This window comes from Cannabis sativa, chromosome 2, assembly GCF_029168945.1.
Source record: "Cannabis sativa cultivar Pink pepper isolate KNU-18-1 chromosome 2, ASM2916894v1, whole genome shotgun sequence".
NCBI classification, from domain to species: domain Eukaryota; kingdom Viridiplantae; phylum Streptophyta; class Magnoliopsida; order Rosales; family Cannabaceae; genus Cannabis; species Cannabis sativa.
In genome coordinates, this window is record NC_083602.1 from 81,345,358 (window position 1) to 81,417,446 (window position 72,089).

Consider the following 72,089-nt stretch of genomic DNA (forward strand, 5'->3'; position numbering starts at 1 on the left):
ATTTCATGGCTTTATCTTTTCTGGAATAGTTGAGACTTTTCCTTAGATAAATAAAATCTATGCCTAGAAGTCGAGAAGCTTCTATAGATTGCCATTAGAAAGAAAATGCTTCAGGATCTTACTAAAGTAAGTTGCTTGCATTAGAGTAAGTAATTAACCAGGTATACCATAAGCCATAGGTTTATATAAACTCAAACCTTATAATACTAGGAACAGGAAGTTTTGTTAAGTCCATTGAATAGACTTATAAACTAAAATTTCCTTTCATGTCCTTGTAATCAGAAATTTTAGGTTATTCCAGGTGAATGGATCAAACTATAGTTCTATTGGCTTTTCTTCTTAGTTTCTTATCTTGACAATCCATTACTTGTTTAAACTCACAATAGATTTTAATCACTAGTGTCTTCCAAGTCATAAGAAGTGAAGTTCCTTGAAACTCTCCCACTACGACAAGGTACCGTGAATTATGTCTAAGAAAACTAAATGGTATTAACCTCTTCGGTTGTGTCAAGACAACAGAGGCAGTGGGATCATCTTGTATCAAATAAGATAATAGAACACTTATGGAATCAAGAAAAATATATCTCCTTTATTTGCTACTTTATTTTCAGACTTAGTCATTTTCTTAGAAAATTAGTATTTGTTTAAACAAACACTTTCTTATCTATTAACTATGGGATGTTCCACAATTAATCACTTGGAATAGCTAACAAACATGCAAACCATGGTTAACAGTTCTAGCTTTTCGATTAGGTCATCCATGAATCTAGTAATGGTTTACACTAAGTACCCAACCATTGCATCATTCTGAAATTGTATTACCATAGAAGGATTTAGGCAACGATTAGTAACTAATCATCAATATGTAACTTGAATTTCTGGGGAGGTAAGTTTGGATATAATTCAAAATCAACTTAATGATCTTTGAACTGCATATCTACTAACTATTTCTCCACCCCTATCAGTTCGCAAGATCTTTAACCACTTACCTTAATGGTTTTTCACCATTGCTAGAAATTCATGAAATTTTTCAAACATTTCAAATTTCTTTTGTTTAAGGTAAAATCTAGAGTGATCGTTTTAAGAATATAACGATAAAATCATATCCACCCCTGAATGTACATCCATCTGCGAATGAGATGAACTTACTTTCAGTGGATATAGGCATATTAACTCTTTGTAGAGATTGATCTTGTCAAAACCATTATGAACAAGATACAAATGCCATAGATTTATAAAATATGGTTGTGTCTTTTTGATGACTTAGGTTTAGCTACATCAAAGAGTTCTTAAAATAGTGCAAGTGGATTCTGGTCACAGAATACTAAACTCATATCCCATACAATTTGAATCGATTGATAGAAAATGGTTATTAAACACTTGTGAAAGTGAAACTGTATTGTATTAAAAAAATATTTGGAATCTAAAATTTAAAGTCAAAGACTTAAATTTATACCAAATTAAATGAGTAATTCTTTCTTGGACCACCACTACTAATTTAACTCTAAGTCTGATTTGCCATACAAGTAGGAGATTTCAAAGATTAAGGATTAATATCATTTTGGGATAGAATTTCGGGAATATAATCATATGCATCATTTAATTTCTTAAGAGAAAATATAGAATGACATGAAATGATTTATAGACCATTCATCCAATGATATGTTATTGAGCTAATTCGAAATGAATAAGCTAAGAGGAATTAGGATAAGTTCGTTTTTAAATAAGAATCCAACGATGCTTCGATTAGCGAGAGTCAAAGTAATCTTATTTATACAATCTTCTTGTTTCATATTGTAAATACTAGTCTAAGGTGTCATCAATTGATGAACAACTAGATGTTGCATTTACAATATTTATCATTCGAGATCTAACACTATTATGTTTGTCTAATGTTGACAATCCATTAGGGATTTATCTCATTAGAACAACAAACCAAGTTAGACCAACAATGAAGATTCAAAATTAAACTACAATTTAATAACAGAAAATAACATGGTTCAATATAAATTCATACACAATTCAGAAATTATTAAACACATAGCAAGTAGGAATGACAAGTGAAAATACTAAAACATACAATCCTAAATAATTTCCAAGGTTTTCAACAAACTGATATCAGTGTCCCGGTAGGCGAGAGTCAAAGTATCATTCATTGAATAGAGTTGTCAGCTCATCTAAAATGCAAACCATTCTAGCAACCTTTTATTCGATCAAAATAAGAATCCAACGTTGTTTCGGTAGGCGAGAGTCAAGGTTATTCTCATTTTATGAGCTTCCACCATTGTTTCATGTTTTATAAGTTTATCTCTAAGTAGTAACCGTAGGGGAGAGTCTAATAGAGACGAAAACTTACAAAACACTTATCAAATGAGATCTTACAGTGTTAAATGCGTTCAACGAATAACCATTCATAAGGGGGACGAAGTCTAGCGTCTCGAGGTTATATTGAAAACATTTAACTATTGTAAGAGCAACAATGGAGATCGAATGTCCTAATAATAATAAAGCTCATTATTTTAAAAAAAATGTATTTTCTTCTAATATTTATTTTAATCAATTTATTTTAAATATTTATATATATATTTATTTAATTAAAATTACCAATTTAGAATGAAAAATTCTAAATATAAATTTTAATTTAATATTTATAAATTATTCTTAGATGGATATGAAAATAACGTGAATTATTTCAATCTTAGTAATAATTTTCAATAAATATTTAGAAAAATATTCAATTTAAGTTGTTTCAAAATTAATTTAAATTAATTTACAACTCAAATTTAATTTTCTATAAATATATATTGCATTTCGAAAATTGAAGTATATAAGAATACTATTTTCGAAATTGCTTGTTAAAATAAAATAAAAATAAATCCTAGAAAAATTATTCTAATTTTATGTTGGCCCAAAATTAATTAATATAATTAATTTACAACAAAAAATATAATTTTCCTATTTAATTAAATATTAAAGAAAAAATTCAAATATTTATGTATCATGATAAAAATCAACTTAAATATTAATTTTCTGTTTAATTAAATACACTAGAAAAATACTTCAAGTAAAACAGATAATAACTATCTAGACTTTCATTGACTAATTAATTCAATTTCTAATTATAATATATTTTAATTCATTTATTTTTAATTAATCATTAAATGAAAAAATCATTGATTTAAGTTGGTCCAAAATTAAAATAAATAATTTTCAACTTTAATCTATTTTTCAAATAAAATTCGAAATTTCTGCATCTAAGAAATGCAATTTCGAAATTGTGGGAAAAAGATTAATAAAATAAAATAAAATATATTTTGAAAATTATTCAAATTTAAGTTATTCTGAAATAAGATTTCAAACTTAAAATAATTTTCAATTTTAATTAAATAACATGAAAATAATAATATTTAAGTATCATGATGAAAATCAACTTAGATATTTAATTTTTAATTTAATTAAATGTATTAAACTCAAGAAATAAATAATTAAGTATAGAGGACACTTAATTATTAATTCTAGTTTAATACTAGGAAAAATATACTTAACTTAGATTGTACCAAAATTAATTATTAAACATTTAATGTCACAATCTATGATATTTTCCTAATTAAATATTAGAAAAAATAACTAGTTCTAGAAATAACTATCTAGAATATATATCATGAACTAAGTGTTTTTCTAAAATTAACTTTAAAATATTAAATGAAAAATAAATTTCATATATTTTAAAAGTTAATTATGTTGCTAATTCAATTTTAATTAGGTTAAACTGATATAATTAACCTAATACAATTATTTAAATAAGGCAAATGAGCCTTCACAATTGGGGTAGTTCATGTGAGGGGGAACTGGGTTCAGTATGTCGTACTCACTTCTATTGGCCCCCAACTCTCACACAAGATCCAAAAGAGAGGAATTTAACCTTTAAATAAGCAATTGTTATTCATTGAATAAGCCCAAATCTAATTGGGCCTAAATAAATCTACTTATGTCAAAATTTATTTTAGCAACCTAGTCTATTTACTTAGTAAAACTTAAATGGGCTTCATGTATGCATCTAAGCCCAATAGCAAACATATAGGCTCACACAGGTCAAATGATTTGGATGGGCCCTATCATCTTACTAGGTTTACACAGATGAAAGAAATTGCAAAAATTTACCTGTTACAAATTATTTATAAGATCTATTGACAATTGGACTATGATTAAAATCACATCATTGGATCTGTCAACAAGTTAATCATAGCAATTTTAATCAAATAAATAATAGGTTTAAAAAAAAAATGATTACATAATAATATAATCAAACAATATAAACCATAACAAGTAAACTGATCTGGAATATCTGGAAAGTAAGCTAAAATATCTCAATTTTAAATTTTTTTTTTAAAAAAATTAAATTTTAAAATAAATATCTTAACTCCTTCAAAAAAAAAAAAATAAATATCTTAACTAGAATTCAAATTTAGGTTGTTAGAGAATATTTGAAAAAATTCAAAATTCAACAAACTCCTAAATTTTCTAAATTCTAACAAAAAAAATCAAAAAATATCTAACCAATTTTTCAAATATCAAGTTTATTCAAAATTTAAATTTATTTAAAATTTCTAATAAGACAATATAATAAAATATCTTGAATTTTAAATTTAGATATTTCATTATTATATTTTAAGTCTTATAATTTAATAAATTTTAATATTCATAAATAAACTAATTGAAAAATAAGATATTTTATATGGTTAGAATATTTTAAAAAATAATAATAAGTTTAAAAAATTTATGGTTTGAAACCGTAAAATATCTAATCAAACTAAACTAACCAATTTTTCAAATCTTCATGTTATTTTTGCCAAAATATAATTTTAATAAAAAAAATGTCTAATAAGATAAAATGTTAAACCTAACATATTCCTAATCTTATAAATTTAATTAATAAAATATATTTCAAAAAATAACAAATTTGAAAAAAAAATATGATATGGTTAGCAAACTTTGAAATTTGAACAAGATTATTTTAAAAGATAATATTTTAATATCAAAGTAAGATCATTCAAATTTAATAAAAAATAATATCTGGTCTTATAATTAAAATAAATAAAATAATCTAAAATTTCAAAATTAACCATAAGGCTCCTTTGTGAGAAATCAAATTTTCAAAATTCAAAGCCTACTAATATCAAAAACTAATTTTAATTAATTAAAAAAAATGATAAAAATTAATTTTATTCTGAAAATTAGATTTTTGATTGAAAATTCAGATTCTACACAAAATTCTACCAAAAATTGGCTTTTGTTTCAATGAAAAACGATTTTTGAATCAAAAGTTATGACGAAAACAAGTTTGAGGCACAGGGGTATGCATTGCATACCCCTGCGCACGCGGATTGGGGTGTCTGACCGAGCATCAAGGCTGCATGCAGCCTATCTGACCGAGGGACACGGGCGGGACAAGGGTATGCTTCGGACAAGGCTTTGTCTGAAGGGATTTTGTCCCATGCGCGCACGCGAGTGTGCTTTCAAACCCTGATATTTTCGTTCAACTTCAAAAAATCATAACTAATTCATAAAAAATCTAAATTAGGTTTTGTAAAAGCCTAAATTTATTATTTTTTTTGTCTACTTTCCAGAAAAAATAATTCCAGATCGAAATAAAAAAATATTTCAGTAACATATATTGCGATTTCTAAAGTATCATCAAATAAGCACATAAACCACATGAAACCATCCAAATCAACACATAACATCTTTTTAATTCATATTTCATGAAAGTAAATCATTACCATGGCTCTGAGGCCAGTTGTTAGAAATATTTTACCAGGATCTAGATTTACTACCATGTATGTTTCATTAACATCCTAATATGAATTCTAAAACAATGAAATAAACACATATAAAGTTTAGGAAACCTTACATTGGGTGCAGCGGAATATAATGACTCCTTCCATTCAGATCTCTAGCCCTTGATTCCTTTATGTAGCAGAGCATCACCAAGATCTGAACCTAGATCTCTTTCTCTCCTTCCTTTGATGCTAAATCTCCTTCTTGTTGGTTGGAATCTCCTACAGTCTTACACACTATGATTGAGATACCACTTGATGTGTGTGGGCACTACTCTATCACTCAAGGTTCGAAATTTAGAGAAGAAAAGAGAAGGGAAGTGGTTAGGCCTATAGAGAAAAGAATATGAGGCTCAACTATCATCTGACAAAGTTAACAAAGTTAAGTGTGAATGAGAGCCATCACTATCTATTTATAGGTAACCACCTAGGTTTAAGTTAGAATTATTTGGCATTAAAATAATGAAAAAATAAATGATAAATCCCATTAAGTGTGGTCGGCCATGGGCTTTGGATAATGGGTCTCACTTATGCAATTTTGCTGTTTTATCATTTCTTCATCTTATTTTCTCAAAAACGCCAATTTTCAAAATCAACCATTTAAATGCCAATTCTAATTATTTAATAACTAAAAATTAATTATTAAATAATATTGTCATTTAATATATTTATTAATTAGACATATAAAGTCTCTTAATTAACAAATAAAACCTAGAATCTCTTTTCTTACAATTTTGCCCTTGCTTAGTGAAAATTCATAAACTAGACATAGTCTAACTTTAGAATTATAATTGATTAATCAAAATCAATTAACTGAGTCTTACAAGCAGTATGGTCTCAACTAGTATGGGGACCATGGGCCTATATAAACCGAGCTTCCAATAAGTCGAACCGATTTTACCAAGTAAATTCCCTAACTTATTAATTCCTTATTGAATCCGCACTTAGAACTTGGAATTGCACTCTCAGTCATATAGAACGCTCTATATGTTCCACGATAGAGATACATCATTAATTATCCATTGTTATAATCCTAATTTGATCAATGACCCTCTAATAGATGATCTACATTGAATAGGCACTAAGTTACCGTTACACCTTCAATGTGTTTTATCCTTAAAACACTTAGCTCCGTATAAATGATATTTCAGCGAAGTGAAATGAGATCTCCACCATTTATCTCTGTTTAGCCAAGCTCGAAGGATATCATCGTTTCACTTCTAAATTCCTAAAGAAGTTATAGACTCCATATTTATGTTAGCGCTCCCACTCAATTATACTATCATGTTCCCAAAATGTACGTATCACCCTGACCCAAAAGTATGTTTAACTAACAAATCAAAGAACATGTATAATACTCTTGAGATCGAACCTAAACATATTAAGATTAAGATCATTTGATCTAGGATCAACGGGTGATATTGAATTGAATAGATATTACGGTAAATTTTAATATATCTAATCAAAGTTCAATATCGGTTACTTCCGATGTATACTTCATACATCCGATACTGATAAACTTTGTCAATGCCCTGGAAAGGACATAACACTTATCCAAGGTGTAAGAATACCTATCGCTGATTATCATGTCAGTCTAAATCCAGTGAACTGACAAATCATGGAATAAACTTTCGAACATATAATTAAGATTATATTCCACTGTGCTGACAACACTATAATCATTAACAAAATCATATGTTCTGGACTTAAATAGATTTCATACATTATATATATAATCATGAAATAAATCATGTGAACCATGCAACATAAAATGTTATTTATGATCTTTATTAATAAGTAAATCTGATTATATTGAAATGAGTTTTATTTAGGGCATAAAACCCAACTCTCCGTTCACCAGCCAAGGTCTTCTATTCATCACCATTGTACAGTCATCATCCGAGTCAAAAAAGAAACCCAATACACCCTCCTCAAACTTTTTCATCTTCCATCCTTTCTCAAGGTTCCAAATGCCCAGGAAGATCTTCTTTACAACAGAGGCATCCATATTTTTGCATCCCACAACTTTCCCTACACAAGCTTTATTCGACACAATATCCTCAAGAGAAAGGTCTTCGAATAGCTCCATCATCTCAACTTCCATGTTGCTATCACGTTCAAGTAGTCTTCCCGCATCGCCGTCAGTAGAGACAACCTGAATAGTCGCCTCCTCAGTCCCAACTTCCTTCATAATAACCATGGTTATAGACACTCACAGACAAACGGGGAGATACCCCACAGAGACGAGAACTTCCTGAGAAAAACCCAACCGCATCGAAAACCAAGAGAGGAAAAAGAGATAAGGAACACCAAGAGAGGAAAAACAAAAACTCGGTCACAAAGGAACCCCCACAAAGTCTACAGAGAGACTAGACTCAACAGAGGAGCCATTCCCGTACAATAATTCATTTTAGGTTATTTTTAGATGGTTAAAAAAAAAAAAACCTAAAAAAATTCAATATTTTGTGTAATTTCAAAAAAAAAAAAAAAAAACCAAGACAGCCTTATAAGTACGGGCAGACATAAGTTAGGGTTATTCTATGTACTACAAAAAGGTTGTTAGCTGGCTCCGACCTGAAAATATTTAAATAAACCCTTTCCAAATACTCACTTCACTTCATTTCATTCACTCATCATGACCACTTGGAAGAGTTTTCTCCTTCGAATTGGCGACAAGTCCCCGGAGTACGGCACTTCCTCCGACTTCAAAGATCATATTGTCTGTGCCATTTTATCTCACTCTCTCAACTTAGTTGATGTTTCAATACATTTATGTATATACTCCTAATTGTCTTCATATTCGTTTGAAAACCCTAATTTGTTTCACTACTACCCTTCACAAACCTGTACATGTTGAATAATTACTATAATATTTGAATTTGAATTTGCAGGAAACTTGCTCTGGGGTGCTTCGGCGTGAGTTGGAGCATTATTCCAATGATATTTTGGCCGTATTTCTTTCTCTCTCTCTCTCTCTCTCTCTCTCTCTCTCTTTTCAATATACTTTTGTTTCAATGGTTAGGCATTTTTTTTAATTATGTATAACATATTCTGGGCCGAGGAAGGGTGTATTCGCATGTTACTGAATTTGTTTATCTGGCAGTTTCTTATCCAGTGCGCCGAACAGCTGCCGCACAAGATTCCTTTATATGGAACGCTGGTAGGGCATTACAGTTGTTTCTATTGAATAAGTGTTGTTTCCCTCTTATATATTGTTATATCATACTATACTATTATTTTTAAATGTAAATGGACAGCTTATTTTTTCATATAAATAATATGAAGACATTTTTTTAATTTTAAGACATTTTATGGAAGCTAGATGCCTAGCTTATCAAATAAGATTCTGTAAGCATAAGCAAAAGCTTTTCCAAATGGAGTCAGTATTGTACAAGTGAGTATTTTTATTTGTGTATAACACGGAACTGGTTAAAATATATGATCAGATAGTGTAAGGGTATGTACATTGAACTTTTATGTGTATGTCAATCTAGGACAAGGAATAATAAGCGAAATTGATTCATGATTCAATTAAATTTATGACAAGAATTCGTAAGTTTGAATGTATATTAGTTCCATAAACTAGTACAAATAAATATTCATTAATAGCTAGAATAGGAGTAGATTAATTGTAATAAAAGAGAAGTGATATCATTATCACCAATTAGTCCTTGAATAGGAGTAGACTAATTGAAATCAAAGAAAAGCGAAAATGATAGGAAAAGTGTCATGCACACTCAAGAAACTTGTTAAAATTGAAGTACGAGGAAGAACAAATCGCGTGAATATTTTGAACAGGGTGTATGTGTGTGACATTTTAATTGTTTAATTTTTCAATGAGTGGATGAGTCATGGATATGTTCATCTTGGTTCCTTGAGTGATACTTGCTAAGATCTAATGGTTTTTCTTTATCTCCTTCTGTAGGTTGGCTTGATGAACTTGGATAATGAAGACTTTGGTAGGAAATTAGTTGAGAGTACTCAAATCAACTTCCAGGTAAGCATGTTTTTCAGCCAGGCTGTAAGTATGCATAGTATTTATTTAAATTGTTAAACATGTTTATGAAACAATTGGTTGGACTTAATGAAAGGACATCATTCGATGTGTGCTCTTTGATTGCTTGACATCCGATATACTTTGATTGCCCTGTATCATGTCATGTACAAGTAAATAGTACCATAGTCAATGCTTTTATTGGATGTGGGGAGAACTACTTTAAATATTAAGTCTTTTTGTATGTACTCATAGTTAACAATTTTTAACTATTGATTACACTTGTGTTTACTTAATCATGTATTAATCTTCAGGATGCATTATACTCTGGTAATTGCAACCGAATTCGAATCCTAATGAGGTTCTTGACTGTTATGGTATGTACATTGCACTTGTTCATAACTTATTTAATTATAATAATAATTGGTTTGTGGCAATTCTCTTTTTTGATAAATTAACTCTTAATGTACAAGAAAAGTTGCAATTAATCCAAACTTATGCGGATGGTTGTGGACTTCAAATTTAGTTCATTGTACCATGACCAAGAAGTACAATAACTATTACTTTTAATAATTCCCTTGAATCTTATGTTAGTAACATTTGCACGGCTACTGCAGTTCATATGAGGATTAGTTGGATGAATCACAATAGTTCCGATTGGTTCACATAAACTGTGTTTATGTAATATGGGACAATTTTACTTTTTGTCTTGTGGATTTTTATATTTTGAAGGGAAACCATTAGTTTTACTTCCAAAAAGCTACTCATGTTTGTCTCCTGGTCGTTTTTTTTTGAAAAAGAGATAGAGGTCACTTGTCTTAGATTGATCTCCTCCCAAATATTATTTAGTTTCTTTGCTTATGGCGGAGGAAAACTGTAGTAACAAAGAGTTATTAGCTTATAGTCATAAGTACTACTAATTATACAAAATAAATCCTTTTAAACACAATGATTCCCCACTCTCTACACAAATCCGAGAAAGATAGATCCTCAAAATGCTTTGACTTGTAGATCCATGTTGCTTTCCAGAACTTGATTTTTTCCCATACTTCTTCTTCTGAGTTTTCTTTGTCTTCAAATATTCTTAAATTTCTCTCACTCCAAACTGCCCACATAATGGCCATCACAGCTAATCTCCAAAGAGTTGCCATTCTCTTAATCCCTATTAACTTACTCTCAATTATTTGAGAAACTTTACAAGGCATTACCCAAAAAATCCCAAACTTCCTTAGTAGCCTGACCCATAAAGTCTGAGAGAATTGCACTTTAGGTGTAAGTGATCAATGGACTCTCCACAAGCTTTGCAGCAAACACACCAACCTGGGTAGAGCACCTAATAAGGTCTTCTTTTTTGCATTCTATCATAAGAATTCACCTTTCCCAAAGATGCTAACCATCCAAATACTTTAATTATCCAAATGCGCTCCTGGTCTTTTTTGTTAAGTGATCAAAATTATTTTTAAATCCTTTTAATATGAATAATAATTTTTATCCTATTTACTTATTCTGGTTTATATTACTGCTTATTTTTGGTATTTTGATGTGTGTTTAAAATATTTTCTATTGTGATCTTTCTTATCTTTATTGCTCTCTCTTTTGTAGATGTGCAGCAAAGTTCTCCAGCCCAGCTCTCTGGCTGTTACTTTTGAAACATTATTATCATCAGCTGCTACAACAATTGATGAAGAGAAGGGGAATCCATCCTGGCAGGCTCGAGCTGACTTTTATATTGCATGTATCTTGTCTTGTCTCCCATGGGGAGGAGCAGAACTTGTTGAGGTAATATAATTATGGTGATAGATATAATTACTTTCTTTGTATGGGTGACAGTTTGTAGTTTATTGGCATTTTTTGCTTTGCTATATAAATAATCTGTAGGGACTGGTCATCAATCTAAACATTCATATTCTGCACTCACTTTTGTTCTTACTCTTTCTTTTTAGTTACATACTTGCGTACTCAATGATTTATTTATATCGCAAGCCAACAACAAGATGTTTTGTCTTTTCATTAACAGACACTGTTGTCTTGTGACATTAGTGTCTTTCAACTCTTTAGAAATGACAACTGTGTCTTTAGGTTCTTTAACATTGTGTTTCTTCTATTTCACTCTTTGTTAAACATTAAAAACTAAAGATAACTAAAATTCTTGTTGATGTTAAAGTTTGTTTGTAACATATCTTATCTTTCTTATCCTTTTTTTTTTTGGCGTTGAAGGTTTTTCTTATCTTGTTGTTTTTACTTTTTCTGCTTCTTTTTTTGGGTACATATGATAGCATCTATTTTCTTCTTTTCCTTTTACTGGTTGATGTGATGTAATATTAATTTGCAGCAAGTTCCTGAGGAGCTTGAAAGAGTTATGGTTGGGATAGAAGCTTATTTGAGTATCAGAAAGCATAATTCTGAAGCTGGCTTATCTTTTTTTGAAGATGACGATGACAGTGAAAAAGCAAATAATGATAAGGTACATAAAGCAAGTTATTACTTATATGCCCATATGAAAAGATTGCTTTCAATGTTAAAATTTTGTGTAACATAGTTTTCTTATCTCTGGCATTTTGATGTTCTCTTTATTTATTGGGGTGGAACCTTGATTCCCTTATTTACACCAGGTTTCCTCTGTTCTGCTATTTGTCTAACCAATGTAGGGTTGCCAACACATTTTTAATTATCATTAATGTCATTTCGACTAGAGTAACCTAAACGGGAATAGGTTCAGATGTTATTCTCCTTTTTCCCTTCCGCCATTTTGTTTTGAATAAATAGGACTTTTGCCTACTGTATTGTGCGCCTTGAAGTTTCCTTCGGTTATAATTACTTTCAAACTATTTTGTTATTGAGTAGTGCCACGTGTAGTGGCTAATGGATACTTTTTGGCTTGTAGCTATTGGATTATTGTTTTGTCACATAAGTGCCACGTTTATACTTCAAATGAAAAACATAAAAAAAAATCCATTTTAAATAATTGAAATAGATAAATAAAAATTCTAAAATTTTAAAAGTAAACAAAATAACTAGTATTGAAAGACATAATTTAAACAATATAAAAATAATTTAAATCTTTTTTAAATTAAAAATATATTTAAAATTAATTAAAAATGTAGCAGAGAATAATTTTATTTAATTAATTTTAAAATTAAATTAAATGTAACCTTATTCGAATTTGTTCTTCACTCTCACATTGTCTTACCATAACATCAGTCTCAATTACTTAAATCCAGTTGAAGCGTGAATAATGTTATCGATCACCAATATCTCAGCAAAAAAAAAATTCTCTAAACAACTAAAGACTTATCAAATCACACAAATACATTAAACTTTTAATCAACTAAAATTATAGAAACTTATATAATCCATGGGGAAATAAACACAAAACTAATTTTATGCCCAATATCAAACAAACTCATATAATCTGTAGGGAAAATCACAAACCCAACCCAATTTTTTTTTTTTTAATCTATATATACAGTAACATGCTTATATACTAACCAAGATGAATACCTTAGAATCAACAATTCAACAACTCCAGTCGTCTTCTTGAGCCCCAACCACGATCCTTGTCTATGTCCAACCTTTTGCAAGCTCGACCACCCCAACATCTCTTCTGTAAGCTCGTCCTATTCAACATCGCCAGATCTTTGTCGCCTAGACTTGCGATACATAGACCAAGAAGAGAACACTCTGGGACTTGGACGGTCTTCCGTGATCTCGATGCACTTGGCTATGAAGCCTGCCAAGGCAGCCCTTGTTTGCTGTCGGCGGTTGATAGAAAAATTCACAAAGTAACACTTGGAATAAATTTTTATTGATTTCATCTTTAAAAAGTTAGATATGGCAACATTTTTGTGAAAGTTTTGCTAATTTTGATCTTAAGCAAGGCCCGTATCCAATAAGAAGAGGTGAATTGTCATGTTAAAAACATAAATTCAAGATATCATATTATATCAAATAAAACAGTGTTAAGACTGCACAGTCAACGTAAGACTACTATAAACAACACAACCATATAAACCCATGCACAACTTTACAAATCCGTAGCACAAAAGATTTATGGTTTTTGAGAGAACAAATTAAAAGGATCAAATCTAATTTTTGTTTTCTAAACCATAAGAAATTCAAAGGGAACCACATCCTTTGATTCTGTGTACAAACTAGACAACCATAAGCAAATTGTTAGTGCTACATCAACAAATTGTTTAAGTAAATGAGTGGAATATAACTAGAGGGAGATATTTGCAATGATTTTTAAACTTGAGGGAGAATTTTTGCAACAGTAAAAAGCTTAGGGGCAAAACCCTACAAGGGTCATATTTCAGGGGGACAAATCCTATTTATTATTTTTTTAATCTTTTAATTTTTTTTTTCGTTATCCCCCTCATCCTGTTTGGTATGAAATATTGGAGCTTTCATACCAAACACAAGGCGTTTATGATTATTCTGTTAAAGGATGGTGGCTCAGTAAGAATATGTGAAAGAACAAGACTATTCGGTTACGAGATAGTGGTAAAAATCGATGCAGTGGTATGTATGGATGACTCAAAATTTGGAAGACTTGAAAAAGAAAGATGGGCAGCGACGGGTTGCTTTCAAAAGATCCTTCAGGATTAGTAGCGAGAGTTGTTTTATGGAATGCTTCATTAATACTAGAGGAGCTTTCCTTAAGCTATTAGTATTGAAGAACAATAAGATAAGATCGGTAGATGGGTAGCAAAGGGTTGCTTTCAAAAGATCCTTCATGATTAGTAGCGGGAGTTGTTTTATGGAATGTTTCATTAATACGAGAGGAGCTTTCTTGAAGCTATTAGTATTGAAGGATAATAAGATAAGATCGGTGATTATATTATTAGAGGTAGAAGCTAAGGATTGGTCTTACCTTTAGGATTGTTTGAATGGAATGATCACTTGGTTGCCTGGAAAGAGGTGTGTAAACCAAGACTTGAAGGGGGATTGGGAATTGGTAGCTTGGAAAGTAGAAGTAAAGGGCTACTCCTGTAGTAGTTATGGAGATTGCCACTAGAACCTGGAGCTTTGTGGCATAGAGTGATCAAAAGTCGCTATGGCAAGGCTGAAAATTTTTGGGATTCTAAAAAAGGGGAGCGTTTGTCCTTTAGAGGGCCTTGGAAAGGCATTGCAGAGTTGTATGAAGAATACTTGAAGCTTGTATCATTCAAGGTAGGGAGGGGTGACAGGATACGCTTTTAGGAAGATGTATGGCGAGGCGATTCTTCCTTGTCGAGCTTGTTTCCGGACTTAGTGCTGCTCACTAAAGATAAGAATTTCTGTATCAGTAACATGGCAGTAGTTGAGGAGGGAGGATACAGGGTGGTTTACTGAAACTTTGATTTCTGGAGGAATATGTTAGATAGAGAGATTCCTAGCCTTTCTCAATGCTACTTCTTTTGGAGCACACAAATCTAGTGGAAATAGTAGATGATAGCATAGTATGGAAACTAGATTTTAGGGGTTTTTTTTCTTGTCGATTAGCTTTTCATCATTTTACTTCAACTCAAAGCACTAGTAGCTTAGATTGGTCCAAAATGCTTTGGAAGAGTTCAGTCCCTGCAAAAGTAAAGGTATTTAGGTGGTGATGGCCTTAAGGAAAGTGAATGTGAATGAGAACATGCAAAAAAAAAGGAGACCTTACTTAGCTATGTCCCCTAACTGGTGTGTGTGTTGCAAGTCCAGCAGTGAAAATATTGAACATTTGTTTCTAGAATGCCCATTTGTTCTTAAATTATGGTCTTATCTCTACAAAGAATTCGAGGTGTCGTGGGTTTTGCCCCGTTTTGTAGCGCAAGTCCTAACACACAAGCTGGTTGGTGGGAAGAGAAGAATTAAATTATGGAGGACTTTTATATTGGCGTTACTGTGCGCAGTTTGGCTGGAAAGGAACAAGAGAACTTTCAAAGGCAAGGACAACTCAGTAGAGATTTTATGGGAAAAATCACTTTGGACTTAGACTGGGCTTATAGGACTAAACACTTTGAGGAACTCTCTTTTCTTATGTTGAGAATGGAATTCATTGATGTATTAGATTTTATTCGGTTGTTTTTTTCGTTCTGTTCTATACTGCGTGTTTTTATGGTTTTTGTGACACATTGTAGTTACTACGGTTTTCCTCCGCCATAGTGAGGTTCTTAATAATATATTAGGGGGAGAGAGTAAGACAAGTGACCTCTTTCTCTTTTTTTAAAAAATATTTTTTTGATTTCTAAATTAATTTTTTATTTAAATTATAGGTGTGACACTCACAATAGATGATGTGACATTGTCACGTCAGTGCCTAATGTGCTAAATCAACTTTTTGTTAGCCACATAGGATAGAATGTAATAGAAGATGAGCTACGCCCACAACTTAGTAACGAGAATAGTTCAGGAGGAAATTTTAACAATGTAAATTATTTGGGGGACACGATAATATAGTGGTAATAGTTTGGGGGCAAAAGTTTTATCTATTCTTTTGTTTTGGGTCCACTCTTGTCGTTCTAGATTTTGGCTTTTCTTTTGTATTTATTCGCTAGTACTCACAATAGTCATTACAACTTTATATGTATGTATATATATTATGGTTTTTCTATGATAAGTAATTTATGACAAAAGACAAATTATTATGAAGGATGAAAATATGGGTGTTGATGGAAAATATCGACACTAAAATTTTATAAAAATATGAATAAGAGACATTGATATCGCAAGCATTTTGTCTAAAAATAAAAGATATGAGATAACTTGTAGAAATACAATGATATTCAACAAGTACAACAATATATACTATAATAAAGAATCAAAATTTATATGACATTTTGATGTGCGTGAAGAATTAAAACTTTGATTAGTGATAGAGTAATTAGGTAAATAATTTTTATTAAAAATGAATTAAATATATATTATATACAATTATACATACCACTGCCCATTTACGGCTCAATGGGCATTAGTCCTTGATGTATTTGGTTTTGTTGAGTGGAGTTTGCTCTTAGATCACATTCTTTGTAGAGATCTTATGGTCTAACCTTTTGTTTTATATATGAACGCATCTTTAAAAAAAAATAGCAGAACAGTGGAATAGAGGTTTTTTTTCTCCTATAAATAAGAGAACATTAATGCATCAATCCATCAAAATGATACCTCAGGTTGGATGAGAAAATTAAGAAACTTCGTGTTAAGCCAGAGAGATAGATGGGAATGTGATAGAGAGTCTGGTGTGCTTTTGTTAACCTTTCATTTTGTATAAAGATTTGTCGTCTATCGACCTTTTATACTCATTTCTCCCGGGTGGTGTGTATGCTGTAAGAGTAGTGGAGAAGAAGTGGAACATCTGTTTCTGCATTGTAAATTCTCCTCCAAATTATGGTCAATGTTGTTGGAGGAGTTCGGATTGATATGGGCTCTACCTAGAATTGTTCCACAAATGTTAGTGAGTAAGCTAAAAGGAAGTAAACGTCAGGATATACTTTGGAGGACGGCTGTCCTAGCAACACTTTGGGCTATTTGGCTGGAGAGAAATACTAGGATTTTTGAAGATGTAGAGAACTCAGCAGTAGTGGTTTGGGACAAAATAAAATTCTGTACAGCAACATGGGTTTTCAGAACAAAGCACTTTGAAGACCTCTCTTTTCTAGACTTGAGCAGAGAGTGGAGAGTCCTCTTATAATTTTGTTTATGAACTGTAACTTCTTTTATTTTTCTGCATTTTGTTTTTAGTTTTCTGCTTTTTAAACTCTCCCTTAATTTGTTTTAAGCAGTTTTCCTCCGCCATAAGTGAGGGCCTTAATATATAGCAGAGGGTGGTCAGTCTAAGACAACGACCTCTCCTCTTTTTTCAAAAAAAAAATAAAAATAAAGATATGTCGTCTATTAATGGATAGCTCAGATGTTAATATCTAAAAAAGAAGTGAAGTAAGGTGCTGGTAAATTTTCATTTGCTGGATAGAAAGCAAGTAAGAGGATCCTTGTTTTTTTAACACTTCATTTCATAATATTTGATGAAAATATGTGTTTACTTTTTTTCCTTTCTTTTTTGATATGGTCAGTTGTTTAGAGTTATGATTTCACTTTGTATGACGTTGAAGCCAGACAACAATTTTGTAATGTTAATTGCTATATATGCATTTATTATCATTTTTAGAAACAATTAATTCATTGTTATTTTTCTTTCAGGATTTTTTGGAGGATTTATGGGGCCGAATACAAGATTTATCTAGTAATGGATGGAAACTTGATAGTGGTAAATGCCTAATAATTGTTTTACACTTTCCTTATGCTGACTTCTTGGGATGGAATATAAACTTTGTTGCATTTGTCTTGTGCCCTATCCTTTAAAGTGAATTTTCTATCCTTTTTTGAACCTACCCAATATGCATATAGGAAACATAAGGCTTTGCCCATTATTTTTTTTTTTAAAAAAAAATAGACAGAGGTCACTTGTCTTAGATTGACCTCCTCCCAAATTTATTAGGGAGCCTTGCTTATGGCGGAGGAACACCGTGGTTACAAGCTAACTTAAACATCCAAACAAAGCACCAAATGATAAGTAGATAGCAAACATGAATGAAATTACAGCTACCTAAGTTTAATTTAGTGTAATATGAGTTGCCATTCCTTGGTTAGGTGTTGAAAGGACAAACCCTCAAACCCTCTCGACTTAAATAACCAAGTAGCAACCTATAATTTAATCTTTCCCCATACTTCTTTGACCTCATTTTTGACTTCAAAGATCCTCCCATTTCTCTCCAACCAAACACCCCATTGAAGAGCCAGGATTGATGTTGTCCACAGTTGGGTGGTTCTCCTACTCTCTTTTAGCTTACACATCACCAATTGACTCCATGTTTGGGCATGCAATTTGCATCCCAAACTCATTCAAGTGTAACCCGTATAAAATAGCTAAAAGGACAGTCGAAAACTAATGGAAAGATATTTCCTCATTCTTCTTACAACATACCATCATGGAGATAGTAGATGACAAGGTCATCTCTTTTGTGAAACCTCATGAACATTGGCCTTGTCAATGATTAGCAGCCAGGTAAACTTTTACCTTGGATGGGGTACAACTCTTCCACACTGTTTTGGCCCATCTTTCTTCCCCGCTATGTGATTCGTGGCAAGACTATTGAAGGTAGACTTGCAAGAGAAAATTCCACTTGGGTCTGATTTCCAAACTCCAGAGTCCAGTTTTCCATAAGTTGGAGTTTGTTCTAAGATGCTTAGTAAAAACATCAAGGTATCAACTTTCATGTCCAACAAGTGTTTTCTGAATTGAAGGTTTCACCTTGAATCTGAGCTAGACATCTCTGCCTCACCCACCACCACATGCACTATACTTTTATTCTTAGCCGTAGAAACTTGAGCTAACTCTGGGAACAAGAGCTCTAATGCCAACTCCCCTGTCCAAATATCCTCCCAGATTCTTATTCGATTACTGTTTCCTACCTTGAATTGAACTAGATTTAGAAAGATTTCAGACACTACTGCTACGCTTCTCTAGGGTCTCCTATTTGACAACTTCTCCCTTTTCTTGAATCCTGCTCTAACGCCAACTTCCTTGTCCAACTATCATCAAAGAACCTTATTCGATTACCATTTCCTACCTTGAATTGAACCAGGTTTAGAAAGATGTCATACACTGTTGCTACGCTTCTCTAGGGTCCCCTATTTGACAACTTTTCCTTTTTCTTGAATCCCAAAAATTATCATCTAAGCTGTATCCGCTTTTGATTACTTTGTGCCAAAATGACTCACCCTCCAAAGGAAACCTCTACAACCATTTCATGAAAAATGCTAAATTTTGTTTTTCCAAGTTACCTATTTCCAAACCACCTTGTAGTCTAGGTGTACTGACTGTTTCCCATGCTACCAAATATTCTTAACTTCTCAGATCACCTCCATGCCATAGGAAATCTCTCATTAATTTTTGTAAAATGTTCATTACTGCTTTCCTTGCTTTAAATAGAGACAGATAACTGGGTAGCGATGATAATACTGATTGAATAAGTGTCATTCTACCCCTGGATAAGTAAGTGCTTTTCCACCCATATAGATTGATTGGTGCATTTATCCACCCACTGGCTCTCAAGAAAGCTTTGCCCATTGTTTTCCTATCTCAGTTAATAAATTAAGGACTTATTTCTGATGAGAACAAAATTGAGTTGAAGGAAAGACTTGAGAGATGAGATTCTTGTAGTAATCCCTTCCAATAATGACCACGTCATCCATGTAAACAACTAAAATAATGATACCAACTTCTGTTTGTTTGTAGAACACAAACAGACTTGCTTTTCATTGTAGATACAAACTTTTCAACAACTTGACTAAATTTTCCAAACCAATCACATGGACTCTGTTTCAAACCATAGAGATTTTCGAAAATGACCAACTTGCCTAAGCTGCCCTTAAGCATCAAAAGTAGGAGGTTGCTCCATATACACCTTTTCATAAAGATCACCATACATTCTTGATATCAAGTTGATGCAAAGACCAATGATGAAACAAACAGTTGAACAAATATCTCATTTTGCTACAAAATGTAATTAGGTGTATATAGTTGGCTAATTAGCTTAATTCTAAGGATCTAGTTGTATAATGGGCTATTCGTAGCTTTGTATAAATTAGTGCATCATTATTCAATAAATTATAGGAGATATAATTCTTTTTATGACATAGTATTAGAGTTTTGGGGGTTTCGAAATGAGGGCTGCGTTACAATATTAGGTTATGTTTTGGGTCTCTTACCTATTCCATCAGTTCCTTGCTATTTTGAGTTAATTGACTCCTAATTTTCATTAAATCAGTGATGCGCAGATTATTTTTTTCTTGTCCTTAATTAGTTATATTCTAATGGTTTGGTGCTATAGTGCCTAGGCCACACCTCTCATTTGAAGCACAATTAGTTGCTGGAAAGTCTCATGAGTTGGCGGCCATCAGCTGTCCTGATCAGCCTGATCCCCCATCATCAACTTCTAGTATAAGTTATGGTAAACAAAAGCATGATGCAGAGTTGAGATATCCTCAAAGGATACGCAGGCTAAATATATTTCCTGCAAGTAAAACTGAGGTACTAATCTAACTCTTCAGGAAGTTATACATGGTAATTGTCCCTACAAACTTATGTTGCTGTTGATATTCTTTTCTAGAAATCAATTATTCATTTAAGAATTACTGCATGAGTAATTGATTTTTTTTAATCTTACAATTTATGTGTCTCATGGTTTTGTTTCTTACTAAGTTTCTTTTGTTTTTATTGTTTGAATGAGAATGTTTTTTTCTTTCTTTCTTTTACTTGGAGACTATGTAGATGTAGATTGCTACTGTTTTCCAATTTTATGACTAGTCAAGAAGTAAAAGTTAATAGCCTTTTGATTTTGGGCTCTCCTCCTAGAAAATAATATCAAGAATATTTTATATTTTCCTTTGATGAGAAATATTAATTATTTTTTGTTTACTACTACATACTATTATTACAGTCAATGGATTAACTGAACCTGAAAGTTGACCTCTTTTTGTGAATTACAGGATATACAACCCATAGATCGCTTTGTCATGGAAGAGTATTTGCTGGATGTGCTGTTTTTCTTCAATGGCTGGTTTGTACCTTTATTATTTTCATTTTCCTTTTCCAAAATTAGCTATTGTTTCCTCTCTTATGCATGATAAGAAAAATTGAAAATATTCATATGTTATAACTAATAATAATGGGTGAAATATGGTGAAAATTTTATATTTTTCTTTATTTTGTTAAACTCTCTGAAAGACAGCCATAATTAGTGTTTCCTGAATCCTTGGCCATTTTTGGGTAATAAAAACTCTCCACTGTAATTCTTCAAAAGTATGGTAGAGTGCCAAAAAGTCACTATAATATTACTGACAGCGGACAAATAAGAACAAGGAAGATGATGGAGAAAGAGAGAGGAGGGGAAGGAAAATTGAGGTGAGAGAGAAATAGGAAGATTATTTAGTATATTTATTAAACACCACACACTTGTAAGTTTCACCGATATGTCTATGCAAAACTTTGTAACTAGTTAGCTGGGCAGCATACCTAAGAGGCTTCCTAGTTCCTACTGGATTCAAACAAAAACTGCATAGATATAGTGTACCATGGTATTTCTCGTCCAATTTATGTGTTGTGTTATTTTTTTTTGCCATATATATTTACATTACATTCTTTATGATGTTCATTATGTTATTTGAACTTATCATTTCTTATCGATCTTAATACATTCGCTCCCTTTTGTTTCTTCATTCATGCAAAGCTAGTCGTAAAGAATGTGCTTCATTCATGGCTGGTTTGCCCGTGCCCTTCAGATACGAGTATATTATGGCAGAGACTATTTTCTCTCAGGTATAGATTTCATGAGGCCTCAATTCCTTATATAAGGTTAAATGTGATAAGAACATAAACTTGTATTATTAAGAAAAATATACACCGCCCAAGAGGGATAGCTCAAACATTCAGGCCTATGGTTTTGATCTCAGAAGGTCTTGAGGTTCGAGGCAGAGAGCCGTAGTTTAAAACCTGGGTATGTAAAGCGAGTATGCAGGATTTTTGGGTAATAAAAATAAAATCCACCCTAAAATCACAACCATAAACAATACTCCAATACATAAATAGCTTAATAGTCATGCATTGTAAATCAATTTAAACAAAGAGTAATGGTAGACACACTCTCAATTTACACACGTTTCTTTTTTGCACTCTATGGTGTCATTATTTATAACCACAACAATTAAAATGTGATTGCTTGGTTAAAAATAATGGTACATCATAGTGTGTACTACCTGTGACAATTTAAATGGTCCCACTATGCTAGGAATTTTAGGGACCTTTGGTGTTGTCTTTTTTTTCGGTTACTAGAGCAAGTTCTTGCCAATTTTGTGACTAGTCACTGGCTACTCTCACACACACACACACACACTCACCCAACCACTTGAGGTGCTCAAGTGGCATGTTTTGAAACCTTGTAATCAGAGAAAGAAAACTTGATTCTCACACTGAGTTTAAGGAGGTTATAGATTCCTGCTTGTGTTTCTGTTTTTGTGTGTGCTCGTACATAATTTTGGGTACTGTACCTCGTTGTAGCCTTAAATTTTTTCTTTTCTTTACAATATCTTGTTCTTGCTTTAGGATGGTATTATTGTTTTAGTATTATGGGCATTTGAAGTTCAATTATGTGTAGAGAAGATTTGAAAGAGCAGCTTAGAGTTGCTCAACAGATTTTTCTGATTTTGGTGAGGCAAGTTTTATAGATGTTTCATTGTTGGAATAGTTCTATCATAAATTATAGTACAGGGTAAACGTGTAGTTGCATTGTACTCTGGGTTGGCTCTATGTGTGTGTCAATATAATACTCATAGTGATTCACAAAATAAGGGTGTCCTAGAGAGATATATAATTATATATTTTCTAGTTGGACCCAAGAAAAATTAAAGATAAGTTTTTGCTTTGAACCACTATTGAAGTATGTTGAACTGAGGATGCTGGAATTTCACCTAACTTATACTACAGTAAAGTCTAGTTTTGTCCAGTAAAGTTTTACTATGAAAGATTCCAATTGTTCTTTAGAATAGCTGTAGTGCTTGACTTATTTTGGCTGTTGGATTTGTTAGGTTTTTTTTTTTCTTTCCGTTCACAATGATATATTTACATCTTTCTTTCAGTTGCTTATGCTACCAGAACCTCCATTCAAGCCAACATACTACACACTGGTTATCATTGACCTTTGTAAGGTAACATCAAAAAATATTTGTAGAGAATGTGTAGATATCTGTTTATGTTCCTCTAGGAGTAATATACAGCTTTAATTACACGTCCAATCCCGTTGTAAGTTTAAGGATTCTGATCAGATGGTTATACTTTCAGGCTCTCCCTGGGGCCTTTCCTGCAGTAATAGCTGGTGCTGTTCGTGCTCTTTTTGAAAAAATAGCTGATTTAGATATGGAATGTCGGACCCGACTAATTCTCTGGTTTTCCCACCACTTGTAAGTACCAGTAGCATATAGTTACCTTTTCATGCTCATAACTTTAAGTGGAGTTGTTTGGATAGAAAATTCTTTTAGGCTAAGAGACGATATAAAGTTTACAAGTATAAAGGATAAATGAATATTCAGAGTGCACTTTACATATTCTCAAGAAAAAGTTTATGCATAACTTTAGTCAGAAATAGGGTAATTTTCTGATATTTTATTCCTCTACACTAAACATGTTTTTTATACATACAAAAGTTACCCAAACGCAATGAAGAGAACCACTGGTTTTAATGCAGAAAAAATAATACTATTAACTACTTTCCCTGAATAAGATAGCAGTAATTATTCTAGCTATTTTTCTGCTTTACAATAAACATTCTTAAACAGGAAACTTACTAAACTAAATTAGTTTGATTTCTCCAACAAGTTTCAGTGTAAGTATGAAATGTGTTTCAGGAGAACTAAAAAGTCAGTTTTTTATTTTTTATGCAGAGTATCAGAATTTTGTATTTTTATTTAGGCATTTTATCATTTCATATGTACTCATTGTGTTCAATTGTTTTTTTTTTTTTTTAAATTGGGAATAGCTGGCTATATTTTGAAATGTCTCTGTGGGCAGATGCGTGTCAATGTTTTCTTTGCTTGAGAGAGGAAATATTTTTACTTTTCTTTGCACACAGTAGTCATCTATTTATTTTTTGATATTTTCATATAATTACTGGATAATATGAGGTGTCAATTGTCAAAATTTTTACAGAAGTAAAATATTCTAATCTTGCTATCTGCTTGGTCGATTTTTCTGGTAAAGAAAAGTTGGTATGTTCGGTTAACTGCATCTATAATGGATTCCTGACCATGCAGATCAAACTTTCAGTTCATTTGGCACTGGGAAGAGTGGGCTTATGTTTTAGACCTCCCGAAATGGGCCCCTCAACGTGTGTTTGTTCAGGAAGTTTTGGAAAGAGAAGTTCGTTTATCGTACTGGGACAAAATTAAGCAGGTAAGAATCATGCTGAAGCCAATTGGTTTACATGCATAAAATGGTCGGTTGGTTTTCCAGGGCAGTGTTATTAGTATGAATAGCATTGATATTGAATTTTTGGCATCCATTCCTGCAAGCATAGTCAGATTTCTACCACCAGTATCAGTAACTGAAATTGCAGTCTTTTTCTGCTTATATCCATCTTCATTTGTTCATTTCTTTCCTATGTGTAGTGGTGCCGTGCATAAAGGAGTCCTGGTTATCAAAAGTGATGTTGTGGAACAGTCTTTTTTGATGTTACTATAATTATTATCAAGAAACATATTGTTGTTAAGTTAATATATATAATACAGTAAAATCTTTGTCATTCTAGTGGACTAGCATTATGTAGTTGTAAATGTTTTCTGGTGAATAATAAATCCGCATTGTAATAAGTTATTATTATTATTTTTAAAGTCTAATTGCCTCCACAAAATAGTAATAATCTGAAATGTGTAAATATATATTTTATGTTACCTTGAAAGTTCATGATGAATTAGAATATTTATCTCTAATTGTTTCAGAATTGTTATTAAATCATTAAATTTTGAGTAAATAATAGCTTGCCAACATAGACACATTCTTATTGAAGTGAGTATATTTTTAGCTACATCCCTACTACTAACTTATAACCTCTTTAATGTAATAAAATTAGTTTGGTCCCAATACTATTGAGGTTTTACTGTTTATTTAAATATTTATATGATGGCAGGAGGTACAACAGAGATTTATTTTTCTGATATTCTTCCAAACTTGTTGCTGACATGTTTTTACTGCTTTCATGTGTTTATTTCTTACCATTTTTCTAGAGTGTTGATAATGCCCCTGGTTTAGAAGAGTTGCTTCCGCCCAAAGGGGGGCCCAACTTTGACTTTAGAGCTGAAGAAGGTAGTGAAAAATCTGGACTTTCTGCAGACCTAAAAAACTTGGTGAAAGGGAGGGCAACAGCCCGTGAAATGATTTTATGGATAGAAGAAAATATATTCCCTGTTCATGGATTGGAGATTACTCTCAAAGTGGTGGTGCAAACTCTACTTGATATAGGATCTAAAAGTTTTACTCATTTGATTACGGTTCTTGAGAGATACGGGCAAGTTATTGCGAAACTTTGTCCTGATCAAGATAGGCAACTCTTGTTAATAACAGAGATAGCTTCTTACTGGAAGAACAATGCACAAATGACAGCTATATCAATTGATAGGATGATGGGTTACCGACTTTTATCTAATTTATCCATTGTAAGATGGGTATTCTCTCCAGAAAATATTGATCAATTTCACACCTCAGATCGTCCATGGGAGGTATGGTACTAAGCTATTTAATCTATTATTCTTTTTATTTTTAAAAAAGACACACCAATCATGTTTCATAAATATATTCTAAAATGTTATAAATTTGTATGTTCATGTAGGTCCTAAGAAATGCGGTTAGCAAGACATATAACCGTATCTGTGATCTGAGGAAAGAGATATTATCTCTGAAGAAGACTCTTGTGTTGGCAGAAGAAACAGCAGTGAAGGCCAAAGCAGAGTTGGAGACTGCTGAGTCAAAGCTTACACTTGTGGATGGTGAACCTGTTCTTGGCGATAACCCAGTGAAGTTAAAGCGTTTAAAATCATACTCTGAGAAGGCTAAAGAAGAGGAAGTGTCAATTCATGAGTCTTTAGAGGCTAAGGAGGCTCTTTTGGCACGAGCTCTTGATGAAATTGAGGTACATTTTTGTGTGTCAACAAGTAAAAAAATGATTCTGAACACTCTGTCTCTAAGCATGTATGCTTACCTGTATCTATATGTGTTCATTTATATGTTATCATGAATATATTGAAGTAGTGTTTGTACTTCTATTCATTAGATTTCCTCTGTGATTAAAATTTCCCCTGGTTTTGAGGCATACGTGCACAGTTCTATATATATGTGCTATATGTTATCATGCATATATTGAAGTAATGTTTGTACTTCCATTCCCCATTACTAGATTTCCTCTGTAATTAACATTTCCCTTGGTTTTGAGGCATACGTGCACAGATCTTTGAGAAGTCATTTTATCTAGTGTTGACATTTTCCATTCTAGAATTTTTCTTTTCTTCTCTTTTCTCCTGTCAGTTTTTCATTTAGATTTTCTTGTTCTTCAGTCAAGTATTGTATCTGGTTTCTTCATTTCATTGTTGTTCCTTCTGTTTTTCCATCTTGACTATTGTTGGCATGTCCAGGCATTGTTCCTCTCTTTGTATCAAAACTTCTGCAGTTTGCTAATGGAACGTCTGCCAGATGCATCCATAGTTAGAACATTGCAGGAACTGAAGTCTGTCCCTGCAGATTCCATGGCTGTTGACCTTGAAGAACCAGCAACAATGGAGGTGGATGATGAAACTGGAAGGCCTAAAACAAGGTTTTTAACCTATCACATTAAAAAGAAAAGTTGCTCTCTATTTTCTAAGGTAATTATGACACAACTAAAAATGTGTTAATTCTGGCAGTCAATTGAATGGAGTGACGAAAAGCAATGTGTATAACATAGGCGAAAAAGAGCAATGGTGTTTGTCGACTTTGGGTTATCTGAAGGCCTTTTCAAGGCAATATGCTTCTGAGGTAATTTTGTTTTTTTTTTTTGGAAGCTTCTGACCCTTCTGTTATCCAACTCTCTCAATTGGATTGCTGTTGACAATAATTTGATAAGCCTAAGACTTATCTTGTGTATCACAAAATGATTAAATGAAATACTTAGGGCTCATTTAGTATGCCGTATAAAAGTGGTATTGTATTAAATAATAAATAACACTATGTTTGGATTAAGCAATGTATTGTGTTAATTATTACGACCAATTTTTTTAATACATAATAAATGTTCCGTATTAGCTTGTATTATAATATTTACAAAGGATTTGGGGTCAACACCAATCTTCGATCCGGGAACTGGACTTGGATCCGGACTCGGACCTGAACCCGAACCCGGTCCGGGACTCCGACCTGTAGTTGGTGTTGGAATTGAGTGTATTTAAAATATATTATAACTTTACATAATCAATTAATACAAGTCAATATTAAACATTGTATTGTATTAAATAATACTAATACAATACAACACAATCCAATACAATACATTACAATACGGCGTACCAAACGAGCCCTTAGTCTCTTATGTACATGAGCTGAGTTGTCTTTTTAAGACCAAACGAGCCCTTAGTGTTTTAATTTTATTGGTTCAATTGTAATCCTAGGTGGCCCAAGTCTTTTTAGGACCAATGCTTATAAATAGAGAGGGAGCAACCTCATTTAGATTAACTTGGAATTAGATGAGAGTAGACTCTTTGTGGAGAGACCAATCCTCTCGAAAGATTGGGAATTTGGAGAGACGAGCCTCTCGAAAGCTCGATATTGTAACTTCGTGACTATTTTTCCGAATAAAAATCATTTGAGAAATTCATTATTGTTATTTATTTTGGGAAATAGCTAATAGAATATTTCTACTCTAAGATTATTCTATCAAATTGGTGCGGTGAGCTGCGAACATGGTGCCCAAGAAACAAGCAGATAACGGTTTTTCTTCCATGGTTTTGGAGGACGATTGTGAAGATCTGAAAGTTGCATCTTCTGGAATCAAAGGATTTCTTTATAATTCAATACAAGAGATAACGAGACAACTTAATCAGCAATTGCAAGAATCTCTTTGAGACATGTTAAGCAACAATTCAAGACTTTCTTGGAAGTTCAAGAAAAATTAAAAACTGTCCAAGAACCCAAAAAAGATGTTAATGGAGTTGCTGGCAACAAAGAAAAGGAGGAAAGCAAGGGCCCAACGAGCCCCATGGCACACCAACATAGTGCTGCATTGCTAGAACAACGATCAACGACCACAAGCATCACTCCTATGGCAGAATTCTGTATGAATCGGAGCTCGGAGAGGGAATTTTTTGACAGGAACCAGCAAGACTCGCAATTCTGACAAGAAAATTGGCTCAAGAAGTTGGAGATGGCGAGTTTTGATGGAGAGAATCCAAACAAATGGATATTACAAGTAGAAAGAGTTTTCTCGTTTCATGGATATGACAACGACGAGAAGATGGAGGCTGCCGTCATTTCATTTTCAGGGGATGCTCTACTAAGGTATGAATATGAAATTAAAACGCGAGACATATTAAGCTGGGAAGAGATGAAAAAACTGGTGTTGAAGCATTTCAAAACACACAAATGGGGTCCTTTTATGACCAATTTTTGGCAGTCAAGCAAGAGAGTTTCATGGCTGAAAATAATAAAAATTCTATCCGGTAGCTCCATTTGACAGCATAGCACCAGAAGTTCATTTAGGCACATTTTTTATTGGGTTAGTACCATCACTAATGGCTGAATTAAGGGTATAACGTCCAAGAAAAGTGGATGGAGCGATGGAAATTGCCCTAGAATAGTCAAGAATCGTTCAAGAACCGGGAGAAGAAGTGGTAAACACATCCAACTCAAAAGATATGGAGAGGGAGAGGAGCCCGGGAGCATCTATTATGGCAAGAACCAGTAACATTCATTCAGAACACAACCATGGAGCTGCTAAAGTGCCACCTACATGGGAATTTCATGGAAATTAGATTTTCAACGAAAGATCTTTTGAAAGAGGAGAATCAGGAACTCGTTCCAAACACGAGAAGCAATTAAGAGAACTAAAAATGCCAACATTTGACGAGGAAAATTTTGATGGCGTGGATAATACCGTCTGTGACGAAAAGAACATTGTTCTACCTGAGTAGATGGTGCTGTCGATGATGAAAACTCAGCTGGTTGGAGCAGTTTGCAAGGATGGACAACAACAGAACAATAGAGAAGAGACCTCAAAGGCACTTTCGAAAAAGGAGTCGGTTTTAAGGTGGAATTTTTTAAGAAAAAGCACTTGTTTATTGCAAGAAAGACACATTTATTCTGAGCCAAAACAGCACCTACACGATGGACAGTTGCTACCTGAAGAGAAGAAGATGCCACTGGTCATGCTACAACATCTAATAAGATATCAGACCAGACATAGTATTTGCTGTAAGTCTAGTAAGTTAGTAAATGCATAATCCCTGTCAAGGACATCTCAACACAGTGTTAGAATATTGAGATATCTAAAACAAACTCCAGGATAAGGGCTAATCTTGAAGAAGACAAATGAAAGAAAAGTTGTAGTTTATACAGATGCTGATTGGACAAGATCAATTGATGATAGGAAATCCACATCAGGTTATTGTACCTTATTATGGGCAAATCTAGTTACTTGGAGAAGTAAAAAGCAAACTGTTGTTGCAAGAAGCAGTGCAAAAGCAGAGTTTAGAGTTATGGCCCAAGGGGTATGTGAAGTTACGGGTAAATGGTGGCAAAACCCCCAAAACTTTCATTTTGGTTTCACTTAACCCCCAAAACCCAACTTTGGGCGGTAAAACCCTCAATACTCGCGTTCTGTTAGCAATTTAACATTTCCGTCCATTTTAAGTGTTAAGTGCTATGTTGGACTGTCCACGTGTGCATCTATGTGGATACAGTGTACACATGACACAATTCTATTGGTCCACGTAAAAAATTATTTAAAAAATTAAAATAAAATTAATTTGAAATAAAAAAATTTATAAATAAAAAAATATTTTTTCTTTTTCTTTCTTTTCCTTTTTCCTTCTTATCTATTCATCTTCTCGATATCCCCTCTCTCTCGCTCTATCCCTCTCGCTCTATTTCTCTCTCTCTCTCTCGATCTCCTCTCTCTCTGTCTCTCTCAGTCCCGATATAGGGTTTTCAAAACCCGACAGCCACCCCAGATATTGTTTACAGTGGCATGCCAGTTACCATGTCAATCAACATAATTTGAATGCAAAAAATAATAGAGAGAAGGATATCAATAAATTTCCCTCCATCACTTTACCCATTCAATGAGACATTGCTGACCCTTGGGTTGATTGAGGTCCATAGCTTTCTGGCCTGTAACAAGCTCCACCAATACCACCCCAAAAGAATAAACATCAACTTTTTCTGTGATTGCAAAGGTAAAAAAACTTAGCTGTAAAGCCTTACTCAAGAAAATTACCCAAATGTCCCAATTACTCTAGTTTCCACCCCAGATATTGATATATATCACTACATTTATATATATATAAATTAAGGAAGAAAAAGAAAAAGAAAAAATATTTTTTATTTATAATTATTTTTTATTTCAAATTAATTTTATTTTAATTTTTTAAATAATTTTTTATGTGGACCAATAGAATTGTGCTATGTGTACACTGTATCCACGTAGATACACACGTGGACAGTCCAACATGGCACTTAACACTTAAAATGGACGGAAATGTTAAATTGCTAACAGAACGTGAATATTGGGGGTTTTACCGCCTAAATTTGAGTTTTGGGGGTTAAGTGAAACCAAAATGAAAGTTTTAGAGATTTTGCCGCCATTTACCCGTGAAGTTATTTGGCTAAAACGAATGCTTGAAGAACTAAAGATGGAATATGAAGCACCTATAGAACTATTTTGCGACAACATGTCCACTATCACTATAGCACATAATCTTGTTCATTATGATAGAACCAAACATGTAGAAGGGGATCGCCACTTTATCAAAGAAAAAATTTATGGAGGGATAATCAGCATTCAGTATGTGCCTACTAATCAAGAGCCAGCAGATATACTGACTACGGGACTATCTAAACCAGTGTTCTACTTTCTCTCAAACAAGCTTGGACTTATTAACGTCAAGCTTGAGGGGGACACAGCTAGCAAATAGAGTCAAAAATATGAGTGACATCTGTAGTTTTTATCTATTCCCTAATTTGTTGGATTTTTTTTTTTTTATTTATTGTAAATATTATGCATTATACCTATATATCGGTCTCGATATTGTACAGATTAAAAACATAAGAAATAAAAATTATTCTCTCTAACTTTCATTCTATTCTTTACAATGCGATGAGTCCATTCTTTTGGCTCTGCTCTCTGTGTCTCGGGTGAATCGTTGGAGAGTTTACCAAGTGAAGTTGATGCGGATTCACTTTTTAGAAGTAAGAAGCAGCCGCTCCCATGGTGGATGGGTATAGACTGCGCCAAGGTAACTTGCTCTTCCATGGCAAGATAGTGCTGCCCCCTATACTTTTTCTTTCATACCACAGCTCTTGGATGAGTACCATGGGGGGAACAAGTCCTTATAATTTATAGGAAAGCTTTGAGGTGATCAATGAACAGTTTCCTGCTTTTCACCTTGAGGACAAAGTGTGGCTTGGGAAGGAGGTAATGATAGATCAGTAGTGAGATACATATATGTAAGAAGAAAGATAATAGTGGGTGAGGTGTCCTGATGGCTCATAGGATAGGAGAGAGTGAATTGTCTGTTAGGAGGCTTGCTGTAATAAAGTGAGGTAAGGAGAGGCATTAGTGTTTTATGCGAATTCCAGGCTCTCGAACTCCTGGCTTTTATCTTTCTATATTTGCCATTTTATATCAATATACAACAATACCTTGCTGAAGCTAACTTGGAACTTCAGTAGGATTTCTTCTTCAATTTATCTGTTTGCTATAGTTTATTGTGAAATTCAGCTAAGCATGTACCAATGATCTAGATCAACTTTTTAAAGGCCGAATAGTATTTTGTGGGACTGAGCCATCATATTCCCTTTTCTTAGTGTACGTTTAAAACTTTGTAAATCTATTATGGTGCACTAGGCAATATTACTATATTGTGAATTGCTGTTCAATGATTCATTTAGTATTTGCCATAAATTTACAATGATTCTTTGTTTATAAATTCAAACATATTTTGATTAAACTTGCAGATATGGCTTCACATGGAGAAGCTGGAGGCAGAGGTACTAAAAGAAAATGTGCATCCTCTTATTCGTAAAGCAATTTATTGTGGTTTGCGTAGTCCAATCAGTGCGGTGGTCTAAGTTTTGCATGCTGATTTTGTGAAGCATGACTTGAAGTTAATTTGCGTGTACCTGTACGCAAAATGTAAATTAGGTAGTGAAAATTGAGGTTAGCTGCGGCAGAGTAATTTATTATGAGTCGACTGTCACTTTAGTGTACAACCCACTTGCCCATATGAAACCCTTTTAAGTTAATTGAGGATCAGTGTCTCCTGTAAACTCCAGCTGTAGATGCATTTTTATGTTTAGATATATGACAATATTTTTCGTTTAGCGAGAGATGTGAATCTTTTACTGTCTACTTTAAAAAAGGAAAAATGTAATTGGGAAATTATCAGTTTTGCCCCTATATTGTTTTGCTGTAACAAGCAATTGACCTGTAAGTTTTATTATATGATAATTAGGTCTTGCAAAATAAACTCAATTCTGGTTAAATGTTTTGCAAACAATTTAAATTACCTAAAAATTTGACAAAAGTTTATCTCGCAATTTAAATTTAACAAACAATTAGTTGATTTTTACTCGGTGTATGTTTACGTGTAATTATGTGCATGAAACCAATATGTGATTGACCCATGCGTCTATTTGTGATTGGCCATGTTTTGGTTGGGTAGGATTACTAAAAAATTGATGAGTTAATTTTTTTTCTTCAATAAATCATATAATGAATTAAATAAATATCCATGAAAAAAATTATAATAAAATATCATTCATAAAATATTAGAAAATTATAAAAAAAAATTCCTAAATAACATTATAACATTAAATTTTTAGGGCTAATTTAATGAGCATTTATGGCTAATTTTTATGTAAGATTTTTCCCCCTACAGAATTTTTCTTTTTTTGTTTTTAATTTGAGTTAGGGTAATGCTATTTTTTTTTGTTTTTTTTAATGTTTTATATGTAATTCATTTTTTTTGTCGGATCTATTTGTAATTACTTAAAGATTATTTTTAAATTTAATAACGTTTTGTTTTATATAATTTATTTCATAAACTAAAATATAAATTTTTAATCTTTTTTTAATTCATATAATTTTTTTTGGATTTTCAAGAGGAGGTACTGTTTTTTTTATAATTGTTATTTTTCTATGTTACACGCTATTTATAATATTTTTACTGTAATTTTATATACTGTCTTTTATATAAGAAGTATAAAAGTTGTTTTTCTTCCATTTTGATATTTGTCTCCTCAATATGATATTATTTTTTTTAAATTATAAAATTAATAAAATTTTGATGTGATGTTAGTTGTCACATTTGTGGCATTTTTTTTTAATTGTAATTATATTAGGGGAGAATTATATATTACAACTCTTCTTTTTAACCGCCATTGTTATGCTGTTCTTCATATATATATATATATACTAGCAAAAAATTACGTGCGAGGCACGTATATTTTATGCTAGGTTTTTTCTATGTTATTTGAAAGTGAGATTATTATTGAATACTGAATGCAATATATTAGTGTTTAAGAAAGCTTAATGATTTAAATATATTCTTAAACTATTACTTAAATGGGGGTAAGATAAAAAGAAAATTAAAAAAGTATAGATTGCAGAACGTAATAATCGTAATAATATGATCACAGAATAAACAAAGAATAATATAAAATATTTATTTAAAGCTAATACATATATGTATATATGAAGGAAAAAAAATATAATTAGAAATAATGGGAAAAGTAACCTTAATATCCTCGTTTGAAACACCATATTTCAAGATTGATATGTAAAGCTTTGTCCCTGTTTCAATTGGGTTTACCACAATTACAAAAAGAATAACAGCTTAGTAGAAACCTATGTTGGTTTATGAGAAATTGGGTTTACCAGCTACTAAGCTATGATTAAAGTCTGACGGCACAGATCAATTGGGTTTACCTCAAATACCAGGAGCAACTGAAAAGTTGCACGCATCCCATTATCTCTCAAAGTAAAACGAAATTCTATAACAATAAATTCCTCAGTGCATTCCAAGGACCAATTGGTTATGTTATATTGTATATGATGGCCATTACTTTTATTTTGAAGTGGGAAGAAAAAAGAAGGTAAATTTAATATGTGATTGATAATTTGATATCACAGAAGTCGGGGTTGACAGCGGCTTAAGGGTTTAATTTATATTTATATATAAGTTAACGGCTGGGTTAATCTCTGTTAAGTTTACCAAATGGGTTTTCATTTTAAATAGGATTAATAGGATTTATATTAATAGGATTTGTTTTATTATATATTTATATATTTATATTAATATATAAATATTTATAAATATATCAGTTCTTATTATATATTTATATATTTATATTAATATATAAATATTTATAAATATATCAGTTCAAATATTTATATATTTATATTAATAGGATTTGTTTTATTATTATTTTATTAAATAAAAATTAAAATATCAGTTCAAATATTAATAGGATTTGTTTTATTATTATTTTATTATTTTATTAAATAAAAATTATAAATTACCCATAAATTTCTCATAAACCAAGAATTTTAGTTATATAGACACACTTTATATAGAATAGATATATATATATATATATATATTTTTTTTTTTTCTTCATTTTTTTAGTTTAAAAATTTCAACCACGTTTGTTTCTAGTGTGGTTGGGTTTTGTTCAGTTTTGTTGTGTTGATTTTTGATCAGTGTTTCCTTTTTTTTAAGATCCATTTTTCTCTTATTTTTCCCTTCTAACCATTTTTCTTTTTCTCCTATAAATTTTTATTTTATTTTCTTTTTTCCATGTTTGTAACTCGATCCAAGTCTTCCTTGCTTGTAGTTAAAAAAACTCGAAAAAACCTAAATTTACCTAGGGGTGTTCATCCGATCCAATCCGCACTTTTTTGGTCAAACAACATCCAATCCGCACTAAGTGCGGATTTCATATTTTGGATCCAATCCGACGCATAAGAGTTTAAATCCAATCCAATCCAATCCGCAATAGTGCGGATTGGATCGGTTATTTTGGATCGGTTATTTTTTAATAATAAATTATTTAATATTTCATAGAAAAAAAATTAAAAAAAAGACTATTGTTTTTTAATCTCTAATAATAATCTATTTCCATCTCTATTTATATACAAATTAAACCAATATACATATATATCAATATATATATATTTATTTTTAAATTTACACTAAAATATATATGTATCTTATTATTAAAATAAATAAGCTAGTATATATATATTTAAACTTTATGTGTATGTGTCTATGTGAATAAGAATTATTTTTCTTGTGTTTTTTATTACAAAATAAATAAAATGCACCAACTCAATATATAACTAAAAAAAGATTAAGAAATTAGAAGTTTGTGTTTTTTTTAATTAATATATATTACATATTATAATTTATTTAAAAAGTGCGGATTGGATTGGATCGGTTACCTTTTGAGGTCAAACAACATTCAATCCGCACAAGTGCGGATTTTAGATTTTTCAATCCAATCCAATCCGCACAAGTGCGGATATCCGCATTTTGCGGATTGGATTGGATTGGATCGTGCGGATTGGATTGGATCGGATACTTTGTGAACACCCCTAAATCTACCTTACCTCGATCGTCAATGGGGAAAAAGAATTTTAAAGACCACCTTCCTAGTCCTACTTCTCCCGTTCCTTCCAAACATAAGTTAGAGGCTGATTCTCCTTCTAAGAGGAATTCTAAACGACATCGATCTATGGAAGAAGATTCTGATTCAAATTTTGAGCTTGAAGATGAGTTATTGAAATAGCTAAAGTTGTCTAAGGTAAGGCATTTGTTTTTGTATTTTTTAGGGTTTTTATGTCATATTTTTAAGTTGTACATTATTGTGTTTTGGTTTTTCAATTATATTTAAATAGTGTAATATTTTTATTTTTACATGTATGTGTGGTGTTTTCAAATAATTTATACTTTCTTTAACAGTTGTATTTTTATATATATATATTTTTTTTTTTTTGTAGAGCAAGAGTAAATCCCCTGTTGTAAATATTCCTCATGATGTTGTTTTGGAGGAGATTCCTAGTGAAATGGTTGTTCAGGTTTGTGTACTTTTTTAAATTATTTATTTTATTGTTTTTGTCTATTTTCGTGTTATCTTAGAGTTGTTTTTAAAACATTTTGCATGTTGATTTTACTAGGATTGGTCTTGTAAATATAGGTGTTCTTCTCAACATTATCATTCCAAATTAATAACTTATGGGTATTATTCAGCTATTAAAGATATTAAAATTATTCTCACCCGAACCCAATTGAAAATGTTCTTCCAAACTATTTTCGGTCACTTCTTTCGTAATCCTGAGTACATTATTCACTTCTAACTCTTATATGGTCTGTTGTTAAGGGAAGTTCAACAACCTAATGAGTTTGAATTCTAGGTTTCTGTTGCTGGAAAGTTTCTTAGATTTAGTGTTGAGGAATTTGCATTAGTAAATAGTCTAGATTGCCACTTTGAGTCTGATATTTTTCAGTGCAAGCAGGATAAGAATATGCTTCTAGAACACTATTGTAAGGGCAATAAAAAATTTACCAAGAATGCTATCTAAGTTGGCTATTGTTGGGTTTTATGCCCTAAATAAAACTCATTTCAATATAATCAGATTTACTTATTAATATAGATCAGAAATAACATTTAATGTTGCATGGTTCACATGATTTATTTCATGATTATATGTACATAATGTATAAATTCACCTGAAATCCTTTTCACATACTTGATCCTGTTTATTGTGTTGTCAACACATTGGAAAGTAAACATGACTACGTGAATAAAGATTTCTAAATTTATCAGACATAGGGTTTTACTGATATGATAATCTACAACAGAGTTTACTTGCATTTGGAGAAATGCTATGTTCTTTCCCGAGCATTGGTTAAAGTAAAACTCAGGTTGGATGCATGGAGTATGCATTGGAAGGGACCGATATTGAACTTTGACTTAGATTTATTAAACTTACAGTAATATCTATTCAAGTCAATATCGCCTAGTTGATCCTAGATCAAATGATCTTAATCCTGTTATGATTAGGCTCGATCTCAAGAGGCTATTCGTGTTCTTTGATTTGTTAGTTAAGCCTACTTTTGGGTCAGGGTGATACGTACATTTTGGGAACACGGTAGTGTTGGGTTTTATGCCCTAAATAAAACTCTTTACAATCTGATTAGTTATCAATATAAGAAATTTGAAGTGATTGATGTTTGCATGAATTTTACATGCTAATGGTTTAATATGTTTAAATATGTTTATTACATTCATACACACAAAATCAGTTAAATCCAGATCATATGTTTATTCACAATTACAGTATCGTCAACACAGTGGAATGTGATTGTGATCATATGAATCAAAAGTTTTGGTCCCTGTTTCATCAGTGTTATTGGATTTACACTAATGTGATAATCAGCGATGATGTATACTTACACTTGGAGTAAGTGTTATGTTCTTTCCAGGACATTAGTAAAGTATACTAGTTTCGAATGTATGGAGTATACATTGGACTGGACCGATATTGCAACTAAGTTAAGATATTACAAACTTATCGTTATACATATCTTTCCAAGTCAATATCAGTAGTTGATCTTAAGATTAAAAGAATCTAAATCCTGATATGCTTAGGCTCAACTCAGGAGTGCTATTCATGTTCTTTGATTTATTAGTTAAGCCTACTTTTGGGTCAGGGTGATACGTATATTTTGGGAACATGATAGTATGATTGAGTGGGAGTGCTGAACATAAATATGGAATCTATAGCTTCTACTGGTGTATAGAAGTTAAGTGATGATTCCCTTCGAGCTTAGCAAATAGAAGTAAATGGATGAGCTCTTGTTTAACTGACTAATTATTAGATCACTAAACACCATTTACAGGTAGCTAAGTGTTTTAAGGGGCAAAATACATTGAGGGGTGAGAACGGTAAAGAAATCCCATCTCGATGTAGATCATCTATATAGAGGATCTTTAAATCACAATAAGATTATAACAATGGTTAAATGAGATAGTATGTTGATATCGTGGAACATACAATATGCTGTATATAAGTCTGAGAGTGCAATTCTAAGTTCTAAGAGTGGATTCAACGAAGAATTAATAAGTAGAAATTTACTTGGTAAATTTGGTTCACTTATTGGAAGCTCAGCATATAGATCCATGGTCCCCATTCTAGTTGAGAACATTCTGCTTGTAAGACTCATTAATTGATTCATGATTGATCAATTATAATTCTAAAGTTAGACTATGTCTAATTTTATGAATTTTCACTAAGCAGGGGTGAAATTGTAAAGAAAAGAGTTTCTAGGTTTATTTATTTATTAATAGACTTTATATGTCTAATTAATAATTAAATTAAATGACAATATTATTTAATAATCTATTTTAGTTATTAAATAATTAGTTTTGGCATTTAAAAGGTTAGAATTGGAAAATTGGCGTTTTTGAGAAAATAGAGATAAAATTTGATAAAACTGCAAAATCAAGTGAGGCCCAATACAACACCATGGCCGGCCACTTATTGTGGGATTTCAAATTGATATTTTCATTATTTTAATGCCAAATAATTCTTAACCTAAACCTAGTAGTTGCCTATAAATAGAAAGTGATGGCTCAGTCACAAAAGATGCTTTCATTAGTAATCTGACAGAAATTTCTCTCTTCAGAAAAACTGAGCCTTCCCCACTTTCTATACCTGGCCGAAATCCCTTTCTCTTTTCTCCTTCATCAATTTCGAACCTTAGTGAGAGAGTAAGTGCCCACACACAGCAAGCAGTAACTCAATCATAGATTGAAAGACTGTGAAGGATCAAACTTGAAGAAGAAGGACATTGGGGCTCAGATCTTGATTATACTCTGCTACAGAAAGGATTCAAGGGTTGGAGATCTAAGTGGAAGGAGACATTAATTCTGCTGCATCAATGTAAGGTTTTCTTAACTTTATATGTGTTTAATTTATCGTTTTAGAAAGTTCATATTTAGGGTGTTTAAACAACATACTTGTGAGTAGATCTAAGATCCTGGTAAAATAAATTCCAACAGGTAGTGCAATTGAGTAGGAGCGCTAGCATAAACATGGAATCTATAGCTTCTATCTGGCAAATAGTAAGTAAAGGATGATCTCCTTCGAGCTTGAGCAAACGAAAATAAATGGTGGAGATCTCATTTCACATAAGCTGAAATATCATTTATACGGGGTTAAGTGTTTTAAGGATTAAATACATTGTAGGGTGTAACGGTAATCTAATCCCTTTACAGTGTAGATCATTCATATAGAGGATCATTGATCAAATTATGATTATAACAATGGATAACTAATGATGTGTCTATATGGTGGAACATATAGAGCATTCTATATACTGAGAGTACAATTCTAAGTTCTATGCGTGGATTCAACGAAGAATTAATAAGTCAGTGAATTTAGGTTATAAATTCTTGATCTGCTTATTGGAAGCTCGGTTATATAGACCCATGGTCCCCCCACTAGTTGAGATAATATTGTTTGTAAGACTCATATAATTGGTTTTGATTAATCAATTATAATTCTCAAATTAGACTATGTCTATTTGTGAGTTTTTCACTAAGTAAGGGCGAAATTGTAAAGAAAGAGTTTTAGGAGCATATTTATTAATTATGATACTTTGTATGGTTCAATTAATAAATATGATAAATGACAATATTATTTAATAATTATTTATAGTTATTAAATAGTTAGAATTGGCATTTAAATGGTTGAATTTGAAAATTGGCGTTTTTGAGAAAATCAGATGCAGAAAAGATAAAACTGCAAAATTGCAAAAAGTGAGGCCCAAATCCACATTGCATGGCCGGCCACTTTTGTAGGGTTTTCCCTCTGATATTTTCATTATTTTAATGCCAAATAATTCAAACCTAACCCTAGTGGAATGCTATAAATAGATAGTGAAGGCTTCAGGAAATTAACACTTAATTTTCTACTTTTTCATTCAGAAAAAACTGAGCCTCTCTCTCTCCCTATCTTTGGCCGACCACTCCCTCTCTCTCTTCTTCCTAAAGATTTCGAAATTCTTAGTGTTAGAGTAGTGCCCACACACAGCAAGTGATACCTCAATCATAGTGAGGAAGATCGTGAAGAAAGACTTTCAGCAAGAAGGAGTTTCAGCACTAAAGAATCAGAGAAAGAGATCCAGGTTCAGATATTGATAATGCTCTGCTACAGAAAGGAATCAAGGGCTAGATATCTGAACGGAAGGAGTCACTATATTCCGCTGCACCCAATGTAAGGTTTCCTAAACTTTATATGTGTTTATTTCATCGTTTTAGAAAGTTCATATTTAGGGTGTTAATCAACATACTTGTGAGTAGATCTAAGTGTTGGAAATTATTTTACCAGGATCTTAGATCTACTCACAAGTATGTTGTTTAACACCCTAAATATGAACTTTCTAAAACGATAAATTAAACACATATAAAGTTAAGAAAATCTTACATTGATGCAGCGGAATTAATATGTCCTTCCACTCAGATCTCTAACCCTTGTATCCTTTCTGTCGCAGAGTATAATCAAGATCTGAGCCCGAATGTCCTTCTTCTTTGAGTTTGATCCTTCACAGTCTTCCAATCTATGATTGAGTTACTGCTTGCTGTGTGTGGGCACTTACTCTTTCACTAGGGTCAAAATTTTGAAGGGAAAAGAGAGAGAAGAGGGTTTCGGCCAAGGTATAGAAAATAGGAAGGCTCAGTTTTTCTGAAGAGAGAAATTTCTGTCAGATAACTAATGAATGTGTTCAAAGTTGTGATTTTGACTGAGCCATCACTTTCTATTTATAGGCAACTACTAGGTTTAGGTTAGGAATTATTTGGCATTAAAATAATGAAAATATCAATTTGAATTTCCACAAATAGTGGCCGGCCATGGTGTGATAATGGGCCCCACTTGATTTTGCAGTTTTAACAAATTTTATTTCTATTTTCTCAAAAATGCCAATTTTCCAATTCTAACCATTTAAATGCCAAAACTAATTATTTAATAACTAAAATAGATTATATAATAATATTTTCATTTAATTTAATTATTAACTAGACATATAAAGTCCATTAATAAATAAATAAACCTAGAATCTCTTTTCTTTACAATTTCAACCCTATTTAGTGAAAATTCACAAATTAGACATAGTCTAACTTTAGAATTATAATTGATCAATCACGAATCAATTAATGAGTCTTACAAGCAGAATGTTCTCAACTAGAATGGGGACCATGGATCTATATGCTGAGCTTCCAATAAGTGAACCAAATTTACCAAGTAAATTCCTACTTATTAATTATTCGTTGAATCCACTCTTAGAACTTAGAATTGCACTCTCAGACTTATATAGAGCATATTATATGTTCCACGATATCAATATGCTATCTCATTTAACCATTGTTATAATCTTATTGTGATTTAAAGATCCTCTATATCGATGATCTACACGAGATGGGATTTCTTTACCGTTCTCACCCCTCAATGTATTTCGCCCCTTAAAACACTTAGCTACCTGTAAATGGTGTTTAGTGATCTAATAATTAGTCAGTTAAACAAGAGCTCATTCATTTACTTCTATTTGCTAAGCTCGAAGGGAATCATCACTTGACTTCTATACACCAGTAGAAGCTATAGATTCCATATTTATGTTCAGCACTCCCACTCAATCATACTATCATGTTCCCAAAATATACGTATCACCCTGACCCAAAAGTAGGCTTAACTAATAAATCAAAGAACATGAATTGCACTCCTGAGTTGAGCCTAAGCATATCAGGATTTAGATTCTTTTAATCTTAAGATCAACTACTAATATTGACTTGGAAAGATATATATAACGGTAAGTTTGTAATATCTTAACTTAGTTGCAATATCGGTCCAGTCCAATGTATACTCCATACATTCGAAAACTAGTCTACTTTACTAATGTCCTGGAAAGAACATAACACTTACTCCAAGTGTAAGTACACATCATCGCTGATTATCACATTAGTGTAAATCCAAAACACTAATGAAACAGGGACCTATTCTTTTGATTCATATGATCACAAACACATTCCACTGTGTTGACGATACTGTAATTGTGAATAAACATATGATCTGGATTTAACTGATTTTGTGTGTGTGAATGTAATAAACATATTAAACCATTAGCATGTAAAATTCATGCAAACATTAATCACTTCAAATTTCTTGTATTGATAACTAATCAGATTGTAAAGAGTTTTATTTAGGGCATAAAACCCAACAAACTCCCACTTGCACTAATATAAAACAAAGCATGCAAATAGATCAATCTGATGTCTTGATCTTCAGATCAAGTGTAGTATATTTGAATCCACCCAAACTTCTGGAAACTAGTTCATAAAAATAATAAGAATCATCCTTTACTATATGCTTTACTCTTCAAGGGATACTGAAATCTTTTACTGTTTTAAAAGTACATCCGAATTAACAGAAGACATATCTCTTATATTTTAAAATATGTAATTGAGATAATACAGTGTAGACTTTTCTTCAGTGATATAACTTTATGGTATTTTCGAAATTTACAAAGTTATAATTCTTCTCTGGTAGAGCTTGAATTATTATAGAATAACTCCTCCACCCAAAGTAAACACCAACTCATGAATTTCGAAATTAGATGGTGAGATACAAGGACAACTGATACACAGTTCCTTAATATCTAACATATAGATCACTTTCATAAATCTTTCTTGAATCTCTTCTAATGTTTCCTATTTGATTACATCTCAGATAGCTCCCACTCAATAGCAGATGTCTGGTTAAATAATACATTTAACCTCTTTATGTTTGGAGAGTTATCTAGTTGTGACTTTTGTATTAGTCTAAAACTTTAAGTTAAGACTAAGTCATCAACATAGCAGACTAGTATTTGAAGTGAAAAATACATGCCAGAGATTAAGTAATCAAAATTAAGATACCATAAAATTTTATGAGTATTAAGAATTCTTGGTTCAAGTCATTCGAATAGACTGAGCTAGAGTTCTTTATCTTATTCTCATAATTCTGATAAGTTATACCTATCCATGTGTATGGTTAGATTTGCTTTTCAGTAGAGTTCTTAAGTACCTATCACAAGTATCAACCTGATGAAGATGTGTATAGAATTTTAAAATTCTCCCACTCAATTAAGGTAGTGTGAAACTTTATCAAAGAACTTTCATAGGTACCAAACTTTTACTACAATAGTAAAACTAAATGGAACATACAATCAAGATCAAGGATTTATATTGATAATAGCTAACTCATTATATTACTTCCATGTTTAAAGAAAATATGTGTTACATAGGGAATTGTGGAATAGACTCCACCCCTAAGTATATACATATAGGGTTATGTGGATAAATTCCACCCCTAAGTATATAGAGATTATGATCCACCCCTAAAGGTTGTAAAGATCATGATTCTCTATGTGTGATAGGGTTTATGTGGAGTTGAATACTATCCAGAGTTCATTAGATATAAAAGATCGTTGAACTGCATAGTTTTCTTAACTTTTCTCCACCCCTATCAGATCAAAAGATCCTTTTATTAAACAAATTCTTAATAATTGTATTAGAATTAACAATTATTAATAAACATAGAATTAGTTTCTAGTGTTTATTTAATATAACTCTATGAAGAGTTGTAAACATTATAGAATTTGCATCAATAATAAAAACACTTACACATACAAACATATAAATATAATGTGGTAATAATTGATGAAGATAAAGTAAATGAAGCTCAATCTCATAAATTGCAATGGTTTGAATTCGAAAATAAAAACTTTATTAATAATAAAAAAAATGTATTGCAACAATATGACAAAAACAGGGATAAATATCCCTAACTAAAATTTGAAATCCAAATTGTCTTTAAACTAAAACAATTAATTCAAAAATAAATTGAAGAGCTTCATCTTCATCTGGACGATTTCACCCTTGGTCCAGCTTTCCGATCCAACTCATCTGAGTTCAAGTAGCTTGGCCTATAAGAAGAAGAAAACAAATAAACAAAGTAAGTCCAGAATCATAAATCCAAGTGGATAATAATTCACTAAAACTCTTAAAGTTTATAAATAGAAATACCTTGTTTCTTTGCAAGAAGTTTAGGACACTGGGGTTTCCAATGACCTTTCGCATTGCAGTAGAAACACTTTCCTTTAAGTGTAGCATCACTAGAAGCTGCAGCCTTTTTATGTTTCATGGCTTTTGCACGCTTCTTGGTGTTCTTCCACTTCTTCTTCGATTTGGGTTTCGAAGCAGAGGCAACATTTGCTTCAGGTTTGATCGTCCCGTTACCATTCCCAGGATTATGAGGTTTACTCCCTTTCTTCTTGGGTCCTCCAATCAAATTTTCATAAGTTTGAAGGTCATTGACTAATTCATGAAAGTCAATTTCCTTCTTATTCATGACATAATTTGATGTGTATGGTAGAAATGCTGGAGTTAGACTATTCAAGATAAGGCTTACTTGAGTAGCACTATCCATTTCAGCACCATGATCCTGGGCTTCTTGGAAATAACTTGCCATGAGGAGAACATGGTCACGCACGTTTTGATGAGGTTCCATCCGTGCATTAATGTACTTCTTAGTCGCGTCAAAGCGTGACTGAAGTGATGCCTTATCGAATAGCTCATTTAACTTCGTCATTACTTCAGCAGCCTTCTCGGTTTTAGAAAATTGAGTTTTGAGGGTGTCAACGATGCTGGAAAGCATAAAGTATAGAGCTTTGTCATTTGCTTTCTACCAACGCTCATACTTTTCTTTCACAGCTTTGGATGGATTGTCCCTAGGCACTTCAAATGACGGCTCAGTTAAAACAAACAAGGCACTTTCTCCTATGAGAGCAATATTAATGTTCTCATTCCATTTAGGAAAGTTAGATCCATTCAGCTTATTTTCAGTCAACAGTGATAACATGAGATTCATTATGACAATACAAGATACTACAAAATAATAGAAATCAACAAATAGAAATCAATAATGGTTTAACACAAAATCAATTCAGAAATTATAAGCACATAGCAAGTAGGAATGTTATGAGAAAATACTTAAAAAAAATTCAATCCTAAATAATTTCCAAGGTTTTTCAATAAACTGATATCAGTGTCACGTTTAGGCGAGAGTCAAAGCTACCATCTATTGAATAGAGTTGTCAGCTCATCTAAAATGTTAAACATTCTAGCAACCTTTTATTAGATCAAGATTGGAATCCAGTGTTGTCCCGTTTAGGCGAGAGTCAAGGCTATTCTATCTTATGAGCTACTACCATTGTTTTGCAATTTGTAAGTCAAATATGGTCGCCACCATTAGGGTGATCTTTACCATATAAAACACTTACAAACTACTTATCTTTCGAGATTAAACGGTGCGAAATTGCTAATGAACGTTCCTCCATTAGGGAGGATTACTCACTAAAACAAACGCGATGTAAAACCAACAATGGAGATCGAATATCTTAATAATAATAAAGCTCATTCTTTAAAATGTATTTTCTTTATTATTCTAATAAATATATTCATTAAATTCGAATTTAGAATTAAAAAATTAAAAAAAAAATAAGAATTTAATATAATATTTATAAAATTATACTTAGATGGTGATTGAAATAAAATTAATTATTTCTATCTTTACTAGTAATTTTAAATATAAATATTAAGGAAATTAATTTAAGTTGTATTAATTTAAATTAATTAGCAACTTAAAAATTTCCATAAGAATATATTTATTGTTTTTGAAAAATAAAGTATAAAAACTATACAAATTTCGAAAATAATAAAACTTAGAAAAAATACTTCAAGCAATAATATCACCTATCTAGATTTTCTTTTGACTAGTTAATTCAATTTCTAATAGTATATTTTAATTCATTTATTTTAAATTAATCAATTGATGAAAAAATCCTTGATTGAAGTTGGTCCAAGAATTAATTAAAATAAATAATTAAACTCAATATATTTTTCAAGATAAATTAAAAAATATTGCATAATTAAAATGCAATTTTTGAAATTGATTAATAAAATAAAGAAAAAATATATATTGAAAATTATTTAAATTTAAGTTGAAAAATTAAATTTCAACCTAAAAATAATTTTCTATTTAATTAAGTGTCATGAAAAATAAATATTTAAGTATCATGATAAGAATCAACTTAGATATTTAAATTTTTCAATTTAATTAAATGTATTAAATTCAAGAAATAATAATTAAGTGTAGAGAAGGCTTAATTATTAATTTCTAGTTTAATACTAAGAAAAATATACTTAAATAAAATTGTACCAAAATTAATTATTTAAATAATTAATTTCACAATGTATAATATTTTCCTATTTAAATATTAGAAATAATAAGTAGTCTAGAAATAACTATCTAGAAAATATCTTATTTGACTAAGTATCTTTTCAACAAAAATTTGAAAAATATCTAATTTAAGTTGTTTAGAAAAAATCTAGAACTTAAATAATTTCAAATTTAGATTTAATTAAATATCAAAAATTAAGTTGTAACCACTTAATTTGAAAAATATTCCATTTTAAGTTTAAAACTAACTTAAAAAATATCTTAAGAATCTTTAATAACTAATACCTAGGATTCCTCAACTTAATTTAAAATTTAAATAAATTATTCAAATTTAAGTTAGATATGAAAAATCAGTTAAAATAACTAATTTATAACTTAAATAGGAATATTTAATTAAATAAGCTCCAGAAAGAATTTAGTTAGTTAAAATTCTTAATTTAATTAAATACAAGAAAAATACAAATAGTTTGTCTAGAAAAAAATATCTAAAACTAAAAGTGTTTTTCTTAAAATTAACTTTAAAATATTAAAATGAAAATAAATTTTCATATATTTTAAAAGTTAATTATGTTGCTAATTCAATTTTATTAGGTCAAACTAATATAATTAACCTAGTACAGTCATTTAAATCAGGCAAATGGGCCTTCACAATTGGGGTAGTTCATGTGAGGGGGTGCTGGGTTCAGTATGTCGTACCCACTTCTATGACTCCCAACTCTCACACAAGGCCCAAAAGAGAGGAATTTAACCTTAAAATAAATAACTGTTATTAATTGAATAGGTCCAAAACTAAATGGACCTAAATAAAATCTATCATGGTGTGACATTTTATTTAGCAACAACCTATATGCATCTATATAATAAAATAAACATATAGGCTCACACAGGCACACACTTAGATGGATCCTATCATGTTGCTAGGTCATACACAGATGAAATAAGATTGTAAAATTTACCTGTTACAAATTATTAACTTGACCAAGGGACCCATCAGATCATTAGATCTGGCAAAAAGGTAACCATGACTATTTGCAATCAAGTAATAATAGGTTTTGAAAACTTACACACAAGCTAAAACCACATACTCCTGCAACAAGGTTAGCTGGATAGTTGGAAGTAGGATTTATTTAATTTTAAATAAATAAATTTCGAAAATAAAATAATTAAATAAAAAAAATAAAATTTAATTTTTCGAAAAAATAAAAAAATTAAAAAAATATTTTCGAAAATAAAATAATATAAATTTAATTTCGAAATTATTTAGAAATAATATTTAAAATATTTAAAATTAAACCTACAATTTTGAAAAATTAGATTTCAACTAACCTAAATATTATTTCAAAATTTGTTAACTACTTTTAAAAATTAAATGTTATTTTATAAATAAAAATTAAAAAAGATAAATGAATATCTTTTTCAGATTTTATATGTAATTTAAATAAATAAAATAACAAAATTTAAAAGTTAGCAAAATATCTTACATCTATTTAAAATCACATGATTATAGTTATCTTATTTTAAATTTAAATAAGGTCAAATTATTTAAAAAATTTAATTTAAAAAAAAATTTGAAATCTGACCTTAAATTTAAAAATAAGATAAGATATAATCAAATTTAAAAATAAGATAGATAATTAAGCAAAAAAGATAGATTTTTACTAATTTCAAATTTAAATTACACTAATATCATTAATTAAATTTAAAAAAAATTAAATAAATTAATTATGATAATTAGAATTGAATTAGGAATAGTAAATATATAAATACAAAACTACACAAAAAATTGGAAGTTAATACCATGAAAAAGCATGAAAAAACGAAGAAAAACGAAAAAATTGTGAGCTGTACGGACGGTATGTTGCATACCGTCCGCGCGCGCTCACAGGGGTGCTGGCCGAGAAAGCTCAGCGGAATGAGGGACCTGCAGCATTCCCGCGCGCGGAATGGGGTGTCTTTAGACATCCGCGCGCATTTTCGGACAAAATCCTGTCCGAATACGCATGAAACCGAGGTTGACTCGGTTCCGCGCGCGCGTGAAGATGCACAGCAACCTTATCTTTTTTCGAATCTTCAAAAAATCATAACTAATTCAAATTAAATCAAAATTGAGTTCTGTAAAAAAGTAACTTGCTTAACTTTTTCCATACTATCCAATAAAAATAATTCCAGAAACAGATATTCAAGTATGTTTTACGAAAATTCACAAACATCAATCAATCATCATATAACACTCAATACAACATGAAACCATCCAAATAACAAATAATCGTTTTAAAGTCCAAATTTCTTGCAAGCAAATCAATTACCATGACTCTGATACCAGTTGTTGGAAATTATTTTACCAGGATCTTAGATCTACTCACAAGTATGTTGTTTAACACCCTAAATATAAACTTTCTAAAACGATAAATTAAACACATATAAAGTTAAGAAAACCTTACATTGATGCAGCGGAATTAATGTCTCCTTCCACTCAGATCTCTAACCCTTGTATCCTTTCTGTCGCAGAGTATAATCAAGATCTGAGCCCGAATGTCCTTCTTCTTTGAGTTTGATCCTTCACAGTCTTCCAATCTATGATTGAGTTACTGCTTGTTGTGTGTGGGCACTTACTCTTTCACTAGGGTCGAAATTTTGAAGGGAAAAGAGAGAGAAGAGGGTTTCGGCCAAGGTATAGAAAATAGGAAGGCTCAGTTTTTCTGAAGAGAGAAATTTCTTTCAGATAACTAATGAATGTGTTCAAAGTTGTGATTTTGACTGAGCCATCACTTTCTATTTATAGGCAACTACTAGGTTTAGGTTAGGAATTATTTGGCATTAAAATAATGAAAATATCAATTTGAATTTCCACAAATTGTGGCCGGCCATGGTGTGATAATGGGCCCCACTTGATTTTGCAGTTTTAACAAATTTTATTTCTATTTTCTCAAAAACGCCAATTTTCCAATTCTAACAATTTAAATGCCAAAACTAATTATTTAATAACTAAAATAGATTATTAAATAATATTGTCATTTAATTTAATTATTAACTAGACATATAAAGTCCATTAATAAATAAATAAACCTAGAATCTCTTTTCTTTACAATTTCAACCCTGCTTAGTGAAAATTCACAAATTAGACATAGTCTAACTTTAGAATTATAATTGATCAATCACGAATCAATTAATGAGTCTTACAAGCAGAATGTTCTCAACTAGAATGGGGACCATGGATCTATATGCTGAGCTTCCAATAAGTGAACCAAATTTATCAAGTAAATTCCTACTTATTACTTATTCGTTGAATCCACTCTTAGAACTTAGAATTGCACTCTCAGACTTATATAGAGCATATTATATGTTCCACGATATCAATATGCTATCTCATTTAACCATTGTTATAATCTTATTGTGATTTCAAGATCCTCTATATAGATGATCTACATCGAGATGGGATTTCTTTACCGTTCTCACCCCTCAATGTATTTCGCCCCTTAAAACACTTAGCTACTTGTAAATGGTGTTTAGTGATCTAATAATTAGTCAGTTAAACAAGAGCTCATCCATTTACTTCTATTTGCTAAGCTCGAAGAAAATCATCACTTGACTTCTATACACCAGTAGAAGCTATAGATTCCATATTTATGTTCAGCACTCCCACTCAATCATACTATCATGTTCCCAAAATATATGTATCACCCTGACCCAAAAGTAGGCTTAACTAATAAATCAAAGAACATGAATAGCACTCCTGAGTTGAGCCTAAGCATACCAGGATTTAGATTCTTTTAATCTTAAGATCAACTACTGATATTTACTTGGAAAGATATATATAACGGTAAGTTTGTAATATCTTAACTTAGATGAAATATCGGTCCAGTCCAATGTATACTCCATACATTCGAAAACTAGTATACTTTACTAATGTCCTGGAAAGAACATAACACTTACTCCAAGTGTAAGTACACATCATCCCTGATTATCACATTAGTGTAAATCCAAAACACTAATGAAACAGGGACCTATTCTTTTGATTCATATGATCACAAACACATTCCACTGTGTTGACGATACTGTAATTGTGAATAAACATATGATCTGGATTTAACTGATTTTGTGTGTGTGAATGTAATAAACACATTAAACCATTAGCATGTAAAATTCATGCAAACATTAATCACTTCAAATTTCTTGTATTGATAACTAATCAGATTGTAAAGAGTTTTATTTAGGGCATAAAACCCAACACTAAGATCCTGGTAAAATAATTTCCAACAGCTATACTGCTAACAATTTTAGGGATAATAATGATCTTGCAGTGAAGTTGATTGTATTGTATTTGTTTAATGTTACTTGCTGGGGGTCCGTCTGGTAAGGTTGTTTCTATTGAAGAACTTGATGTTGTGGATAGTGGTTGTTACAACGAGTATGGGATGGGCAAGGAGTGCTTTGAGATGACTATTGAATGTTTTAAGGGTAAGATCGATGTCGGTATTAGGATGGTTAAGAAGAAGAAAAGGATGGTAGTTTTTATAGGTTGTTAGGTTTTCCGTATGCATTACAAATTTGTTTTTTTTTGAGTGCTTTCCCTACGTTGTTGGGGAAACTTTCTTTGTATTCAAATATTGGTATTTCAAGGCTTCTTAATTGGCCTAAAATCTCAAAGCTTGATAAGAGCCTTTTAGGCTCTAAAATTGTTGATTTCTTCACGATTGGAGGATGTTGTTACTTAGTAATTTTATTATTTTTTCATCATTTTATGAATAACTCGGCTTTTTGAAGAAAATTGATTTTTATGAGCAAAAATTAATGGATTTGGTGTTTTTTATATTAGGTGATGTTAGTGGATGGATTTGGTGTTTTGGGGTCAATTTGTTAATTAAGAGACTTTGTATGGTATAATTAATAAATTACATAAATGGCAATTTTATTTAGTAATTAATTATAATTATTAAATAAATAGTTTTGGCATTTATTAGGTTGAATTGAAAAATATGGTATTATTGAAAAGAAGAATAAGTGGTTGAAAAAAGTGGCAAAATTATAACTAGAAACTGGTCCACTTCTTGTACGACCATTAAGTTATTTTTTTTCCAATATTTTATTCTTTTTTAATCCATATAATTCAACCCTAAGCCCTAGTTGAAAGACTATAAAAGGAACATGATACTCTCATCTCATTCAAACTAAAACTTTTGTCAACCTGACTATTCAACCAAAACTTGATGAGAGAGTTCCTTCCTTAGTGAGTCAAACCTTCTTCATTGTTCTTCACTATTCGAACCTTGAGTGATGAGTGCCATGCCCACACATAGCAAGTCAAGTACTCAATCATAGTGAGTAAGACAGTGGTAACCAAACCCGAAGGAGAGAAAGAGATCCAAGTTCAGATCTTGATAATACTCTGCTACAGAAAGGAATCAAGGGCTAGAGATCTTGAGCGGAAGGAGTCATTATATTCCACTGCAATCAATGCAAGGTTTTCTTAAACCCTTCTGTGTTTATTTCATTATTTTAGAGAATTCATATTTAGAATGTAAATTCAACATACTTGTTAGTAAATCTACATCCTGGTAAAATATTCTCAATAGGTGTCCCACACCAATAGAGATTGAGTATCTTTACTCAGTTAAGGCCGTTCTATCAAGGAAGAACGCCGCATGGGGCTTTTTCTATCTCGGTACTCATTCTAGCGAGCCTAAAATTATTGTAGACTTGCCAAATAAAGTATCCTTCAAGAACAACTTCTTCTGGACATCTGATCTTTTCCCCATTGGCACAACCACATTTCGCAAAATTTGTAAGTGATTGTTCTCTTCTTGCTCATTTACATCAATCTTTGTTTTTCAATTTTATGACTAATGTTTTGTTTGTTTTGACAACTCTCTTGACGAGGCCTACTCCTACTCCCGAGATGGTTAGTAGGCCCAAGCGCCTGTTAACTCTTCCCTACGGTTTTCGGTCATGGGATTTCCTTTTGAGCGAGGCCAACTTGCGATTGGTGGGCCTTCTCGTTGATAAGGAATATACTTGTGATTACAAGATTCCCAATTATTCTTCTTGGTAGCAGATTACTGTTTTGCATGAGGACCAGGCTTGGGATCGCTTGGCTCAAGCACAATACCTTCAAAACACTGCCGCTTGGGAATCCGGTGAAGGAGCATCCCAAGGTAATCAATGTGGTTGGTCTCCTACTGTACATAGGGCTAAACATAATACATTTGTTACCTTCCTAGACTCCCGCCTTAATTTTTATATTTGGAATTCCCTTCTCGTGGAACGTATTGCTCATAAGTTTGATAGCTAGTATCCTAGATTCCACGTCCAGGTTACCTATCACGAGCCATATTATTGTATAGCCGAGCAATACGATACTATGGAAGATGGGGCAGGTCACATAGATGCGAGTTGGGATTTAGAACCGATTGAGCCTTTTGATATATTCAAGATTACAGGCTGTAGGGATTTTAGTGGATATTATGGTCCCTATACTCCTTCATCTAGTGATAGCTCGCCTTCTACTGACCTTGGTAAATCCCTTAGGTGGAAAATTATATTCCTCCCTTTTTCTTCAGCCTTTTAATAATTGAAACACATTGTCTTGTTTTCTAGACATGGGTTATGAAGATATCATGGACCGAAAGGGGAAGAAAAGGACAACCAATCCTGGAGTCCCTACAACTGCCAAAGTGGTTCCTCCTAAGAGGCAAAGGAAAACCACTGCCCATAAGAAGAAATCACTGGCCGAGCCCATCGATCTCAAGGTTTCTGACAACGAGATCCAAGAACAAGTAACCCCTCCAGTTGTTTTTGACGCCAATGCTCCTCGTCCCGAGGCGACCCCCGCTACTGCTTCTTCGAACAAGGCCATTGAGACCTTGTCGGCCGCAGCAGGAGAGGCTGGGTTTGAATTTTCTCAAGCATATGGAGTTGCCTGTTGGCGCAAACTTCAAACTCTTCTTCCCCCTAATTGGGATTTTCTCAATCTTAGGAGTTCAAAAAGATGCTTTCAAGGAGCTTGGACTATAACTTCATGGTATGTTGGCTTTGTTATTATAATTATATTATTCCTTTTATACCTCTTTCATATTAAGTTTGCGATTCTCCAGGCTTCTTTTGATTCCAATCGACTACTCTCTGAGCGACTCAAATACTTGGAGGGCAAGGTCCATAAATTACTATCCCAGTGCAAGGTTTTGAGTAAGCATTAGGACGATGCCCAGCAGGACAATACCCGACTTAAGCAAGAAGCCAAGAAAGCAAAAGAGGAAGTCGAGAAGGTAAAAGAGGAAGCCGAGAAGGCAAAAGAGGAAGCCAATAAGGCAAAAGAGGTGGCCGAGAAGACCATCAAAGCCTAAGCTGATGAGTTTGGGAAGAAGCTTGCTGAAAAAGAAGTTGAGACCATAGAAAGGTGCGACAAGGTTGGTTTTCGCACTGTATATTGGGCCTGGATGGCGAACCCTAATATGGACACCAGCTTCTTGGAGGAGAAGGAAGAGGAAACTTTAGCCCTTTGCGAGAAGACAAGGATGGAGGAGGAAGATGGCGAGGTCGAGGAAGAAAAAGAAAGAAGATCTGTTCAAGTCTCCCAGCGTGTAGACTTTTTATTTATCTCCCTTTTCTCTTTTAGAAAATGGCCCTTTGGCCAAGACAATGGTTTGCCCCTGGTGGCACTCTTTTTTTTTATGCCTCATACTTTTAAGTTTCTAATGTGCGGATGTTTTCTTGCATTTCATTCACAATTTAAATAATTACATGCTTAAAGTTTATCAGGGGTTTCCACTGCTCGTATTTTCCTATGATGTTAAGTAGCTAATTTCTTACTTTGCGCGCGAGCAGCTTATCTGCCCGACCTTCAACCTGCGAGCCATCACTGATTCCACCTCGTGATCATCAGAAATGATCTTATTTTAAGCAAACTCAAATATATTTTTAATGAACTTATCATCTTGTATATATTTTCATTGCTTACATGAGTAGTTAGATCCTCTACCCACGTGTTAGGTTTAACTTAGATTGTACCAAAATTAATTATTAAACAATTAATTTCACAATCTATGATATTTTCCTAATTAAATATTAGAAATATAATTAGTACTAGAAATAACTATCTAGAATATATATCATTAACTAAGTGTTTTTCTAAAATTAACTTTAAAATATTAAATGAAAAATAAATTTCATATATTTTAAAAGGTAATTATGTTGCTAATTTAATTTTAATTAGGTTAGACTAATATAATTAACCTAATACAATTATTTAAATAAGGCAAATGGGCCTTCACAATTGGGGTAGTTCATGTGAGGAGGAGCTGGGTTAAGTATGTCGTACCCACTTCTATTGGCCCCCAACTCACACAAGGCCCAAAAGAGAGGAATTTAATCTTTAAATAAACAATTGTTATTCATTGAATAAGCCCAAATCTAATTGGGCCTAAATAAATTTACTTATGTAAAAATTTATTTTAGCAACCTAGTCCATTTACTTAGTAAAACTTAAATGGGCTTCCTATATGCATCTAAGCCCAATAGAAAAAATATAGGCTCACACAGGTCAAATGATTTGGATGGGCCCTATCATGTTACTAGGTTTACACAGATGCAAGAAATAACAAAAATTACCTGTTACAAATTATTTATAAGATCTATTGACAATTGGACTATGATTAAAATTAGATCATTGGATCTGTCAACAAGTTAATCATAGCAATTTAGATCAAATAAATAATAGGTTTGTAAAAAAAATTTGTATATTAATATACAAACAAACAATACAAACAAATAACTGATCTGGAATATCTGGAAAGTAAGCTAAAATATCTCAATTTTAAAATTTAAAATAAAATTAAATTTTAAAATAAATATCTTAACTAGAATTTAAATTTAGGTTGTTAGAGAATATTTGAAAAAATTCAAAATTCAACAAACTCCTAAATTTCTTAAATTCTAACAAAAAAATAAAAATATCTAACTAATTTTTCAAGTATCAAGTTTATTCAAAATTTAAATTTATTTAAAATTTCTAATAAGATAATATAATAAAATATCTTGAATTTTAAATTTAGATATTTCATTATTATATTCTAAGTCTTATAATTTAATAAATTTAAATATTACATAAATAAACTAATTGAAAAATAAGATATTTTATATGGTTAGAATATTTAAAAAAAAAAAAATAATAAGTTTGAAAATTTATGGTTTGAAACCCTAAAATATCTATTCAAACTAAACTAACCAATTTTTCAAATCTTCATGTTATTTTTGCCAAAATATAATTTTAATAAAAAAAATGTCTAATAAGAAAATGTTAAACCTAATATATTCCTGATCTTATAATTTTTAATTAATAAATATATTTCAAAAAATAACAAATTTGAAAAAAAAATATGATATGGTTAGCAAACTTTGAAATTTGAACAAGATTATTTTAAAAGATAATATTTTAATATCAAAGTAAGATCATTCAAATTTAATAAAAAAAAATATCTGATCTTATAATTAAAATAAATAAAAGAATCTAAAATTTCAAAATTAACCATAAGGCTCATTTGTGAGAAATCAAATTTTTAAAATTCAAAGCCTACTAAAATCTGAAACTAATTTCAATTAATTAAAAAAATTAATAAAAATTAATTTTATTCTGACAATTAGATTTTTGATTGAAAATTCAGATTCTACACAAAATTCTACCAAAAATTGGCTTTTGTTTCAATGAAAAACGATTTTTGAATCAAAAGTTATGACGAAAACAAGTTTGAGGCACAGGGGTACCCCTGTGTGCGCGGATAGGGGTGTCTGACCAAGCATCAAGGCTGCATGCAGCCTATCTGACCGAGGGACATGGGCGGGACAAGGGAATGCTTCGAACAAGGCTTTGTCTGAAGGGATTTTGTCCCATGCGCGCGCGAGTGTGCTTTCAAACCCTGATATTTTCGTTCAACTTCAAAAAATCATAACTAATTCATAAAAAATCCAAATTAGGTTCTGTAAAAGCCTAAATTTATTATTTTTTTTGTCTACTTTCCAAAAAAAATAATTCCAGATCGAAATAAAAAATATTTCAGTAACATATATTGCGATTTCTAAACTATCATCAAATAAGCAAATAAACCACATGAAACCATCCAAATCAATGCATATCATCGTTTTAATTCATATTACCATGACTCTGATACCAGTTATTAGAAATATTTTACTAGGATCTAGATTTACTACCATGTATGTTTCATTAGCATCCTAATATGAATTTTAAAACAATGAAAATAAACACATATAAAGTTTAGAAAACCTTACATTGGGTGCAGCGGAATATAATGACTCCTTCCGTTCAGATCTCTAGCCCTTGATTCCTTTCTGTAGCAGAACATGATCAAGATCTGAACGTGGATCTCTTTCTCTCCTTCCTTTGATGCTGATTCTCCTTCTTGTTGTTTGGAATCTCCTACAGTCTTACACATTATGATTGAGATACCACTTGATGTGTGTGGGTACTCACTCATTCACTAATGGCTGAAATTATTTAGTGTGAAGAAAGGCTTAGTGTTTTGAATTGAAGAAGAAAGAAGAAGGAAGAGGTCTCATCTAGGTTTTTAGCTTTGGAGGCATTAGTTGGATAATGAGACCATAACCTTCCTTTTATACTATTCTTCAATAGGGTTAGGGATGAATTAAATGGATTGAAAAAGAATAAAATATTGGGCAAAAATACCTCTTGGCCGTACACAATAAGTGGACCAATCTCTAGTTACAATTTTGCCACTTTATTTCAACCACTTATTCTTCTTTTCAATAATACCATATTTTCCAATCAACCTTATAAATGCCAAACTATTTATTTAATAATTAAAATAATTATCAGATAATATTGTCATTTATGATATTTATTAATTAGACTCCATAAAGTCTCTTAATTAACAAATAAACTCCAAAACAATATTTCTTCACAATCAAGCCATAACATAGTGAAAATTCATAAACTAGACATAGTCTAACTTTAGAATTATAATTGATTAATCAAAATCAATTAAATGAGTCTTACAAGAAGTATGGTCTCAACTAGTATGGGGACCACAGGCCTATATATATAAACCGAGCTTCTAATAAGTCGAACCGAATTTACCAAGTAAATTCCCTAACTTATTAATTCCTTATTGAATCCACACTTGGAACTTGGAATTGCACTCTCAGTCATATAGAACGCTCTATATGTTCACGATATAGATACGCTATTAGTTATCCATTGTTATAATCCTAATTTGATCAACGACCCTCTAATAGATGATCTACATTGAATAGGCACTAAATTACCGTTACACCTTCAATGTATTTATCCTTAAAACACTTAGCTCCGTATAAAAGATATTTCAGCGAAGTGAAATGAGATCTCCACCATTTATCTCTGTTTAGCCAAGCTCGAAGGATATCATCGTTTCACTTCTAAATTCCTATAGAAGTTATAGACTCCATACTTATGTTAGCGCTCCCACTCAATTATACTATCATTTTCCCAAAATGTACGTATCACCCTGACCCAAAAGTAGGCTTAACTAACAAATCAAAGAACATGTATAATACTCTTGAGATCGAACCTAACCATATCAAGATTAAGATCATTTGATCTAGGATCAACAGGTGATATTGAATTGAATAGATATTACGGTAAATTTTAATATATCTAATCAAAGTTCCATATCGGTCCCTTCCGATGTATACTCCATACATCCGATACTGGTAAACTTTGCTAATGCCCTGGAAAGGACATAACACTTATCCAAGGTGTAAGAATACCTATCGCTGATTATCATGTCAGTCTAAATCCAGTGAACTGACAAATCAGGGAATAAACATTCGAACATATAATTAAGATTATATTCCACTGTGCTGACAACACTTAATCATTAACAAATTCATATGTTCTGGACTTAAATAGAATTCATACATTATATATATAATCATGAAATAAATCATGTGAACCATGCAACATAAAATATTATTTCTGATCTTTATTAATAAGTAAATCTGATTATATTGAAATGAGTTTTATTTAGGGCATAAAACCCAACACATACTCCCACAATTGTTTCAATATCTAAGGTCAATCCCTGACATATCCTGGGGTTCCAGGTGAAGTAATCCTGGTTTTAGTTATTTGTCTTTGACTGCTACTGATTGATGACTAGCTTTCAACGCGGCTGCTTGATATGGCAACCATAATGGGTCGATATCTACTCCCATCGCAATTTTTTTTTACAAAATTGCTTTACTGGAGTAACTACCCCTTGTATTCTTGTGACTTGCTCCCTCTCGAGATAACTGAGGTGTCCCCTCCTCCTACAGAGGAGGGTTATAATCCTTGGTCGCTCAAGTTATTGGGCAGATCGAGCTGATCATGGACATCGTCCTGCCCCTTTACATATCGTTGAAAGTGTCTCTGCGATATGAGACCTTCTATCTCATCTTTCAGCTGACGACACTCTTCCGTGGTATGACCAATATCCACATGATATTCACACTGTTTAATTGGATCCCTTTTACGCCTCGCATGTTTCAGAGGTTTTGGCTCGCTAAAAATGACTTCCTGTACATGTGCGAGGTAGATATTTTCTCGAGTTTCGCTGAGCTCGGTATATTCAACATAAAGAGGGATATATTTGTTGTGTTTCTTATCCTTGGGCAGCCTTTTGGAATCGTCTTTTCCCTTTGATCCTGAGGCTTCCAAATCAAATTCTCCAACAGTATCATGCCCCAGTGGTCTTTTGGGTTTCGTGACTCGATGCCTTCTGAACTTATTCTCCAACTCGTCCATTCGCAAATGGAGTGAATCCTTTTGCTCTGAACTGAGTTGTTGACAAAGATCAGGCTTCTTCAAGTTAGATGTTCTCATAGATCACTCCTGTGACTGCGGTTGGACCTTGCTCTTTCTCTTAAGGTTTGATTCACCTTATTCTCCCTAAAAGGGTTTGCGCGAGTTTCTTTCTGATGATCCGGAAGAGAGGATTGACAATTTCCCTCTGATGTTCCACATATCCCAGGCTGCACCCCTATATTTTCCTCAGTTTCTTCAGGTTGTATCTCATGCCCCTTGGTTTGCGAGCTGCGAGGTTTGCCCCGTGAATCTCTTCTCCCAAGGTCAGGTTGATTTTGGGTACCATTCTCATGCGCTGCCCTTACTGGGGCTATTTCACGCTCTAACTCGGCATTACGCCAGTTTGATTTCTCTAATCAATGCCTAAGATTGCGATTTTCTAATTCCACGATTGGTCTGTACCTGGTTGGGTTGTAGGCGCCCTCCTCATCAACCTGGATATGAAGTGATCGGTTGTTGTTTACGCAAGGTCCATCAAGCCAGAGACCCCAATATTGGGTTTTCTCGGGGCTTGAAATCTGTTCATGCGATGGCTCAATAGATCCCTGAGGACTCAATGGTTCTTTTCTAGGGCGATGACTTATTCCTTCTTGAGGATTATTATCTTTGGCGTCATCCATTACTTTTATGTCAGGAGGCTTTTTCTAAGCTTTTTCACAAAGGCTCTCAATGAAAGCACCAAATTGTTAACGCAGATTTTCGTTAACTAAATTTGAACCTCACAGTAGTGATTTCACACAGAAAAAATAAAAGCTATAGAAATAAAAATATGAACACATGGTTTTTTACGTGGTTTTGCAGTTAAAATTCTGCATAGTCCACGAGTCAATCTTATTTAGATTTCTGATTGTTTTTCAGGGCTTCTCTCGTATGAGTTTGCTTTCGTCCCCCTTTTTGATCTTGTCTACCACTATTTATAATTACATAGTGGGTAGTAAATTACAAAAGTTGACTATAAATTTTACAGGAATTATTCCCTCAAATCATGGGATTTGATTACAAAGTATGCAGTTTTTATTTAGAATCCACACAGTTGTGAGTATCCCGCTTTTATTGGGCCGAGATGAACGCATATTTAAAGATATACGGTGGGGATGCCTTGCTAGGAATGTAGCCGGGTTAACTTTGATGGCGAGCTGGTGCTCGTCATATGACTTCCTGAGATGATCTTTCTCGCGTGCATGCCATCTTACAGCGAGAGAGATGCCTCGCTGTCTATCATCTTGACTCACCAAACTATTTATACTTAGTTTGTATACCATGCAATATACGCTAAGTGTTTTTATCGTTATCGTTTCTCTTCCACGCGATGAGGTTGAAGCCTCGTCATGCCAAGTGTACTTACGATTGAGTGTTTGAGTTCTTCGTCATGCAATATACGCTAAGTGTTTTTATCGTTTCGGTTGTTTCTGTCTCATAGAAGACTATTTAGCCAGACGAGTTATAAATATACTCTGCAAATTGTGTTTCTAACGAGTTGTTCCATGCCAAGTGTACTTACGATAGCGTGTTTGAGTTCTTCGTTCTTCCCAGCTCGACACGTGTCTTCCTCTGATGTGCTCACTGAATTTTGGATATAACACATTTATTTATCAATTTTTTAATGCCAAATAATTCAAACCTAAATCTAGAAGGATTCCTATAAATAGATAGTGATATACTCAAAACCGACAGTTGATGCACTTAAGCCTTTCAGTCAAATTTTAAGCCTTCTTCTTCCTCTTGAATTTTCAAAACACTAAGCCTTTCTTCACAAAATATTATTCAACCATTAGTGATTGAGTAAGTGCCCACACACATCAAGTTGGTCCTCAATCATAGTGTGTAAGACTGTGAAGAATCCAAACACAAGGAAGGATTTTCGAGCTCAGATCTTGGTGATACTCTGCTACAGAAAGGATACAAGGGTTAGAGATTTGAGTAGAAGGAGTCATTAAATTCCGCTGCAACCAATGTGAGGTTCCTTGAACTTTATATGTGTTTAAATTCTATTATTTTAGAAATTCATATTTAGGATTTTAAATAACATACATAGTAGTAAATCTAGATCCTGGTAAAACAATTCCCAACAACTGGTATCAGAGCCATGGTAATGACCGAGGATTGTCCGAGAGAGCCACTAAGGCATGGCTCTTTCGGACAAAACCCCTTCAGACGTGGGCGTGTCTGAGGCATCCCCCCCACCTGACCGAGGATTCTTGCCCATGGAGGCTGCACGCAGCCTCGTGGCTCGGCCAGATGCCCACTTTCGCGCATGCAGGGGTATGCATTGCATACCGCTGTGCCCAAATCTTGTTTTTGTGATATTTTGACTTTCAAAAATCATTTTTCATTGAAATAAAATTCAAATTTTGGTAGAATTTTGGGTGGAATCTAATTTTTCAAATAATAATCTAATAATCAGAATAAAATTAATTTTTATTAATTTTTTAATTAATTAAAAATTAGTTTTAGATATTAGTAGCCTTTGAATTTGAAAATTTGATTTTTCCACAAACTAGCCTTATGGTTAATTTTAAATTTTTTGATTATTTTAATTATAAGATCAGATATTACTTATTTTATTATTAAATTTGAAATGATCTTATTTTGATGTTAAAATATTGATAAAATTTAGAAATAATCTAGTTAAGATTTCAAATTTGCTAGCCATATCAAATTTTCAAAATTTGTTATTTTTGAAATATGTTTTATTAAATTAAATTATAAGATTAGAAAAATGTTAGATTTAACATTTTATCTTATTAGATATTTATTCTTAATTAAAATTTCATTTTGATAAAATAACATGAAATTTTGAAAAGTTTGTTAATTTTGGATTGAATAGAAATTTTAGGGTTTGGTAACCATAAAATTTTCAAACTTAGGATATTTTGTTTTATTTAATTATTAAATAAAATTGATAATATCCTAACCTTCAAAATATCTTATTTTTCATTTTTTTAATTATGTTATATTTATTTTATTAAATTATAAGATTAGAAATATAATATTAGAGATATCTATTTTATTAAATTAAGATATTATATTATATTATCTTATTAGATGTTATCCCATTTTTCGCACTATGACGTGGCATCACATGCTTGTGACACGTGGACCTTATTTCCTACATCTGACTGAAGGGATGCTCAGAACAAAGCTCAGCCTACACCTGCACGGACAATGTCTTTCCGGCCGAGCAGGGTGGGCGTAAATAATTTGAACAGCGTATCAACACTAAGCAATTCTAAGACTTGCATCATGAAGCACAAAAGCAATCCCTATAAGTCTGTGATTGTATCTCAAAGATATGGCAAGCTGTCCAAATCCCACAATCTATGTATTCTAAATATGTAATATGTGTTCTTACCAACTATAGACATTGTAAGCAAAAGGGAAACCTTCCCTCAAGCATTTAGCCCTATAAATAGTGATCCATTCTCACTAATAGAGGGGTCGAGAGAATTAGTCGAGAGAATAACTTCATAGAAATCTAAGAGAGCATACTCAGAGATTTCATTGTGAGAGCTTCAAGAGAGGAAACACTGTATTCTTTGTTCTTGAGTTAATACAATCCAAGAGGAGTAGGCTATTACTGAACTAACGGGGCCAAACCTCTTTAAAATCTTGTGTTCTTACTACTTATTAGTGCATACTTTACTTTAATTATATTTTCTATCGCTTACTATTTGACTCATTGTCGTTGGCTAAAAGCGAGGTCAATATTTTGGTACTTTCATTGAGAGCAATAACCCTAGTTTGCTCTTTTCTTTAAGTTTAATCAGACACTTAAGATGGTGGTGCAAACTCGCAGAGGCGTGGTCGATCAAGTGGATCCACTAGTGGCGGATCCTACACTGTAGATCCCAGAGAATGCAAGGGTCCCACCAGTCACTAATCATGAGCAACCAAACACGCAACCACCTACTGTGGGTCAAGGTGTGACGTCTCCTCAGGCTGGGATCACACCCGGTGTGCAAGAGACTGGAAACACCAGTTTAACAGCCGAACTGGGTACTCCTAGCACTAGAATCCCTTCAGTAACAAATGTTCAGACAACCATTGGATATGACACTGAGATCCAAAATCTCCATAATGCTCTTGGGATCATGCAAGGTCATACTAATACCTTGCATCATGATCAAGAAGAGCTCCGTGCTGCTATGAACCTTGCGTTTGAAGAGCAAAGGCGTCAGCTCACCAAATGGAGGGACAGAAAGATGGAAACGCTGAAGGCTCAACAGGCAGCCATGGATGACAAAACAAGCAAGCCACCGTACTAATACGAAGAGCCTACCAAGTTGCTAACCAGCAACCTGCGTCCAGCATCCCACTGGGTAGCTCGGAAGAAATTCTTGCTGAGCATACTGCCCAAACTCTGAACGGTCAGTTGTCCAATCCCCGGTCATAGGTTCCACCTGTGGGCCAAGTGGTAGGCTGCCAAACCTTATCTGGCAATTCATCAAGTGGGGTTATACCCAATAACTCCGCCCAGACTACCGGTTTTGTCCAACTGATTGGCCAAACCAACCAGTCACTGAGACAACCTGGTGTTTTAGTATTTCACAAATTGGGAACAGCTCATGATCTCAGGGATGATCTGAATAGAAGGAGAGGTCTAGACAAACAATACGTTCAACCATCGACTCAGCCCGATATCTGCATCAAAGATCCAGCTCAAAGAGATCCTGACGTGGCACTGATCGGCTAAGAGGTCGAATAAGTTCGCCCATCCGTGCAAGCACAGTTGGATGAATTGAAAAATATGTTCCAAGGCATGGCCAGTCAAAAGCTCAATGATCTCGAGTTGGACCGAGCACGCAGATCCCCATTTACTCCTGAGATCAATGCTCTAAAGCTACCCTCAAGTTCAAAATGCCGACCTGGAAGATGTACACAGGGAAAGAAGATCCCTTATCGCATCTCAAGTATTTTGAAATGCAAATGGATTTGCAATGGGTACGAGGAGATGTGCGCTGTAGAGTATTCCCTGCCACACTTTCAGAAGCCTCACAGCAGTGGTACTTCAAGTTGTCCCCAGGAAGGTTCAACTCTTGGAAAGCCTTCTCCTCGGAGTTTCATGAACAGTTCTCTTCTTCTCGCCAACTCCCACTGCATTTAGAAGACTTGGTCGAAGTGAAGCAAAGACCAGGGGAGCTTCTCTGAGCTTACATAAGCAATTTCATGACAGAGGCCACAAAAGTAGCACGGTTAACTGAAGAAGGATAGCTAGCTGCCATATTGGGGGGATCGAGATTCTTGGATAGCTATGGAAAGACATTAAGAAAAGTGGTCCCGTAGACTCTATGAGTGATTTCCTCGACCGAGCATATGGTTTCATCAAGCTTGAAGAAGCCATTCAACGGGCAGATGTCGAGCCTAGACCGGGACAACCACAGGCTCCTTCAGTTGGAACATCTGCCCAAAACCCTCAGTACCCTAGTAGTTCAAATCCTGGCGGGAAAAGATTTAATAACAACGACATACAAGGCAATGGGAAAAAGGGAAAGTTAACAGGCAAAGCCGAACAGACCCCTAAAGAGAATCCTTCCAAGTTCACTGCTTTCTCTATCTTGACTGACGACTTGGAGACCATTTACATGGCTACGCAGTCGATAGTCCCGTACAAGAAACTTGCTCCCATGAAAAAGGACATAAGTAAACGGGACATGTCCAAATTTTGTCGTTTTCATGGAAATTATGGCCATGACACTAATGAATGCAACAATCTGAATCGGGATATTGAATTCCTGATAAGAAAAAATAACCCGCATGTGCAAAAGTATGTCAAGGCAGACCAGAATCAAAGGGCCGCCCAAGCACACAATAACCAAGACCTATTATTGCCTCCACCAGTGGACGGGCATTTACAAGTCATCATTGGGGGCCCACATATAGCTGGAGATTCGGGCAAAGCTCGGGATAGGTACGCCCAAACTTTACAGCACCAACAAAAAGAAGTGGTTCTGGCCGTAGAGGAAAGGATGCCAAAAATGCCACGGGTAGGGGAACCCACTATAAGTTTCACTGAAGAAGATGTTGTCAATGTTCGCTTCCTGCACAACGATCCATTAGTCGTGGAAGTACAGATAGCTAACAAAATAGTGGCCTGAACTATGATAGATAATGGAGCCTCAACAAATATCCTGTTCAAAACACTGTATGAAAAAATGGGGCTCCAACTCAAAGATCTGATCCCCTGTCTCCAACCCGTATATGGTTTCTTCAGCCAGAGTGTTGCACCTTTAGGGAAAATTCACTCGCCCCTCACTGTTGGACAAGCTCCGAAGAGCATAACTGTGATGGCACAATTCCTGGTACTTGATGTTCCATCAGCCTTTAACGTCATGTTAGGCTGACCAGTCTTATATGACTTAAAAACTGTTACATCAATCTTCTATTCGTGCGTCAAGTTCCCAACGAAGAATGGGGTAGGGTGCCTAAAAGGAAATCAACAAGTTGTACGGGAATGTTACAACCTTGCCCTAACCAAGGCCAAAAAGGAAGAATCCTCTGGTCAGAGTTCGGACAAGGTGAAGAGCATTGCCAAATAGGAAACCGCCCAAGGCGAGGACGAAGATGTACATCCCTGACTTGGGGAGCGAAACATAAATGTTGGGCCGGTGGAAGAATTAGAAGAAATAGAAATTGATCCAAGTGTTCCGACCAGGAAACTTAAAATTGGAAAAGGTTTGTTGCTTGAAGTAAAATCATCCCTGATAAAATTTCTAAGAGAAAATCTAGACATTTTTGCCTGGTCACATGAGGACCTGGTTGGTATTGTGTTGGGTTTTATGCCCTAAATAAAATTCCATTTCAATGTAATCTCTATTATTCAATATAAATAAAGAAACATAAGTATTTTTCATTCATTTGTGTATTTTTTTGGTTCATATTGTCAATTAATTGTCTATTTGATTTCTAAATTCATCTAAACCCTTTTCACTTTTATGTTCTTATTTATTGTGTCGTCAGCACAGTGGAAAGTAATCAAGACTATGTGATTACAGATATTCCAAGATTTATCAGTATACAGGGTTTTACTGATATGACAATCTACAACATAGTTTACTTGCATCTTGGATAAATGCTATGTTCTTTCCAGAGCATTGGTTAAAGTAAAGCTTGGGTTGGATGCATGGAGTATGCATTGGAAGGGACCGATATTGAACTTTGATTTAGATATATTAAACTTACCGTAATATCTATTCAATTCAGTATCACCTAGTTGATCCTAGATCAAATGATCTTAATCCTGATATGATTAGGTTCAATCTCAAGAATGTTATTCGTGTTCTTTGATTTGTTAGTTAAGCCTACTTTTGAGTCAGGGTGATACGTACATTTTGGGAACTGTTGGAAATTATATTACCAGGATCTAGATTTACTAACAAGTATGTTTGATTAACATCCTAATATGAATTCTAAAACAATGAAAATAAACACATATAAAGTTTAGAAAACCTTACAGTGGGTGGAGCAGAATATTATGACTCCTTCCATTCAGATCTCTAGCCCTTGATTCCTTTCTGTAGCAGAGCATAATTAAGATCTGAATCTGGATCTTCTTTTCTCCTTCTTTGATGCAGATTTTCCATAGTCTTACATACTATGATTGAGGTACCACTTGATGTGTGTGGGCACTACTCATCACTCAAAGGTTTCAAAATTTAGAGAGAAGAAAAGAGAGAGAGAGAAGGCGTGTGGCATTTTCTGAGAGAAAACTAATGTTCAATGTTGTGTCTGTTTCCTGAAGCCAACAATTTCTATTTATAGAAAACCCTCTAGGTTTAGGTTAGAATTGTATGGCATTAAAATAATGGAAACTACAAATGGTAAATCCTATGCATGTGGCCGGCCCATACAAAGGGATTGGGCCTCACTTTGCAACTTTCCCATTTTGTAATTTTCCATTCCCATTTTCTCAAAAATGCCAATTTTCCAATTTAACCTTTTAAATGCCAATTCTAATTATTTAATAACTTGAAAATAATTATTAAATAATATTTCCATTTAATATATTTATTAATTTAGACATATAAAGTCTTTTAATCAATAAATAAACCTAAAATCTATTTTCTTTACAATTTCGCCCTTGCTTAGTGAAAATTCATAAAGTAGACATAGTCTAACTTTTAGAATTATAATTGATTAATTAAAATCAATAAACTGAGTCTTACAAGTAGTATGGTCTCAACTAGTATGGGGACCATGGGTCTATATAACCGAGCTTCCAATAAGTCGAACCGAATTTACCAAGTAAATTCCCTAACTTATTAAATCCTCATTGAATCCACACTTAGAACTTGGAATTGCACTCTCAGTCATATGGAACGCTCTATATGTTCCATGATATAGACACGTCATTAGTTATCCATTGTTATAACCCTAATGTGATCAATGACCCTCTAATAGATGATCTACATTGAAAAGGCACTACTGTTACCGCTACACCTTTAATGTATTTTATCCTTAAAACACTTAGCTCCGTATAAATGATATTTCAGCAAAGTGAAATGAGATCTCCACCATTTATTTCTGTTTAGCCAAGCTCGAAGGATATCATGGTTTCACTTCTAAGTTCCTATAGAAGTTATAGATTCCATATTTATAGTAGCGCTCCCACTCAATTATACTATCATGTTCCCAAAAGTAGGCTTAACTAACAAATCAAAGAACATGTATAGTACTCTTGAGATCGAACCTACCCATATCAGGATTAAGGTCATTTGATCTAGGATCAACAGGTGATATTGAATTGAATAGATATTGCGGTAAGTTTTAATATATCTAATCAAAGTTCAATATCGGTCCCTTCCGATGTATACTCCATACATCCGATACTGGTAAACTTTGCCAACGTCCTAGAAAGGACATAACACTTTTCCAAGGTGTAAGAATACCTATCGTTGATTATACCATGTCAGTTTAAATCCAGTGTTCTGACAAATCAGGGAATAAACTTTTGAACATATAATTAAGATTATATTCCACTGTGCTGACAACACTATAATCTTTAACAAACTCATATGTTCTGGACTTAAAAAAAAATTCATACATTATATACATATAATCATGAAATAAATCATGTGAACCATGCAACATAAAATGTTATTTATGATCTTTATTAATAAGTAAATCTGATTATATTGAAATGAGTTTTATTTAGGGCATAAAACCCAACAGGAACACGGTAGTGCAATTGAGTGGGAGCGCTAAACATAGATATGGAATCTATAGCTTTTATCTGATGAATAGAAAGTAAATGATGATTTCCTTCGAGCTTGGCTAAACAGAGATAAATGGTTGAGTACTCATTTCACTTCGCTGAAATATCATTTATACGCGACTAAGTGTTTTAAGGATAAAATACATTGTAGAGTGTTACGATAATTTAATCCCTATACAATGTAGATAATCTATATAGAGGATCATTGATCAAATTAGGATTATAACAATGGATAATTAATAGCATGTCTATATGGTGGAACATATAGAGCGTTCTATATAGCTGAGAGTGCAATTCTAAGTTCTATGCGTGGATTCAACAAAGAATTAATAGGTCAGTGAATTTACTTGGTAAGTTCTTGGTCTGCTTATTGGAAGCTCGGATATATAGGCCCATGGTCTCCACACTAGTTGAGACAATACTACTTGTAAGACTCACTTAATTGATTTTGATTAATCAATTATAATTCTAAAATTAGACTATGTCTAGTTTATGAATTTTTTCACTAAGCAAGGGCAAAACTGTAAAGAAAGAGTTTTTAGGGTATATTTGTTAATTAAGAGATTTTGATTAGTCTAATTAATAAATATATTAAATGAAAATATTATTTAATAATTAATTTTAGTTATTAAATAGTTGAAATTGGCATTTTAATGGTTGAAATTGAAAATTGGTATTTTTGAGAAAATGAGATGTAGAAATGATAAAACAGCAAATTGCAAAAGTGGGGGCCAATATCCATAGCCTTGGCCGGCCACTTATGTAGGATATATCATTTAATATTTTCATTATTTTAATGACAAATAATTCAAACCTAATCCTAGGTGGCATACTATAAATAGGTAGTGATGGCTTCAGGAAAAGATGATGCATCTTATTCCTTTTCGAGAAAAACCTGAGTGCCTTCTACCTAACCTAGCTGCCACCTCTCTTTCCCTCTTCTTCATTATTGATTCGAACCCCTTGAGTGATAGAGTAGTGCCCACACACATCAAGTGGTACCTCAATCATAGTGTGGAAGATCGTGAAGAATCCAGATTCAACAAAAGGACATTCAGACTCAGATCTTGGTGATACTCTGCGACAGAAAGGATACAAGGGTTAGAGATTTGAGTGGAAGGAGACATATTATTCCGCTGCACCCAATGTAAGGTTTCTCATACTTTATATGTGTTTATTTATAATCGTTTTAGAAGTTCATATTTAGGATATTAAACAACATACTTGTGAGTAGATCTAAGATCCTGGTAAAATAATTCCAACATATCGTTCCTTCTTTAATTTCACACGCCCTAAAAATTGATCCAAACTTCTGGCCCGTTCAACAAAAAAGAAGACTGCTGGACAAGGAATGGGCCCAAGCATGAAAAGAAGAGGTAGAAAAGCTGCGCATTAACAACTTCATCATCGAGGCTTTCTACTCAGCCTGGGTAGCTTACCCCGTATTGGTACCCAAGGCTAACAAAAAATGGCGAGTATGTATTGACTTCACCGACCTCAACAAGGCGTGCCTCAAAGATTGTTTTCCACTTTTGAGAATAGATCAACTTGTGGATGCAATAGCTGGATACGAGATATTAAGCTTCATGGATGCCTATTTGGGGTATAATCAAATAAAAATGCATCCACTGGACCAAGAACATACAACCGAACAGATATGGGTCTATACTATAACAAGGTCATGCCATTTTGTCTCAAGAACGTTGGAGCTACATACCAAAGGTAAACAAAATGTTCAAAGACCAAATCAGATAAAATATGGAAGTATATGTGGATGACATGCTCGTCAAATCTAGGAAGGCTAGGGGGCATATAGATGACCTGGACGAATGCTTCAAAGTTCTCAGGAAATACAACATGAAACTTAATCCCTTAAAGTGCTCCTTCAAAGTTAGCTCGGGTAAGTTTCTTGGCTTTATTGTTAACACCCGAGGTATTAAAGCCAATATAGAAAAAATTCACGCGCTCCTGGATATGAAATCGCATACAAAAACCAAAGAAGTCCAAAGTTTAACTGGTCAGATTGCCGCACTCAGTAGATTTGTTTCAAAGTCAACAACAGACAAGTGTGTTCCTTTCTTCAACATCCTGCGAGGAAACAAGAAATTTGAATGGACGGAGGAATGCGAGAACGCCTTTCAAGAGCTAAAATGGCAACTTGCAAAACCTCCCGTACTCTCAAAACCTCTGGACAAGGAAGAGATAGGGATAAACCTGCCGTCACAGAACATGCTGTAAGTGCCGTATTGATTAGAGAAGAGAACAATATCCAACATCCAGCCTATTACATCAGCAAAAGACTCATTGAAGCTGAAGGACGATATCCACTGATAGAAAAGCTCACTTATTTCCTAATCTTAGTAACAAGAAATCTAAGGCCTTACTTTCAAGCTCACCCAATTTGGGTGTACACTGACCAACCATTACGCCAAGTATTACAAAAACATGATGCCTCTGGATGGTTACTCAAATGGGCAGTGGAGCTGGGCTAGTACGAAATCATGTTTCAACCCCAAACAACAATTAAAGGGCAGGCCTTAGTAGATTTTGTAGTTGAGTGTACGGGCAAAGAAGAGAGCACTTCAACAAACAAGCCAGAGCCAGTACAAGAACCTTAGCCGAGCAACAACGAAGAGAAACCCACCTGGAAGTTACATGTAGATGGGTCGGCTAGAGATCAACTGTCCGGTGCAAGGATTACCCTTGTCACACCTAGGGGGCAACATCTACACGGGTCAATCAAATTTGGGTTTAGAGCATCCAACAATGAAGCCGTTATTGCCGACCTAAAACTTGCTCGGGAACTTCATGCCGAACACATTGAGGTCTGCAGCGACTCACAATTAGTAGTAAATCATGTATCTGGGGAGTACAAAGCTCGGGGAGAAAAAATGATAGCTTATTTAAGCAAAATACATGACTTGCTCACATAATTTAAGAGCTATGCCCTCAAGCAAATTCCAAGAGAAGAAAACGCAACTGCTGATGCATTAGCATAACTTGCGAGCAACAATATAAATGATAAGGCTAATCTAATCCGCATCCAATT

General features: G+C 32.8%; 1 protein-coding gene across 2 annotated transcripts; it reads left to right on the forward strand.

Moving 5' to 3' along the window:
- The first annotated feature begins 8,377 nt into the window (after positions 1-8,377).
- LOC115720866 (nuclear cap-binding protein subunit 1) lies at positions 8,378-33,124 on the forward strand. 2 transcript variants are annotated; one of them, XM_030650056.2, is made up of 19 exons: positions 8,378-8,556; positions 8,729-8,788; positions 8,941-8,997; positions 9,763-9,834; positions 10,146-10,208; positions 11,434-11,610; positions 12,164-12,295; positions 17,992-18,058; positions 20,685-20,884; positions 21,343-21,413; positions 22,087-22,171; positions 23,488-23,556; positions 23,690-23,808; positions 24,658-24,796; positions 25,627-26,118; positions 26,229-26,528; positions 27,028-27,206; positions 27,295-27,406; positions 32,597-33,124. In XM_030650056.2, the coding sequence occupies exons 1-19, from the start codon at positions 8,473-8,475 to the stop codon at positions 32,708-32,710; spliced, it is 2,592 nt and encodes an 863-aa protein (XP_030505916.2). In that variant the 5' UTR covers positions 8,378-8,472; the 3' UTR covers positions 32,711-33,124. The 2 variants fall into 2 exon arrangements, with proteins under 2 accessions (XP_030505916.2, XP_060966908.1); XM_061110925.1 differs by having other exon boundaries at positions 8,418-8,611.
- Positions 33,125-72,089: the final 38,965 nt, after the last annotated feature.

Bases quoted from the DNA above. Each gene is read 5' to 3' on its own strand.
- LOC115720866 (XM_030650056.2), top strand. From the start codon at position 8,473: ATGACCACTTGGAAGAGTTTTCTCCTTCGAATTGGCGACAAGTCCCCG. The intron at 20,885-21,342 runs GTACTAATCTAA...TGTGAATTACAG, and splicing joins TTCCTGCAAGTAAAACTGAG to GATATACAACCCATAGATCG. The intron at 21,414-22,086 runs GTTTGTACCTTT...ATGCAAAGCTAG, and splicing joins CTGTTTTTCTTCAATGGCTG to TCGTAAAGAATGTGCTTCAT.